The 72,089-nt window shown below is 39.6% G+C and overlaps 1 protein-coding gene across 1 annotated transcript; it reads left to right on the plus strand.

Annotated features, from left to right (window-relative positions):
- The first annotated feature begins 8,684 nt into the window (after positions 1 to 8,684).
- hao1 (hydroxyacid oxidase (glycolate oxidase) 1) lies at positions 8,685 to 43,010 on the plus strand. Its single transcript, XM_079832923.1, has 8 exons — positions 8,685 to 8,878; positions 18,102 to 18,253; positions 23,353 to 23,608; positions 26,665 to 26,840; positions 34,028 to 34,119; positions 38,742 to 38,900; positions 38,979 to 39,048; positions 42,545 to 43,010. Exons 1-8 carry the CDS (start codon positions 8,742 to 8,744, stop codon positions 42,610 to 42,612), a joined length of 1,110 nt encoding a protein of 369 aa, XP_079689049.1. The 5' UTR covers positions 8,685 to 8,741; the 3' UTR covers positions 42,613 to 43,010.
- Positions 43,011 to 72,089: the final 29,079 nt, after the last annotated feature.

Below are 72,089 nucleotides of genomic sequence, written 5' to 3' on the forward strand. Positions count from 1 at the left end.
TTAAAGTAAAGTTTTAAGTTTAAGGAAGGTTTTTCAATTCTTTTAAGTAAAATAAAGAAAGAGTATTGCAATAAAAAAATAGTCTTTTTTTCTCCTTAACCTCTTGCTGTTCCTGTCGCCTAAGAATAGAATAGCAAAACATTTATGTGACAAGCCATCAGAACTGAACCGAACCGAAAACCGTGGTTAAAAACCGAGGTATGTATTGAACCGTGGACTAACTGTATTGTTGCATCTCTAATATGTATGTATGTATGTATGTATGTATGTATGTATGTATGTATGTATGTATGTATGTATGTATACACACATACATACACACACGTGTATATATACACACACACATATTAGGGCTGGACGATTAATTGAAAAGTAATCAAAACCTCTAACCAACGTAATTTTCCCATGTTGGTTATTTTGGTTTTAGTCACGTGACTCTGTCAATCACACTAAGTTTGCAGGCACACGAAAAAATTCAGGAGCAGTTATCTTTGTTTATACAATCTGGATGCTCAGAATTACTATAGTAATTGCATGTTTTACACAGTTTATACAAGTAAGTTAATTGCCGTTCTTATATGCGCTGGCTCACACACACACATACGGCGCGCAAGCCCCGAAGCCAGATCACTTTCACTTGCGTCCTTTTAATTAAATGCGTTTAAAGGCTTGCCAGTTTGAACATTCAAGCGATTTTTCACTATTCAAGAACAACAATATGGCAAACATCTCCGTTCAGTGCTCGTGGGCTGTTTTCTATGACACAGAGAGCCGAGTTGTGTCGTGTCTCTGACAGCGCGAGCCCTGAAGCCAGATCACTTTCACTTGCGTCCTCACAAAACATTTTATGTGTTTTAATGCCTGCCAGTTTGAACATTGAAGCGATTTTAGACCATCAGATGTGTATTATGTTGAACTAAGGCCTGATATATTGTGACACACGAACACTCACACACAGTAGCTCGCACACCACGTGAAGATCGCGCGCAGAGAGGAGCGCAGAAACTCATTGTCATCGCTCACTTTTGCCCAAGCCTGACCAAAAATAAAATTCTGCCTACGCCACTGGATATGACCCATAGACAATAACTGCTGAAAGTGAGCCGTTTCCTTCAAGTATTTAAAAAAAAAATCACAAAGAAAAGCACTTTCATTAGAAAACAATATCCCACCTTTTAATTGTTGAACATATTTACTGTACAAACCTTATCAGTGAACTATGAGGGCAAAAAAAGGAAAGCAAAAAAAAAGCTAAATAATCGTTCATTAATCGTAATTGAGGTAAAATGTTCAATTAATCGAGATTTTGATTTTAGGTCAAATCGTTCCATCCCTAATACATAATAATTATACACAGTACACACACATATATCGTGTAAACACAAACTTTTATTTTGGATGTGATTATTCGCGATTAATTGATTACCCAGCACAATTTTTTCATGATGATGAAACCCATAAAATGTCTATTTATCATGGTAGTATTTGTTGTACTGCATTTATGCAGATTTTAATAAATTATAAAATGTAGTTACATTTTTGCTTTTCGTTAGGCATATCTTTGCTGCAATGTCCTGTTTTATACTGTAAAGTATTTAAAAAATGACTATTATAGTAATGAAAATTGAGAATTACAGAACAACTCAAATTTACAGATGCATTACAGTAATGAGAATTATTGATATTAATATATAGGGAGGAAATATCACAATGCAAAACATCTTGATGATCCAATAAATATCTATTTTTTTATTATTATTTACATATTTTTGAGTGAAATATGAAGGATATGTTCTTAGCAGGTTGAATGATTCATCCATTACACTGTTGTTTTACCACAATTCCTTAATTATTCCATATTTGCTGTAATGACGAACGCTTTCATGTTTCACATTCCTGTGCCACAACCGAATTCCTGCATTTACAATCCTGACCGTTTCCAGGAGGAAAGCGTCTTAAAGTATGGGAGATATGAAGAGTATTTTTGCACTATTGCATTCCTCCACACATGATGCATATAGTGTTGAACGGCACAATCTGTCCGTAATCATCGTTACATAAACATGGCAGATTATCAGAAGGATGTTTTGCGTACCAGGTCTCAGGATAAGTATTTCTCAATGCCATGAAGATGTTATTTTGTACAGTGTAGATTTGTAATGTATTCCCTCCCTGTAATTGCAAATGAAATCCATAATTTGCACAAGAAAACATTGACAATGTCTTTGGTATTAAAATTGGTGCAGTCTTTGACTGGCGGCTCGACGGTCAATTGCCTTTAATTTTTTATACTATTGACAGACTGTTTAAATCTGTGTGGTGTAGCAAATATATATTGGTGATTTTGTCGGTTTTGTAAGTGGTAACCAGCACAGAAACACACCAGCACATCTGTGTCGTTTATCATATGCTGAACATTTCATTGTGTTGTGTGACAGATTGTTATATTGATGATATTGTGTAATGTGTTCATAACTGCTGGTTGTATGCGTTCATTAAACGGTTTGACTTGATACTGAGTGTTTTGGACTTTTAGTTTGCCATGTCAGCATTGAAACAGAAAATAATTTTGGCTTGTAATGACAAATAATTGCATTTATCCCAATGCAGTGTCTAAGTCCCCTTATTGTAATTGCATTACTGACTTAAAAGTGACATCTATGGGCCAAGAAATTAGGGATGCACGATATATCGGCCACCATATCGGTATCGGCCGATATATGTTCATTAGGGGCCAAGCAACGAAGGTATGGAAGGTCCGGAGATACAAAAAGTGGCTATTTTTGCTTATAAATTCCAGACTGTTTGTCCTGGAAATCACATAAGTGGTCTCCTTAGTCCCAATTTTACCATATCGGCCATTTTGGCTGTCTGCCGTTTTGAATGATGTGCTAAAATGCTGTATTTTATGAACACATGAATGGATTGTTACGAAACTCGGTATGGGTCATCACCACTATGCCCTGAAGGAGCCTGAGAAGTTTCGATACAGCGCCACCTAGTAGAGAATTCTTTTTTTTTTCAAATGCTTATAACTTTAGTTTTGGTTGACTTATTTTCACGAGACTCATCTATTTAGGCTCCTGAATCCTTGCTTAGTCCAACGATACCAGACTTGCCAGGTTTCGGCCTATGGTTTGTGCAGCGTGGTAATTTAGCGCTTATAAAACGTTAGCTGATATCTTCGAAACCGCTAGACCGATCGAGACGAAACCAGCGTCAGAAGTTCTGAAACATAGGTCAATAGCTAAACGCTAATACCCAAATGTCAAAATATTGATAGTAAGGGGGGAGTAAAATCCAATCAAAGTCAGGTGTCAGTCATTTTTTAAGTGTTTTTTCATATAAATGTCTATAACTCCAAAACGAAATGAGGTTTTTCACCAAAATTGACACACATGTATGGGCTCACTCCGAGGACACCTAAAAAAAAATGGTAGGATTGTGCCTCTTGGTGGCGTTATAATAGAACAAAACAGGGGCGGTTCTAGGATTTTCATTTTAGGGGGGCTTAGCCCCCAGTGAGGGTATTTTAGGGTCCAAATTGCGCTATTAACTAGTAGCTTACTAACATGCATATCCATAGGATGGCTGTTTAGTAATACTTATAAAGTAATACTTATAAAGCTCCCCCGAGAACATGTTTATTTCTCTGATCTACATGTGCATTTTAAGTTCTGAAGGCCAAAAAATGAGATAACAGTAGCTTGAAAACCATGTCACTGGGCAGTAGATTATTTGTCTCCTATCTCCACATCTCTCTTTTTTCTCTGTTTTTATCTTGCCCAGTCTCTTCCCCTCCTAACGCTGAGCTTGAACTGATATAGTTTTTCCATTTTCGTCAGAGAAGAAAGTAAATATGGTTTACATATTAACATACTTATATGTATATGTTTTATGAACACTTTTCTTAGACACGTTAATGTACTGTTTATTAAAGTTTTAAGTTTATTAAATGAATTCACAAAATAAACACATTCATTACTAATCTTATGCCCAATACAGGCTGAAATAGCTGAGCTTTTTTATTTATTTACTGAAGGCTACAAATGGAATAATATTAATTTACAATATGTACACATTCATTATTAATCTTATGCCTAATCTGAAGAAAACGGTTTTGTTAATATTTCTTGTTTGTTAATTACATTATGAATCACATTGGCCTATTTTCAATTCAAATTGGCGAAATTAGACAAAAGTGTAGGCTATTCATTTGCCTGAATATTTTTGTCTTTGTTTAACATTTCTGACTTAAAGAAGCAGAGTTTTAGCTTACATTTCTCTCACTTGACGTTGAGTCGTGCTGCTAAAATTCGCGTTGAGCCTCATCAGCTTCTGTGTGAACATAAAGGCCGCCTACTCTGATTTGATTGGTTTTCTCGAATATTTTGACATTGACGGGCGATGACAGACCAATGAGGCTCAGATGAACGCACACACCTCTGCTTCTGATGTGCGCTCTGCCCGGCGCCGCTGCGGATTGAAGAACACGCTGACTAAAAGACGGGACCGAAGCCGAAGCCTCCCGCCAGTTTCATATGCTTTAAAGGTTAATCACACATTTTTTAGGGGGGGCTGGGCAGAAGTTAAGGGGGGCTGAAGCCCTCCTAAAAAGGGTCTAGAACCACCCCTGGAACAAAACATGAAATTCCCATAGACTACAATGCATTTTTCAGCCTTTTTGCCTAAAATCATCTTCAGATGTGTTTAATTGCTCATTGTTGCAGTTGATCTGACACTGCCAGCCATGTTAGCATGTCTTCTTTGCACTTGGCCCCGATAATGGCTGCTTGCAGCTATATTTTTTTATGTTTTCATTATCGGCACAATAAAATGTGGCAGATATATTAAAGCCGTTAAATAATATATTATTTCTTTCAGCTGAGACACTTCAGATGCGCACTGTTCACCATGATGGGTTTGAATTGCTTGAAATATGATTGAAAACAGTAAAAAGCAACATGTGCAGCACAAGTCTGTCATATCAGCTACATGAAACTATACAATGAAAACATACATATTTGTGCTTGGGACATGAATTTTAATGGTTATACTTTTGTTTTTGTATTCATGCTCTCAAAAAAATATATACAAATTTGGATTTAGATTTATCGGCCAATATATCTCGGTCATCAGCTTTCAGATATAAAGAATGATCAGTTATTGGCCAACATTTTCATATCAGTGCATCCCTACAAGAAACTGCATGGAGATAATCATTGAAATACAGTTTCATAAGCATCGCCACAAGATTACCATGATTTACTCGCCCTCAAGTCATCCTAGGTGTATGAACTTCTTCTTTCAGACGAATAAAATCTGAGTTATATTAAAAATGTCCTGGCTCTTCCAAGCTTTATAATGGCAGTGAATTTTTGGGTCATTTTTGAAGTCCATAAAGGTGCATCTATCCATCATATAACTGCTCCACACGGCTCCGGAGGGGTTAATAAAGGCCTTCTGAAGCGAAGTGATGCGTTTGTGTAAGAAAAATATCCATATTTTAAAACTGTATAGACTAAAATAACTCACTTCTGGTAGTCAGTGGTCACCGGTCATGAATTAGAGTCTAAAACGAGATTTTTTGAGAGAAATGGCGGAGGATTTGATATAAGAGAAGAGCATACAGTGTACCGCTGACTGCCGGAAGTTAGTTATTTTAGTCTATACAGTTTTAAATATGGATATTTTTCTTACACAAACGCATCACTTCGCTTCAGAAGACCTTTATTAAACCCCTCCGGTGCCGTGTGGAGCAGTTATATGATAGAGAGATGCACAATTATGGACTTCATAAATTACCCAACAAGTCACTGCCATTATAAAGCTTGGAAGAGCCAGGACTTTTATTAATATGATTCAGATTGTTTTCAGAAGGATGACTTGAAGTTGAGGGTGAGTAAATCATGGGATAATTTAAATTTTTGGGTGAACTATCACTTTAAAACACTAATTCTTTCAAGCCAAAAAATAAAAGAAAAGTCTATTATTTCTCTAAAAATGTCAAATGGACTTACATGTTTTCCTGACGTCACAGCTCAAGATGTTCACTACTGAAGGGCTGTGTTGGTGTTCATCAGTCATTATTTTTCTCAGGCATTTTCCCACAAGCAAAGATGGCAGATTTCATTTCACATGCGTCCAACTGAAGGAATACAGTGTACAATTGCATTAACTGGAGAAACTTGGGTTGATGTGCAGTTAGTGTTATGACCAGTCTTTCTCAACCCTGTTCCTGAAGCGACCAGCATGCACATTTAGCAAGTCTACCTAATCAAACACACCTGATTCAACTCATCAGGCTGATTACGGGAAACTCGTCCCAATTCGCCTACACTCTAAAAAATGCTGGGTTAAAAAGAACCCAAGTTGGGTTGAAAATGGACTAACCCAGCAATTGGGTTGTTTTAACCCAGCAATAGGGTTGTCTTAACCAGCAATTGGGTTGTTTTAAGCAAACATTTAACCAAACCGCTGGGTTAAAACAACCTAAATGCTGGGTTAAAACAACCCAATCGCTGGGTTAAAACAACCCAATTGCTGGGTTAGTCCATTTTCAACCCAACTTGGGTTGCTTTTAACCCAGCATTTTTTAGAGTGTACTGATACTACGCCCTAAAAGTATGACTGATTTTGTGAAGAAAAAGTACATACTTTGTAGTAGTCAAGCTTTGGGGCGTACTACTTCATCATAACTGCGTCTTTAACGGACAGCTCTGTCGCTTCGTTATGTAGGGGAGAGTGGGGTAAGATGAGCCATTTTTTTACTAATGCGGTCCTCAAGATAAGATGAAAAAAAAAGGCAGAAGTACAATGAAAGTATCTAAAGTAATTCCAGGATGTTTTATATAATTTTAAATGATCAGAATGCATCTATGACTAAGGGTTCTAAAAATATGGCTTCTTATAGGAAAGTGTTCACGTGGCTCAATTTACCCCAAGTTAGGGGTAAGTTGATCCAAGTCCAAACGGACCATCTAATTGAATCTGAATCAAACCTATGTGAAATTGTAAAGATACATTTACCTCTTTTAAAAACACCTTCAATAATCACATTTCCTTTTACAAATATGAATATTTATTTTCTTAAAACTAATTTAAATAACTTAAACCCAACCAAATGAAGTTGAAATTTCACTATCTTTAATTGTTTGCATTTCTGAAACAAAATGTTGGTCACCAAAGTTGTAACCTTCCCAAAAACAGCCTAAACAGAGTTTGTTGAGTAAAATTACATACAAAACTCATGCCCCTACTTGGAGCTTGCATGGAAATGAGTTCATTATGAAGCATTCAGTTTAACCCTCCGGTGAATAATTTTACGTTTTGTTGTTTTAGTTGTTTTTTACTTAATTCAAATTGTTACGTGAACACGAAAAAGGTTAAATGGTCCTGAAATAATAGTCACACTTGTATTGTTTGGGTCAAAAATTAGCGCATTGGAAATTAATGGGAGACGCATTTACTCTACACTCAGCAATGTTTTAACCCAGCAGTTGGGTTGTTTTAACCCAGCGTTTGGGTTGTTTCAACCCAGCGGTTGTGTTGTTTTGACCCAGCAGTTGGGTAGTTTTAACCTAGCAATTGGGTTCTTTTAACCCAGCGATTGGGTTGTCATTTAACCCAACCCATTCACTGGGTTAAAACAACCCAATCGCTAGGTTTGTCCATTTTCAACCCAACTTGGGTTGTTTTTAACCCAGCATTTTTTAGAGTGTAGTGGAAACTTTTGGTACTGCGCACAAACACATTCTCACTGAAAGCTCATTTGTTGAGATATCAACCTCAAATCTGGAACACAGCTTCTTTAGAGTTATGGCTTTGATTAGCTCACAGTTTTAGAGTAAAATATGTTTTTTGGATATGTACATATTTCAAATAAAAATTAAAAATAGCATTTTTGTGCTTTCATTATAACAATAAAAAAATCACTTCAGCAATAATCTTCCAAGTGCTGTCTTAAAAAAAAAAAAAGAAAAAAAAAAGAAGCTTACTGTGCTCCAAAGCATTCAAAATATATGACATTTTCAGGTCCATGCTCAAAAATTTAATAAAGGGATTATAACTACTGCATAAATAAAATTTAGTTCCATAAAATCCCCTGAAAATACAAAATATTAAATTCAAAACATCACTAAAATAGTACATTCCTTTCATTGAAATACTAATAAAAAAAAGACACAAAGAGGGTTAATAAACAATTGAGCATCTGATAGTTTGTTAACTGATACTTTGACTGCATCAGTGAGTGTGTGAAGTCGAGGTGTGTGTGCAGCGGTTGTGAAGCGGTTACGTAAAGCTGCAGAGGAGGCACATCTGAACATCCTACACACACCAAGTCTGAAAATACTGCCATCACTCAAACTCACGCCAGGGAGAATCTCACCAAACCTATTGGGAAATTATCTGCAACACCCCCACCCAAAAAAATCCTAATGCTCCTATTTTTCTTTATGCAAAAAAAAAAAAACTGATTTAACTCAGCACACGTAATCCTTTTTCTGCCATAGGCAATTGTTAATTTCATGCATACGAGTAATTTTTATTTGACCATATTGATTTAGTGTTATCCACATGTTTGTGAGGAGAAGCCCCTTTAGCGGCATGTGACGGGGCAAAGGGACCGACGCTGGATAAACATTAGTTGAAAGCCTGCAGAAAGTTCACACAGAAAGTTAATTATTCATCAGTGGTGAAATCCAGCGGCTTGAAGAGGTTTGAGTCTCATCAGTGGAAACATGTCAGACATGCTGGTGTGTGTTAGCGATTATGAGCTTCAAGCTCAAAGGCTTTTGCCCAAGTCCGTGTTTGATTATTATTTCTCCGGAGCAGACGAGCAGGAGACTCTGCGTGATAATGTCGCAGCGTTCGCCAGGTACGTGACGGTACAAGCGCCGTTTGATTTGACAAGCTTTGATTACAAAGAAGTACAAAAACTGGTCCAGCTCAAGATAATTCGTGGGTTTGAGTAGAGCCAACTCAAATTAAACAAATGAGTTCAATCAAATTATCTTTTATGAGTATTTAGAACTTTCTTTTTCTTTTGAGTTCTCAAAACCGAGAGACTTTCATTGTTTTGAGTTGTAGGAACTTGTTTCTTTTAATTTAGACTAACTTAAATTTAACTGAAACTGCATGGGCTGGGATTTCTATTTCCCAGCATGCTTTGCCATGACACTCAAAAGGGAGAGTAAATGCCAATATTAACTGTTTTTTTTGTGTGCAAGAATAATGTTAGGGGTGGAGATTTAGTAGTGTTTAAAGGAACACTCCCCTTTTTTTGAAAATAGGCTCATTTTCCGACTCCCCTAGAGCTAAACAGTTGAGTTTCACCGTTTTTGAATCCATTCAGCCGATCTCCGGGTCTGGCGGTAGCACTTTTAGCATAGCTTAGCATAGATCATTGAATCTGATTAGACCGTTAGCATCTCGCTCAAATGAAAAAAAAAAACTCTCATTCCATAAAAATCAAGGAACTTTGTTGTTGTACCATGAGTGCAGCGGCGCAATGATATTACGCAGCGCCTGAAAATAGTCCCCAGCTCTCTCTGTGTAAGCAGGTTGTCACATTGGTTATGTTGAGGGAAGTTAGGGCGTTTTCACACCTACCTTGTTTGGTCCGAATTTTCGGACTTTTCAGTTTGGTCCGAATCAAAATTGCAGGTGTGAAACCTCCCCCGTGCCACGGTCCGGACCAAACAGACGAAATTTGGTCCGACAAAAAAAGGTAGTCTCGGTCCGGATCAAACTGAACAAAGGTTCGGTTCGTTTCTAGTGTGAAAGCATTTTCTGAATGGTTCGTACTTTCAGATTCAGACCATTTACAGGAAGTTCCTGTTTATGTTTAAATATTATAACGTTATTTTTAAATTCAATCTAGGCTACATTGATTATGAAAAGTGAAAGTATGCGCAATATGTCAGTAGACAAAGTCAGAAATAATTTTGAACGAAATTTTGTATGATTTTGCTTAGAAAGCATTTCTTTAATGGGAATTTCGTTTTGTATAAATTGTATCTTAATTTTAATCAATGTTTCATCAGATAATTGCCTGAATTTAATAAATAAGAAGCAAATAGTCTATAGCAGACAATAATCGCGGGAGCAAGCACATGCTTTACACATGAACTGGAGTGCGTCTCAAATAAACCGAAACTCAGCAGCTACTTGCCTCACAAACATGAGAAATATGTGTATATAAAGCTTGAAATGTCCACTTTTAAACGTAACAAATAAAAAAATAGTCAAGCAATGCGCACTGTTCAATAGTGGCAACGATATGCGTCCGTTCATTCAATTTGTCAAAGACGCTGACGTCAGACGCACGTCCGTTTACAAACCAATCAATGTCCAGATGCAGCCCACATAGATGATGACGACAGGACGCAAGTGCGTCATGTAAAGTTCTTTAGTCCGCTCACATAATTGCAATGTGAAACCAAACCAAAACTAACCGAATATATAAAAAGTATCAAAACATGAACTTCGGTTCAGACCTTGGTGCGGACTTTCAGGTGTGAAAACGCCCTTAGACTATTTTCAGGCGCTGTGTAATATCATTGCGCCGCTGCACTCATGGTACAGTTTAAATTTCCTTGATTATTACGCAGGAATGAGAGAATAGTTCCTAGACATATCGGCCTAGAAAATCACAACTTTTCATTTCTCGTCGGTCTTAGTACACGATGTAACTACAGAAAGAGTCAAGTTTTAAATAGGAAAAATATCGAAAGTCTTTGGTAATTTTTTTGAGAAAGATGCTAACGGTCTAATCAGATTCAATGGTCTATGCTAAGCTATGCTAAAAGTGCTACCGCCAGACCCGGAGATCGGCTGAATGGATTCAAAAACGGTAAAACTCAACTATTTAACTCTAGGGGAGACAGAAAATTAGCTTATTTTCAAAAATAGTGGAGTGTTCCTTTAATGTTTTGCTATGTTAGTTTAGAAGAGTTTCTGTTATGGACGAGTGGAGCAAGAGCTCCGTTTGAGAACAGATTTATGTCAAATGTTTCATATCGCTGTCCTCTTTCAGCAAGTGCTATGCTCATGCTACCAAAGCATTGTGTTACTAATTAGCAAGCATTTATTGAATTGGCTAGGTAAAGCTAGCCAAGTTTCCACTACTAAAAATATTTAAGTTGATCCTTTTAGGTTGAATGTATGAATAGCTTACTCAAATACTTGAAGTTAAGAGCAATTAAAATGTACGAGTACAAAATAAAAATCTGCAAGTTCTGCTCACTTAAACTTAAAATTTCTTAACTTAACCCCTCTCCGGTCTTCGGGGTGTTTTCTGACTCCAAAAGACGTTTACTCAAATAAAAAATAAAAAGTTCCCTTTGTCCAAATGGCATGAGACTTTATATGGTGGTCAACACTCTCTAGATCTACAAATAAAAAAATGAACTGGATTGATATCTTTTTTTATGTTCGTGTGACAAAAAAAGTCACACTCAGAAAATGGACAAAATTCATCCTCAAAAACAGAAACAACACAGAACACGCATACAGAAATGAAGTGGCACACTTCCAACAATGCATAAAACATCCACAATTCAAAATGATCATGCTCACACACACACACACACACACACACACACACACACACACACACATGTTGGGTTTTCATGTTTTATGGGGACTTTCCATAGGCGTAATGGTTTTTATACCGTACATACCGTATATTCTATCCCCTTACACTGCCCCTAAACCTAAACCTAACCCTCACAGGAGACATTCTGCAATTTTACATTTTCAAAAAACATCACTTAGTCTGATTTATAAGATGTTTTCCTCATGGGGACCTAAAAATGTCCCCACAAGGATGAGGATTTCGGATATTGCTATCTTTGTGGGGACATTTTGTCCCCATAACGTGATGATTACCAGTCCACACACACACACACACACACACACACACACACACACACACACACACACACACACACACACAGGAATACATTTGTTATGGCTGTTCAGTTCAATGCATTTTGATGTTCATGTTGTGTATTTTTTCCTCAATATGTAATATAACTGTTCATTTCTGTTAATTTTTGTTCTGTTAGAGTCAGTAACTGAAGTGTAGATTAAATTTGTAGAATTATAATATAGTCAGATGTTTGAAATAAATGATAAACTCTAAAGTCTCCAACTTTTCTCTTGTTCAGGTTTGATTGTAATCATAATGTAACATCATTGAAAAAAAGATTTTTTCAGTACAAAAAAATGCTGAACTTTGACAAAATTAATTAATTTGAATTGTTATAAATATGATTTCATAACATTAAGATATGAATCCAACTGAAAAAGATGTCTTTCAGTCTGTCAAATAGCACATCTCTGCAGCCATTTACTGGTAAAAGTCTTTTTTTTATTTTAAAACTGTATTTTCCAAAAGATGGGCAAAAATCTTACACTAAACCATGTTAAATTATCCATGTTATCCCTACGAATGAAAGTTAGAAATTTGGGTCTTTTATAAAGTGAATTTTACATTAAAAAACAGATTTTGTGTGAAAATCCATTAAAAATATATATATTTTAATTTATTTATATAAATTTTAAAATTATTATAAATACTCCAAAAACTGCACAGATCTTGAGTAAAAACATTAATAAACAGAGTAAAATTACATTTGTTCTTAAAAAAATATTGTCTGTGGAGACCCCAAAGACCCCTGAGTGTAATTCCCAAACGAAGGCCTGAGAAGGGTTAAAAAATTTGATGTAACTGACTGCCTCAATTTTTTTTTTTTGCCAACTTATTCAAGTTTACAATGTGGGTCATACGCTGTAAAAACTATTTTTATAATTTATAAATAAAGCAATGATTATTGGAGTATGTTTTACAAGAAGTTAAGTTTTTCTACTTCAATATTTTTTTAGTTATTAGCGGTTTCTTTATAATTATTTGTGAAATTAACAATTTTTGAGTGAAAGTAATGGTATGTTTACATGACAACGATGTACTAAAACAGAAAAGTTCCACACAGGTGACAACGTTGTTAAAATGATCCCCATTCACACAGATCAGCGTCAGCGAGAACAACTAAAACGCTGTATTATTCATGCCAGGCCAGTAGATGGTGATGTGACTTTGTAAAGAAACACTACACGCCTATAGACTGAACAAGTAATACAAATGCGCACGACGTCTCCGTTTTCACAAATTCACGTTTTTGTAGTTCTCAAAAACTTGCACTTTGAAACTCGTTTTCAAAAGTTTGTTTTTAGGCGCCCAGAACACCATTGTCGTGTAAATGAATGGCCAAATCGATTAAAAGTTTTTAGTTGAAAACTGTGTTATGTTAACGCCCCCCTCAATCTAACACCAAAGTCTATTTTAACACAAATAAAGCATATTTATGAAAGCATTAACATGTTTTTCAGTTGACTAAGCGCACTTTCCTTCTAATACATCACTTTGGATTTGTCTGTAATTCGTATAACTCTATTTAAAGGGACAGTTCATCGAAAAACATTCTGTCACCATTTACTCACCCTTGAGTTGTTCCAAATCTGTATAAATGTCTTTCTTCTGCTGAACACAAAAAAATATATTTTGAACATTGTGTGTGTGTGTAACTAAACAGTTGATTGACCTACATAGTATGGGGAAAAAATACTCAATGAGGTCCAAAGTCAACCATTTTTCTTTTTTTTTGGGGGGGGGGGGGGGGGGGGGGGGTAGTTTGTCAACTATCCCTCTAAGGACAGATCAAGTATTTAGATGTCAGATCAACACAATGTTTCACAAAATAATGTTTAAAGATGAACTTCCATGAATCCCACTGAAGAGAATCACCACAGTTTACCACAAATAATGCATCTGATGCTATGTAGGCTACTAACAAGCTGCTGTAACAAGAAATGCATGTAACCATCTGACACCGGTGGCTTAAAGATAAAGGCCTGACTGCACAGAAACAGCCTTAGTTATAAATATAAACCATTCACCACTCAGGGTTTTCTGAGGTTTTGTGAAACCAGATGCTGGTCTTGTAACCCAAGGGTTGAAGGTTCAAAGCCCTCGAGCAAAACACACAACCTCCTGTTTCTCCAGGCGTTATACAAAAACATGTTCCAAGTTGTTCAGAATAAAAAAAATCTATCTATCTATCTATCTATCTATCTATCTATCTATCTATCTATCTATCTATCTATCTATCTATCTATCTATCTATCTATCTATCTATCTATCTATCTATCTATCTATCTATCTATCTATCTATCTATCTATCTATCTATCTATCTATCTGTCTGTCTGTCTGTCTGTCTGTCGTCCATCTATCTATCTATCTATCTATCTATCTATCTATCTATCTATCTATCTATCTATCTATCTATCTATCTATCTATCTATCTATCTATCTATCTATCTATCTATCTATCTATCTATCTATCTATCTATCTATCTATCTATCTATCTATCTATCTATCTATCTATCTATCTATCTATCTATCTATCTATCTATCTATCTATCTATCTATCTATCTATCTACCTGTCTGTCTGTCTGTCTGTCTGTCTGTCTGTCTGTCTGTCTGTCTGTCTGTCTGTCTGTCTGTCTGTCTGTCTGTCTGTCTGTCTGTTTTGGCAGCAAAAGGGGGACCAACACAATATTAGGAAGGTGGTCATAATGTTATGCCTGATTGGTATATATATATATATATATTAGGGCTGTCAAAAGATTAATCGTGATTAATCGCTTCCAAAATAAAAGTTTGTGTTTACATAATATGTGTGTGTACTCTGTTAATTATTATTTATATATAAATAATATAAAAACACACACAAGCATGTGTATATTTAAGAAATATTTGCATGTATATACTGTATATACATTTATATAATCTATAATATATATAAATATAAAAAATATAAATATTTTTTCTTAAATATATACATGCTTGTGTGTGTATTTATATATAAATAATAATTAACAGAGTACACACACATATATTATGTAAACAAAAACTTTTATTTTGGATGCGATTAATCGCGATTAATCTTTTGACAGCCCTAATATATATATATATATATATATATATTCAACTGGAAATTATGAGTTTAAAAAGGGATAAAAAATAAAAATGAGAGTCAGTTATGATAAAAATTCACAACTATGACATAAAAAGTCTAAATTATGACATAAGACTTAATTGAGATGTCAAAATTATAGCAAATTGTCAATTATATACAGTCTCAATTTGGAAATTTCGACATAAGTCGAATAACATGATAGAAATATTCAAATGTTTTACTTATAATTATGACTTAGTATGTCATAATTTCGACTTTATATAATTATGGCTTAGTATGGTAATAATTTTGACTCATAACTATGACTAAGCATGACATAATTTTTACTTTTTAATGTCATAATGATTATTATCATGATTTAGCCAAGAAAGTTTTTTCTTTATGTGGCAGAAATTGGTTTTCACACTGTTACTGTACAAAAAAAGTTAATTGTTCACTGAAAAAAATAGTCAATTCAATTCAATTCAATTCATTTTTTATGGGTTAGATCAAGTAAAAACAAACCCTGTTTATGGACATTTGAGAAGAAAACCTTTTCTTGAAATATGATCTCCTGATTTATGATTGTCTATGAACCCTATTCGGGGTCATCGAGCTACACGGCATGTAAAGATTCGGTGAGAGAAATGAAACAATGTTAGAAAATATGAACTCTGGCTGTAATAGTTCGAGTCAGGCCATCACAATGTTGACAAGAATGACACTTTTCCTAAACGTTTGGGCCTAATTTTAGAGGCGTGTGGGTCAGTTATAATTGTGTGCGTTTATCTTGGCCCGGAGCGCTCGTGTGGGTGAGCAGCTCAGCCACTTACAGCACTGTCCAGATGAATAATGCCACTTTATATTCGTCATATTCACATATTTATAAAATGTGCAAACAAGACGTCCTTCAGGGTCACAGACACGCGCTGTGAGAGTTAAGTGAGCTGTGGTCAGACGACACCATGAGTCTCGAAATCAGCACTAATTTCACAAGTCGAGGGGGAATTCATAGGCAATACAGGAAGAAATAAGCAAACATTTATCTGTTTAAAAATACAGTTCCCACCATCCAGGTGTAGTTGTGTTTCGTGTTTATTCAATGCATTTGGCTGAAAATAGCCTAGAATAGATTTTAAATTCAAATAGTGGAAGATTTGATCCAAAACACATAGTTTTTTAATCTTAAAAACAAGTATTTTCAAAAATCAAATAGTTTGCAAAGTTTGGTTCCTGACTGTACTAAAACATTTTTTGTTTTTACTTTAAGCAAATTTTGAGATAAAAAGTCAAAATGATGGCAAAACTAAGTCATAATTATGAGACAAAAGGTCAAAATTACTATTATGACAGTCAAAATTATGACACTAATTCATAATTGTGAGATAAAAATGTTACAATTATGACACTATTATGAGAAAAAGTCAAAGTTCTGACATATTGAGTCATAATTATGAGATAAGAGAAGATTATGACACTAATTCATAATTTTGATCTATAAAGTTAAAATTATGACATGCTAAGTCAATTGTGAGATAAAAGTTAAAATTGTGACATTAAAAGTCTGACTGTCATAATTGTGAGATAAAAATATGTTACAATTATAACACTATGAGACAAAAAGTTGAAATTATGACACGGAGTCATAATTATGAGATAGTCAAAATCACGACACTAATATATAATTATGAGAAATAAAGTTGACATCATGACATGTTAAGTCTGAATTGTGAGATAAAAAGTTGAAAATGATGAAATAAGTAACAATTATGAGACAAAAAGTCACGTTTATGACACAAGTCATAATTATAACAGTCATAATGATGACATACCAAGTAAATTATTAGACAAAAAGTCAGTTATGACAGTCATCATTGACATAAAAAGTCAAAAGTATGACACTAATTCATAATTATGAGGTATAAAGTTAAAATTATGACATGTTAAGTCTGAATTGTGAGATAAGAAGTTAAAATTATGACATAAGCCATAATTATAACAGTCAAAATTATGACATACCAAGTAATTTATTAGACAAAAAGTCAAAGTTATGACACTAATTCATAATTATGATAAAAAGTTACAATTCTGACATAAAAGTAAGGTTAAGTCTGAATTGTGAGATAAAAAGTCGATAATTATGACACTAATTCATAATTATGAGGTATAAAGTTGAAATTATGACATGTTAAGTCTGAAAAAAACATGCAGGAAACAAACTATCAAAATACACATTTAATTAAAAAAAGATATATTTTTGAAAATAGTTGTTTTAAAGATATATAACCATTTAACTTTAGATTAAATTTCATATACAGTTTTCCATAACCCCCTATAATGTGACAACATGCCCCGCTGTAGAGTAAAAGTGTCAAATGAACAGTTTAATTAACAATTCATCTCGTTTTTCCCCTGAGCAATAACAGAAATGTTCAGTTTGTGTCTACAGAAATTGACTTTCAAAAATAAATTAAACCTAAGAGATATTCATTATTAAAAACGGTCAAATCCATGAATCACATCCAAAACAAAAGTTTGTGTTTACATAATATATATGTGTGTACTGTGTATAATTATTATGTATATATAAATATACACTCATTTATGTATATATTTAAGAAATATTTGCATGTATATATATATATTTATATATAAACATTTTATATGAAAATATAATAAATGTTTCTTAAATATATACATGAATGAGTGTGTATTTATATATTCATGATAATTATACACAGTACACACACATATATTTAGGTAAACATTTTTTTGTCTTCATCATATACCATAATAGTATATGATCATCAATAATATGGAAGCCCATATATCATATATACCATATACTATGATCATCAACTTTTAAATCTCATTATTTCACATTTTTAAGCTCAGAAATTATTTTTTATTCCATACATTTTAAAAATTGCTTCAACACATGTTTGGATCAAATATAGACAAACCCAACTGTTGGTTTACATCTTAAGTTAGTCCATATTTGACCCAGACATGTGTTGAAGCACGTGTAATTATGGCATTTGGTGTTATTTCTGAAATGTGAATTGTGTCCTGCAGGTGGCGCTTGTACCCTCGTGTGCTCAGAGACGTGTCCGCAGTGGACATGTCCACCACAGTCCTGGGTCAGAGAGTCAGTATGCCCATCTGTGTGGCAGCTACAGCCATGCAGCGAATGGCACATCCCGACGGAGAGACGGCCACTGCCAGAGGTCAGACACCCACAGGCCTCACACTCACAGCACATTCAATACTACCAGCAACCACACGGGGGCGCCATTAGCCCTTCATCCACACTACAGTCTCTCCTGCTCCCAATCACACTCAACTACCACTCCCAGAAATCAACCACATTCACCATAGCCTACTGCAGTCTCTGTGGCCAACAGTGTGGAAGCCCATTTCTGCCACACCGTTAAAACAACATCTGCTTTAGTAAATCATTGGCATAAATAATTATAAAAAAGTTATAGTACATTTTAAAATGATTACACACCAAGTCAATTATGAGAAATAAAGTTGAAATTATGACATACTAAGTCAATTATGTGACAAAAAGTCAATTATGATTATGACATAAAAGTAATAATTATACGATAAAAAGATGATGACACTAATTCATAATTGTGAGATAAAAATGTTACAGTTATGACACTATTATGAGGAAAAAGTCAAAGTTTTGACAAATTGAGTCATATTTATGAGATAGTCAAAATTATCACACTAAATCATAATTATAACAGTCAAAATTATGACATACCAAGTAAATTATTAGGCAAAAAGTCAAAGTTATGATATACAGTCATAATTTACAAAGTCAAAATTATGACACTAATTCATAATTCTGAGGTGTAAAGTTGAAATTATGACATGTTAAGTCTGAATCGTGAGATAAAGTCAAATTTATGAGATAATTATGACATAAAAAGTGAAGATTATGAAACTAATTCATAATTGTGAGAAATAAAGTGGAAATTATGACATACTAAGTCAATTATGTGACAAAAAGTCATAATTATGATTATGACATAAAAGTAATAATTATACGATAAAAAGATGATGACACTAATTCATAATTGTGAGATAAAAAAGTTACAGTTATGACACTATTATGAGGAAAAAGTCAAAGTTATGACATATTGAGTCATATTTATGAGATTGTCAAAATTATCACACTAAATCATAATTATAACAGTCAAAATTATGACATAAGTAAATTATTAGGCAAAAAGTCAAAGTTATGATATACAGTCATAATTTACAAAGTCAAAATTATGACACTAATTCATAATTATGAGGTGTAAAGTTGAAATTATGACATGTTAAGTCCGAATCGTGAGATAAAGTCAAATTTATGAGATAATTATGACACAAAAAGTGAAGATTATGAAACTAATTCATAATTTTGAGATATAAAGTTTGAAATTATGACATGCTGAGTCAATTGTGAGATAGAAGTTAAAATTGTGACATTAAGTCAAAATTATGACTGACATCATTGTAAGATAAAGATATGTTACAATTATAACACTTTTATGAGACAAAAAGTTGAAATTATGATACTAATATTTAATTATGTTATAAAGTTGACATGTTATGTTAAGTCTGAATTGAGATAAAACATTGAAAATGATGAAATAGGTAACAATTATGAGACAAAAAGTCAAATTTATGACATAAGTCATAATTATAACAGTCAAAATTATGACATACCAAGTAAATTATTAGACAAAAAGTCAAAGTTATGACATACAATCATAATTGACATAAAAAGTCAAAATTATGACATAAAAAGTGAAGTTTATGACATGAATTTTGAGATATAAAGTTGAAATTATGACATGCTAAGTCAATTGTGAGATAAAAATATGTAACAATTATAACTCTATTATGAGACAAAGTTTGAAATTATGAAATACTGAGTCATAATTATGATATCATGACACGTATATAATTATGATATAAAGTTGACATTATGACATGCTAAGTCTGAATTGAGATAAAAAGTTGGACATGATGAAATAAGTAACAATTATGAGACAAAGTCAAATTTATGACACTAATTCATAATTATGACATAGTAATAATTATGAGATAAAAAGTGAATATTATGACACTAATTTATAATTGTGAGATAAAAATGTTACAGTTATGACACTATTAGTTAAAGTTCTGACATATTGAGTCGTAATGACATAAAAGTAATAGTTACGACACCAATTCATAATTATGAGAAATAATGTTGAAATTATGACATGCTGAGTAAATTGTGACAAAAATCAGTTATGACATAAAAGTAATAATTATGAGATAAAAAGTCAAAATTATAACATTGAATTGTTAGATAAAAAGGTAAAATTATGACATAAGTCATAATTATGACATAAAAAGTAATAATTATTACATAAAAGTGAAGATTATGACATTAATTTTGATATAAAGTTAAAATTATGACAAAATTTAATTGTTACATTAAGTCAAAATTATGACTGTCATCATTGTGAGATAAAAATATGTAACAATTATAACACTATTATGAGACAAAAAGTTGAAATTATGAAATACTGAGTCATAATTATGAGATAAAGTCAAAATCATGACGTATATAATTATGATATAAAGTTGACATCATGACATGTTAAGTCTATATTGAGATAAAAAGTTGAAAATGATGAAATAAGTAACAATTATGAGACAAAAAGTCAGTTATGACACAAGTCATAATTATAACAGTCAAAATGATGACATACCAAGTAAATTATTAGACAAAAAGTCAAAGTTATGACAATCACAATTGACATAAAAAGTAAAACTTATGACACTTATTCATAATTGTAAGATAAAAAATTAAAATTATGACATACTGAATCAATTTTGACAAAAATAATGATGAGATAAAAAGTGAAGATTATGACACCAATTCATAATTTTGAGAAATAAAGTTGAAATTATGACATGCTAAGTAAATTATGTGACAAAAATCTGTCAATTATGACATAAAAAGGTGAAGATAATGACATGAATTTTGAGATATAAAGTTAAAATTATGACATGTTACGTCTGAATTGTGAGATAAAAAGGTACAATTATGAAATAAGTAACAATTATTAGACAAAAAGTCAAATTTATGACAAGTCATAATTATAACAGTCAAAATTATGATATACCAAGTAAATTATTAGACAAAAAGTCAAGGTTAGGACAGTCATAATTGACATAAAAAGTTAAAATTATGGCACTAATTCATAATTGTGAGATAAAAAATTTAAATCATGACACTGTCAATTATGACAAAAATAATAATTATGAGATTATGAAGATTATGACATGAATTTTGAGATATAAAGTTAAAATTAAGACATGTTAGGTCTGAATTGTGAGATAAAAAGGTACAATTATGAAATAAGTAACAATTTACAAAAATAATAATTATGAGATAAAAAGTGAAGATTATGACACTAATTCATAATTTTGAGATATAAAGTTGGTCATAATTGTGAGATAAAAATGTTACAATTCTGACAATATTATGAGAAAAAGTCAAAGTTATGACATATTGAGTCATAATTATGATATAAAGTTGAAATTATGACTTGTTAAGTCTGAATTGGGAGATAAAAAGTCAAATTTATGACAAGCCATAATTAAGTCAAATGATGACATACCAAGTAAATTATAGACAAAAAGTCATAAATTACATAAAAAGTCAAAATTATGACACTAATTCATAATTATGAGGTATAAAGTTGAAATTATGGCATGCTGTCATAACTGTGATAAAAAAAATAAAATGATGACATACTGAGTCAATTATGACAAAAATAATAATGAGATAAAAAGTGAAGATTATGACACAAATTCATAATTTTGAGATATAAAGTTGGTCATAATTGTGAGATAAAATTTTTACAATTATGACAATATTATGAGAAAAGTTGACATATTGATTCATAATCATGAGATAGTCAAAATTATGACACTTAATCATAATTATGATATAAAGTAGAAATTATGACATGTCAAGTCTGAATTGTGAGATAAAAAGGTACAATTATGACATAAAAAGTGAAGATTATGACTTGTTAAGTCTGAATTGGGAGATAAAAAGTTAAATTTATGACAAGCCATAATTAAGTCAAATGATGACATACCAAGTAAATTATAGACAAAAAGTCATAAATTAGATAAAAAGTCAAAATTATGACACTAATTCATAATTATGAGGTATAAAGTTGAAATTATGGCATGCTGTCATAACTGAGATAAAAAAATAAAAATTATGACATACTGAGTCAATTGTGACAAAAATAATAATTATGAGATAAAGTGAAGATTATGACACTTATTCATAATTTTGAGATATAAAGTTGGTCATAATTGTGAGATAAAAATGTTACAATTATGACAATATTATGAGAAAAGTTATGACATATTGATTCATAATCATGAGATAATTTTGACTATGACACTTAATCATAATTATGATATAAAGTAGAAATTATGACGTCAAGTCTGAATTGTGAGATAAAAAGGTACAATTATGACATAAAAAGTGAAGATTATGACATGTTAAGTCTGAATTGGGAGATAAAAAGTTAAATTTATGACAAGCCATAATTAAGTCAAATGATGACATACCAAGTAAATTATAGACAAAAAGTCATAAATTAGATAAAAAGTCAAAATTATGACACTAATTCATAATTTTGAGATATAAAGTTGGTCATAATTGTGAGATAAAAATGTTACAATTATGACAATAGTATGAGAAAAGTTATGACATATTGATTCATAATCATGAGATAGTCAAAATTATAACACAATCATAATTATGATATAAAGTAGAAATTATGACAATTATGACATAAGAAGTGAAGATTATGACATGTTAAGTCTGAATTGGGAGATAAAAAGTCAAATTTATGACAAGCCATAATTAAGTCAAATGATGACATACCAAGTAAATTATAGACAAAAAGTCATAAAGTACATAAAAAGTCAAAATTATGACACTAATTCATAATTATGAGGTATAAAGTTGAAATTGGCATGTTTTTTTTTTTTGACAGTCAAAAATGACATGACACTGAGTCAATTATGAGATAAAAAGTCCAACAATGTCATTTTATGTCATAATTTCAACCTTTTATATCCTAATTGTGCATGTATGTGGCAGAAATGTGCTTCCACACTTCCATGAAGGCAGAGTTTTCCTCTAGCGGTGGAGCTTAGCAGACAGAGGCGTGTTAGCATGGCCCTCTGTGATGAACTCAAGCCCAGTGTCTTGTGTCTGTTCTGTTCCCGCCCTCAGCCTGCCTGTCCCGGGACACGGGGATGATGTTGAGCTCATGGGCCACCTCCACCATAGAGGAAGTGGCGGAGGCCGCACCTGGGGCCGTGCGCTGGATGCAGCTGTACATTTATAAAGACCGGGCGCTGACTCAGTCTCTGGTCAGGAGGGCAGAGGAGGCTGGGTATAAGGGTATCTTTGTCACAGTGGACACACCTTATCTTGGCAGGCGACGCGATGACGTGCGCAACCGATTTAAGCTGCCCTCTCATTTGAGGTAAACGCTGAGACAACCACACGTGACGCGAGTGTGTGCCAGCTGCATGCTTTACAGACTGTGTGTGTGTGTGTGTGTGTGTGTAAACTCAACAACACTGTGAATTCTTCATCAGTAATAACCTGACCGCATCTCTTTAACAATCAACAACTGCTGATTTCACTGCAGCTTTAGCACATGTCGCTTTCTCCGCTGGGTTCTGTCCTTATAAACAACGAGCACAACTTTAACAGCATCGCACGACAGGACGAATCATCATTTGCTTTCTCTGATTCTCTCCTCTGATCATATCAACACCCAATCACATGACACGCTTACAGCCAATCAGAACACCTAAAAACCACATAGCAACGCCCTGGCAACCACCCACAACACATTACTCAAGTCTGCATGACATGACATCCCGTTTTTGTAGCATCAGATGTACAACTTAAACCAGACTTATTGGAAAAACAAACAATCCAACTCATAATTGTGAGATAAGTCAAACTAAGACATTGAGTAAATTATCAGAAATATAATTATTACACTCAATTATGAGAAAAAAAAATCATAATTATGATATAAAGTCACATTTATGACAAATACTAAGTCATAATTATAAGTCAAAATTAACAATTAGGTCAATTGAGACAAAAAGGAAAAATTATGACAAATCATAATTATGATATAGAAAGCCACATTTATGACATAATAACTCATAATTATAACAGTCAAAATTGACATGCAAAGTCAATTATGAGACAAAAAGTCAAAATTATGTCATATATAAGGGATAAGGAACGATCAGGCAATGCACTATATAGGGGATAGGGAGCGATCAGACAGTGCACTATAGAGGGGATAGGGAGCGATCAGACAGTGCACTATATAGGGGATAGGGAGCGATCAGACAGTGCACTATATAGGGGATAGAGAGCGATCAGACAGTGCATTATATAGGGGATAGGGAGCAATCAGACTGTTCACTATATAGGGGATGGGGGACGATCAGACGGTGCACTATATAGGGGATAGGGAACGATCAAACTGTGCACTATATAGGGGATAGGGAGCGATCAGACAGTGCACTATATAGGGGATGGGGAACGGATAGGGAACGATCAGACAGTGCACTATATAGGGGATAGGGGACGATCAGACAGTGCACTATATAGGGGATAGGGAACGATCAGACTGTGCACTATATAGGGGATAGGGAGCGATCAGACTGTGCCCTATATAGGGGATAGGGAGCGATCAGACTCTGCCCTATATAGGGGATAGGGAGCGATCAGACTGTTCACTATATAGGGGATAGGGAGCGATCAGACTCTGCCCTATATAGGGGATAGAGAGCGATCAGACAGTGCACTATATAGGGGATAGGGAGCAATCAGACTGTTCACTATATAGGGGATGGGGGACGATCAGACGGTGCACTATATAGGGGATAGGGAACGATCAAACTGTGCACTATATAGGGGATAGGGAGCGATCAGACAGTGCACTATATAGGGGATGGGGAACGGATAGGGAACGATCAGACAGTGCACTATATAGGGGATAGGGGACGATCAGACAGTGCACTATATAGGGGATAGGGAACGATCAGACTGTGCACTATATAGGGGATAGGGAGCGATCAGACTGTGCCCTATATAGGGGATAGGGAGCGATCAGACTCTGCCCTATATAGGGGATAGGGAGCGATCAGACTGTTCACTATATAGGGGATAGGGAACGCTCAGACAGTGCACTATATAGGGGATAGGGAACGCTCAGACAGTGCACTATATAGGGGATAGGGAACGATTCAGAATGAAGGGGCAAATGAAGTCTGGTTTCACGTTAGAGTCACGTGATCTGCTGTAGCTCCAGTCCAGAGACACGACAGCACAGAGTTGGTCCAGACCAGAAAACGAAGCAGACCCATTTGAATTCTGCACAAAATGATATTTTAAAGCGATACGGAGGAGAAACGCTTGGAGATTAAGAGGAAACTGCGGCTTCATGGAGCTCAGCGGCTCTGGCCGAGCTGTGATATAAACTAAACACTATTGGCTAAAAAGGGGAGGAGCTGTTCGATATGTCCCGCCCTGTCTTCTTGTTTCAGAGGAAATTACGTCAACATATTGAATAATGCTGCGCGTTTCAGGGCTCTTCAGTGGGACTTTAATGCCTCTGCTGAAGCTGGTCACCAGCATAAGGTAGGGGGGAATTCAGGTTGATTGAGACACTTTTCCCCAGTCATCTCAATGGCAAAAAGTGTCCCAGTCAACCTGAATTCACCATATGTTTTGCATTCTGGGATCCGCATGGGATGCTGGTTGCTGGTTTCCAACATGGGAAGTGGGACTGCGGATGATGTTGCCTTGAACCAACATGGAATTCATGCTGGATTTTTCAACAGGGGCCCGATAAAGAAACCCCACAAGACTGATCACATCAACACTTTACAATTCCTCTGAGGGTTCTTTATAAACAAAGCCTCCGTTTTCTCTCACTCACGGACAGATCATTTTACAGATTTGTTGTCCCTTGAAAACCAAAGCGCTCACTGAAGAGCTTTATGTATGTATGGAAACAGAAATCTCTCTCTTGAACCAGGGAATCTAGAGTAGATCACGCCGCTCATGGGGATTAACACTCGCCGCTTCAGCTCCGTCAACACTCGCTACATTATGCTTTTTATGTGGGGAAACATTCAGATATCAGCAGTTCTACAGATATATGCCATCAGCGGCCCGCTATAAAAATGCCCTCATGAAAGTAAAGCCTTCCTGCTTGGGATCCCACGAGGTGAATTACGGCAATTAGAAAACCCAAAAAGCTTCACCGTATATTTCAGCACAACTGCCTCCGTCTCCATCAGCGGTGACACAACATGAACTTCACCTCAACCCTCCCGGAGACCTTTCGCTCGGCCCCACAAATCAAAGCGCACCAGCGGCAACAAGGTGCCATTGAGCGCGAGCGCCGGTGTTTGGATAAAACCCCTGCTCAGTTTTCATACACTGACCAAAAACAACACTCACAGGACTAATTCCATTTTGCACTCCATTTTTTTCCCACAGGATGGCCAATTTCGAATCCCCTGATTTAGCGTTCTCCTCAAAAGAGGGTTATGGGGAGGACAGCGGCCTGGCGGTGTACGTTACTCAGGCCATAGATGCCACGGTGAAATGGGACGACATCGCCTGGCTGAAGAGATTGACCTCCCTGCCCGTGGTGGTCAAAGGCGTTTTGACAGGTGAGCGATCCTCGTGTGTTTTTGTGTCATCTGCGATCCTCGTGTGTTTTTGTGTCATCTGCGATCCTCGTGTGTTTTTGTGTCATCTGCGATCCTCGTGTGTTTTTGTGTCATCTGCGATCCTCGTGTGTTTTTGTGTCATCTGCGATCCTCGTGTGTTTTTGTGTCATCTGCGATCCTCGTGTGTTTTTGTGTCATCTGTGGTTGTGTCCGAATGCTGTCCAGTGGGTCAGTGACCTTCAATGCAGTCTAAAGACCTGAAACAAAATAAAGTGAGCTTTAATAAACAAAGGTTTAGTGGCAATGTGTATTTTTAAATAAAATTAAATTTTATTCAATAATGTAAAAAGTTCAATATTAAATTAAAACAAACATCAAATAAAAAATTAAATAAAAGTAATATAATAAATATATTAAAATAAAATATACTGTAAAAAAATAAATAAATAAAAAAGTAAACCAAATAATGAATATTCAATTAAATTAAAACAAACAATAAAATAAAAGTAATATAATAAATATAAAATAAACAATAACAAATCTAATGTAAACATTTAATTAGAAAAATTTCATAATATAACTAATATTAAATTAAAACAAATAAAAAATAAAAGTATATTTGTTTGTTTTTGTATTTTTTCTATTACTTTTATTTTGTTTTTATTTTATGTTTTAATTTAATGTATTATTTGGTTTACTTTTTTTTATAAAAAAAAATTACAGTATATTTAATTTTATTATATTACTTTTATTTAGCTTTTTATTTTATATCGGTTTTAATTTGATATAATATTAGTTATATTATCAAATTTTTACATTATATTTGTTGTAAAAATGTTATTAGAAAAATGTAATAAAATAACTAATATTAAATTAAAGCAAAAAAGCAAAAACTAATATTAAATTAAAGCAAATATAAAATAAAAAGCTAAATAAAAGTATTATAATAAATATAAAATACAAAACAACAACAATTAGTGCAAACATTTTAATTAAAGAATTTAATCAAATAAAAAATATTAAATTAAATTAAAACAAATAAAATATAAGCTAAATAAAATAAATAAAAAATAAATATAATAAAATAAAATAAAAAACAACAACAAAAATACTGTAAACAAATTAAATAAAAAACAAATATTCAATAAAATGTAAAAACCCCTTTACTGTCACCCCTTAACCAGTGGTAAATTAGGTATCATTCGAAAGCTTACGAACTTGAAATCGGACATTGGGTTACCATGGAAACGGTACTCTAAATTCTTGTAGCGGGCTCATCCCCTAGTGGGCGGTTTCATGTTTCATGTTACAACATTTATTTTAACTACTTTATAGATTAAAATCTTTTCTAATCTTGACAAAACACATATCGTCGAAAAGGTCTGAGTCTCAAGGTTCCATTTTGATGGAAGTGACATTTGGACAGAAATTTTGTAATTTGTTACAGGAAAATGCATGGAATGTGGATGACTCCCGGTGGCTATTTTTGGTACTGCGTCTAAACAAAATCTCATGGGAACTTCAATTTTTGTGATATCAACTTCAAATTTGGAACACAACTTGGTTAGACATATGGCTTTGATTTTATAGTAATTTTAGAGAAACATTTTTTTTTTGTTAAATTTAAATTTTATATAAAATAAAAAAAATATTTAGTACATTATTTTTAATTTACAGTAAATTGAATCTCCCATAACTTTTTTAATACTTTCATCTTTTGAAATGCTTTCACTTCAGCTTCAATAATATGCAGAGTGTATTTGGAATATAGACCAAACTTATGTCTATATTCCAAAGCATTCTTGAATTACAGCCCTTTAAGTTTGGATAGTGCATTTTCATGTGTATTCTCAAAAGGGGGGGGGGGGGGGTGACAGTTAAGGGGTTAAAATATGAAAACTTACACTAGTAGCTGATCTCAAAGCCAACAGACATGAATTAAAGGCTACAAAAGTCTTCTCTCTCTAACGTCTCTCACACTTGCATCCTTCAAAAATAAAAGCTCTTTAATTGTTCTATTCAAGAAAGCATCTTATTTTTAATAACCAACTTGAGTTAGATATGGTTCTTTGGAGATTAATTTGGCATTAGAAGCTTTTAAGATCAATTTATTAATTTATGGATTCTTTACAGATGTTTCCTAAAGAACTACAGAATAAAAGTCCTGACTTTCTGGTTCAAACTAGCGTGTGGAATGTTCCCCGTCTCTGATACCGAACCGCCTATTTGCATAATATAATCAAAACAAAGCGGACGTTGACCCCGTCTGTCAGCGAGGGCCCGCTAATTAAAGATAATGTGTCATTTATCTTGCGGGAGGAAAAAGCAGCCAGAGCGTGAGCGGTGAGGTTATCTCGGACACGTCGAGAAGCTTTACTGCTGTTATTGTGTCTTCAGATAAACTTTTATCTTCTCTCTGGCTCTGGAAATGGCACATTGTGTAAATAAAAAAAGAGCAAGTACAAAAAAATAAAAGGTTTTAATTTCAGCACAGACCAAAGGATATAAATGTATTCCTTGACAAACCCGGAAAGGTATGATGGGGGGGGCTAGGGGTAGTTGGGGAACGCCATTAGTTATTTTAGCTCATGTGTGGAACATAATTTTCCTTGAAAAGTGTATCCTTTCCTCTTGGCCTCGGCTTAAAGGAAAGCGCCATTTAATCATTTTCGGGGCTTTTCCAAACAGAATGGACTTAAATTACAGACCATGCAAAGCTACATTTTCAACTTTTCTCAAGATGCTTTCCTGTGCAAAAGTTGCCGTCTCATAAATTAATAAATGAGAGGACCTATTGTGTCGCCTGGATGCCAGCCGAACGTAGCCCCGCCCACAACATTTGATGTCGGGAAGTTCGGTCTGGACTTGATCCGTTGTGCTGGAACCAGAGCTGTTCAGACCAATCAAATCATCAGGGCGGGCTTTAGACGATGATGGACAGATGATCAACAGTAACGTCATCATCACGTCACCAAAGAGCGCTTGGGTTGAATTCGTTCACTAAACGGAGAACTTGTTGGTGTATGCGTTCAGCTTTACTATTGCTCTCAAATATATTATGTGATATTTAGACCCAGGAACACAGGAAACCCTGCCAAAAAAACACATATTTTACCCCCCCAAACACCATTTTTTTTTACAGAGAACACCCCCAGAAAGCAGTTGGGCGGGTTTGTTGTGAAAACTTTGCAACACTGTCTGCACGCACAACAAGCACAACTTGAGGAGCACAACAACGAGTTTGAGGTGTTGACTTTGCCTCCAAATTCCCCAGATTAGATTAGATTAGATTCAACTTTATTGTCATTACACAAGTACAAGTACAAGGCAACGAAATGCAGTTTAGGTCTAACCAGAAGTGCAATAGCAGCAAGTGCAGGATATACAACGTTTGCATAAGTGCAGGACATGGATATGTACTGAGTATATATAAATATATCTATAAATAGAGAGATGGTTATTACTATAAACAGAATTTACAGGTGGATATGTACTATGAATATAATATAATATACAGATGGCTATTACTATACACAGAATTTTACAGATAGAGGTATACAATGATATGTTAGGCTAAAATGAGGAATATAGCAGTGGATTAAGGTAGTGCAATAAATTATGGACAGAAGCTATCCGAAAAAAAAGTGTAAAAGTGCTGTGGAAAGTGGTTGCATATTACAGTTAGAAGTACAGTGCAAAATACAAATGTAAACAGTTGTTACTGTAATAAACAGTCGGTAGTGCAAATGAGCATCATCCAGTTACGGTGTGGTAGTGCAAAATGCGCAAGTAAACAGTTGTTACTGTAATAAACAGTCGGTAGTGCAAATAACAAAGTGAAGGCGGATGTGAGGTAGGAGAGTTAGCAGTATATGAGGGAAGTGGATCAGCGGGGGTTTGAGTTCAGTAAAGAGACAGCTCTGGGGAAAAAACTGTTCTTAAGTCTGCTGGTCCTGGTCCGGTGGATCCTGAAACGCCTGCCGGAGGGCAGGAGAGAAAACAGTCTGTGGGCTGGGTGAGAGGAGTCCTTGAGGATGCTGGAGCTCGATGCAGGCAGCGTTTCCTCTGGATGTGCTCGATGGCAGGCAGTGGAGTCCCTGTGATGCGCTGGGCAGTTTTCACCACCCGCTGCAGTGCCTTGCGCTCCGCAACAGAGCAGCTCCCATACCACACTGCCACACAGCTGGTCAGGATGCTTTCTATTGCGCAGCGATAGAAGTTCACCAGGATAGCCGAGGAGAGCTGATTCTTCCTCAGTGTCCTCAGGAAGAAGAGGCGCTGGTGAGCCTTCTTGACCAGGCTGGAGGTGTTGGTCGTCCACGACATGTCCGCCGAGATGTGGATCCCCAGGAACTTGAAACTGGAGACACGCTCAACAGCCATTCCATTGATGTGGATGGTGTCGTGTGTGCCTCTTGACTCCTTCCTGAAGTCCACGATGAGCTCCTTCGTTTTGGTGGTGTTGAGGAGCAGGTTATTATCAGCGCACCATGTGGCCAGATGCTGGATCTCCTCCCTATAGGCAGTCTCATCGTTGTTGCTGATGAGACCAATCACCGTTACCGATCTCACTCCAATCGAGCATCTGCGGGATGTCCTGAACAAACAAGTCCGATCCATGGAGGCCCCACCTCGCAACTTACAAGACTTAAAGGATCTGCTGCTAACATCTTCGTGCCAGACACCACAGCACACCTTCAGGGGTCTAGTGGAGTCCATGACTCGACTGGTCATAATGTTATGCCTGATTGGTGTATATATATATATTAGGGATGCCACAATTCTCAATATAATATTGAATCGTTCGGTACGGCCTTCACGGCTCAATACGCGCTTGCGAATTGCGGTTTTTCGGTTTTGCATTGAATTAATTATTTTTCTGCAAATTCTATAATTTGCCTCCATCCCAATACTGAACAACGCGACATACATTCACATCACACGTTAGTGGTAGAGTAATACTCACGCAACACTATAGTTATTCACAATCACCAAAGTTCATTATTTGCATGCGTTTTAAAACCTTGCCGGTTTCATTCGCGTGTGTGGTTTTAACATGAGCTTCTCAGAGCGCGCGCACTAAACGCCTGTCAAACATGTGATTACTGAACTAAGAAGTCGTCTTACTGCGCTACTACTGTCAAATACACACAAGGTTAACATAAACACAGTCGGTTATGTGTAAAGTGAAAGTAAAATCGTGTGTGTATATTAGATGCACGCAGGTCTTAAATTGACAGCAGCGCAGCCTATAGTGAACATGCTGTCCTTAAAGGGACAGTTCACCTCTAAAATGATGTCATTATTTACTCACTCTAGGGCCCTATTTTGACGATCTGAAATGCAAGTGTCAAAGCACGAAGCGCAAGTAACTTTGTGGGCGGGTCTCGGCGCTGTTGCTATTTTCCCGGCGGGATAAATGGCTCTTGCGCCCGGCGCAAATCTAAAATGGGTTGGTCTGAAGTAGCTTCATTATTCATAGGTGTGGTTTGGGCGTAACGTGAATAAACCAATCCGAGCGTCATCCAACATTCCCTTTAAAAGCAGGTGCGCAAGTTCCATTATGGATTGCTATTATTATGGCGTATTTACCAGGCGCACGCCAGGAGCGGTTCACAGCCGAGGAGACTGATGTGCTTGTAAGAGCAGTGAAAGACAGAGAAGTGAAGTTGTAATGTTGTACATTATGGTAAAGGTGATTTCACAGTCTTTTTTTTTTTTCAGTCTTTCAGTTTTTTCAGTTTTTCAGTCGATTTTTTTTCCTGGTTCTTGACGGACAAACCAATTTGTCAGATATCCTTATATACATATATGTCTTGCCACTATTGGGCAAACAGGTCTTATCCTTAATTATTACAATTAGCCTGAATCATTTGTAAGCTAGATTTATGCCTATTTTTTTCACATCTTCGTGGCACACCACAATGATTTCCGTCATCTCATGTGTTAATATTTTTTTAGTGTAACAATTTATGATTTGCAAAAATAACTGTTGCATCTGTGTAGATTACATGAGCAAAGTGTATGCGCGTTGTGCACGCTATAGGCTACATTATGGTCAAGCATGCGCCCTTAAAATAGCATAATGAACAACGCGCAACGCGCCACTGACTTTAGACTAGGTTTTTTCTGGTCAGTGGCGCAATTGTTTAATGGAACAGCAAAATAGCACCAGGGATTGTTTGCGCCGGAACACGCCTCCTTTTTTGCGCTGAACCGCCCAGGGAGCGCAAGTTCATTCACTAGTTTAGCGACGTGCTTCTGTGGAGGGAAAAGCGCGCTTTGCGCGGGTGCAAAATAGGAATGACACATGCGTCGGTGTACAAAGTCAATTGCGCTGGGTGCAAGATAGGGCCCCTAATGTTGTTCCAAACCTGTATTCATTTCTCGATGACAGAATTTTCATTTTTGAGTGAACTATCCGTTTAATGTTAATACAACAACAAAAGACAAAGAGAAAATCACTCGCTGCTCTTGACTGAAAAACTAATACAGTAGCTTTAATAAGAATCAATGTATACTTTATAGTGAAGTCTATGTAGTGTTTTATTTTTACATTTATTCATTCAGTTTCATACTTTAATGATGCTGTACTGCTCTGAGCTGCCAGTGTAAATCTTTATATATATATATTTATTTTATATTATACAATACACTAGGAATACAAGGTTTTTTTTAAAATAAAGTTAAGTTTAAGGAAGGTTTTTCAATTCTTTAAAGTAAAATAAAGAAAGAGTATTGCAATTAAAAAATTTACTTTTTTCTCCTTAACCTCTTGCTTTTCCTGTCGCCTAAGAATAGAATAACAAAAAACCGAACCGAACCGAAAACCGTGGTTAAAAACCAAGGTATGTATTGAACCGTGGACTAACTGTATTGTTGCATCCCTAATATATATATATATATATATATATATATATATATATATATATATATATATATATATATATATATCATTTTGCAACTAAAATGATATGTTTAAGTTATACGTTAAAACTAGTGTAGGATATAGCACATTTAAATTATATTACTGAATCTGAATTAGCATTTTGCTCCAAACATGCACATTTGGTATGGAAAATACATTGCCATTTTGCATATCACATTTCAAATTAAACATTGCGACCCACATGCTTCCATATTGTAAAAGATTAATGTTCTGCTCACGGCGGATCTTGCCGTTTCAGCTGAAGATGCCAGGGAAGCGGTGAAGTATGGGGTGGATGGAATACTTGTGTCGAACCACGGAGCAAGACAACTGGACGGCGTTCCAGCCACTGTAAGTGTCCACTGGAGAAAGGAGAGCTCCAGCCACAGGCCCTCTGCACACCGTCCTCTGAGGCCTTTCAATGCATCTGCGATAGTGTGAAATACAGTCAGTGGACGCCAGACAAAGGATTTATGTTATGATCTATAATTAGTGCGGAGATGATCTACTGGAGCTCTATCCTTCTAACACAACACAACACAACAACACAACACAACACAACCCAACCCAAAACAACACAACACAACACAATGTAACACAACCCAACCCAAAACAACACAACATAACACAACCCAACACAACACAACCTACAGTAACCCAACCCAACCCAACGTAACACAACCCAAACCAACACAACACAACCAAACCAAACCAAACCAAACCCAACGTAACACAACACAACACAATCCAACCCAACCCAACCCAACACAACACAACTTACAGTAACACAATCCAACCCAACGTAACACAACCCAAACCAACACAACACAAACCAACACAACGCAACCCAATGTAACCCAACCCAACACAACACAACAAAACCTACAGTAACACAATGCAACCCAGCCCAACACAACACAACTTACAGTAACACATTCCAACCCAACCCAACGTAACAACCCAAACCAACACAACCCAACACAACCCAACCAAACCCAACCCAACGTAACATAACACAACCGAACACAACACAACCCAACCCAACCCAACGTAACACAACTTACAGTAACACAATCCAACCCAACCCAACACAACACAACTTACAGTAACACAATCCAACCCAACGTAACACAACCCAAACCAACACAACACAAACCAACACAACACAACACAAACCAACACAACCCAACGTAACCCAACCCAACACAACACAACCTACAGTAACACAATCCAACCCAACCCAACGTAACACAACCCAAACCAACACAACACAAACCAACACAACACAAACCAACACAACCCAACGTAACCCAACCCAACACAACACAACCTACAGTAACACAATCCAACCCAACACAACACATCTTACAGTAACACATTCCAACCCAACCCAACGTAACAACCCAAACCAAAACAACCCAACACAAAACAACACAACACAAACCAACGCAACACAACCCAACGTAACACAACCCAACACAACACAACCTACAGTAACACAATCCAACCCAACCCAACGTAACACAACCCAAACCAACACAACCCAACCCAACACAACCAAACCCAACGTAACGTAACACAACACAACACAACCTACAGTAACACAATCCAACCCAACCCAACGTAACACAACCCAAACCAACACAACTTACAGTAACACAATCCAACCCAACCCAACCCAACGTAACACAACACAAACCAACACAACACAACACAACGTAACACAACTTACAGTAACACAATCCAAACCAACCCAACACAACACAACTTACAGTAACACAATCCAACCCAACCCAACGTAACACAACCCAAACCAACACAACACAACACAACACAACACAACACAACTTACAGTAACACAATCCAACCCAACACAACACAACTTACAGTAACACAATCCAACCCAACGTAACACAACTTACAGTAACACAATCCAACCCAACCCAACGTAACACAACCCAAACCAACACAACACAACACAACGTAACACAACTTACAGTAACACAATCCAACACAACACAACTTACAGTAACACAATCCAACCCAACGTAACACAACCCAAACCAACACAACACAAACCAACACAACGCAACCCAATGTAACCCAACCCAATGTAACCCAACCCAACACAACACAACAAAACCTACAGTAACACAATGCAACCCAGCCCAACACAACACAACTTACAGTAACACATTCCAACCCAACCCAACGTAACAACCCAAACCAACACAACCCAACACAACCCAACCAAACCCAACCCAACGTAACATAACACAACCGAACCCAACACAACCCAACCCAACCCAACGTAACACAACTTACAGTAACACAATCCAACCCAACCCAACACAACACAACTTACAGTAACACAATCCAACCCAACCCAACGTAACACAACCCAACCCAACACAACCAAACCCAACGTAACACAACACAACACAACCAAACGTAACACAACTCAACACAACACAACCTACAGTAACCCAATCCAACCCAACCCAACGTAACACAACCCAAATCAACACAACACAACCAAACCCAGCCCAACGTAACATAACCCAACACAACCCAATCCAACCCAACACAACCTACAGTAACACAATCCAACCCAACACAATTTACAGTAACACAATCCAACCCAACACAACGTAACACAACCCAAACTAACACAACACAACATAACACAACGTAACCCAACCCAAACCCAACACAACACAACCTAAAGTAACACAATCCAAACCCAACACAACACAACTTACAGTAACACATTCCTACCAAACCCAACGTAACAACACAAACCAACACAACACAACCCAAACCAACACAACACAACACAACATCTAACCCAACCCAACGTAACACAACCCAAACCAACACAACACAACCAAACCCAACGTAACACAACCCAACACAACACAACACAACCAAACCAAACGTAACCCAACCCAACACAACGTAACAACACAACCCAACACAACACAACACAACCAAACCAAATGTAACAACCCAACACAACACAACGTAACAACCCAACCCAACACAACACAACCAAACCAAACGTAACACAACCCAACCCAACACAACACAACACAACACAACACAACCAAAACCAACGTAACACAACACAACCCAACACAACACAACACAACCCAACGTAACACAACCCAACACAACACAACCTAGAGTAACCCAATCCAACCCAACCCAACGTAACACAACCCAAACCAACACAACCAAACCCAACCCAACGCAACGCAACACAACACAACACAACACAACACAACACAACACAACACAACACAACACAACCCAACACAACACAACCTACAGTAACACAATCCAACCCAACCCAACACAACTTACAGTAACACAATCCAAACCAACCCAACACAACACAACTTACAGTAACACAATCCAACCCAACCCAACCAAAACCAACACAACACAACACAACACAAACCAACACAACACAACCCAACGTAACCCAACCCAAACCCAACACAACCTAAAGTAACACAATCCAAACCCAACCCAACACAACCCAACTTACAGTAACACATTCCTACCAAACCCAACGTAACAACCCAAACCAACACAACACAACACAACACAACCCAACACAACACAACACAACCCTACGTAACACAACCCAACACAACACAACCTAGAGTAACACAATCTAACCCAACGCAACACAACACAACCCAAACCAACACAACCCAACCACACCCAACGTAACAACCCAACACAACCCAACCACACCCAACGTAACACAACACAACCCAACACAACACAACACAACACAACCAAACCCAACGTAACACAACCCAACACAACACAACACAACCCAACGTAACACAACCCAACACAACACAACCTAGAGTAACCCAATCCAACCCAACCCAACGTAACACAACCCAAACCAACACAACACAACAAAACCCAACCCAACGTAACATAACACAACCCAACACAACACAACCCAACGTAACAAACCAACCCAACACAACACAACCTACAGTAACACAATCCAACCCAACACAACTTACAGTAACACAATACAACCCAACCCAACGTAACACAACCCAAACCAACACAACACAACACAAACCAACACAACCCAACACAACCCAAATCAACACAACACAATCAAACCCAGCCCAACGTAACATAACCCAACACAACCCAATCCAACCCAACACAACCTACAGTAACACAATCCAACCCAACCCAACCCAACCCAACGTAACAAACCAACACAACACAACCTACAGTAACACAATCCAACCCAACCCAACCCAACGTAACACAACCCAAACCAACACAACACAACACAACCAAACCCAATGTAACACAACCCAACACAACACAACCAAACCAAACGTAACACAACACACCCCAACACAACACAACCAAACCCAAAGTAACACAACCCAACACAATGAAATAAAATATTATAAAATAAAATACAAAAATATAATAAAAGAAAATAAAACATTAAAACACTAAAATACCATAAAATAAGAACTTTCTGTGATACCATTCAACAGTTCTGGTGATAAGACAAAAAGCACAATATGTGTATTTTGATACTCAAATTCACTCCTGGTCAAAAAAAGTGTGGAATAATTATGATTTTAAAAGAAGTCTCTTCTGCTCACCACGGCTGCATTTGATGAAAAATACAATAAAAACAGTAATATTGTGAAATATTATTATAATCCAAATGTGGCGTTTTCTATGTGAATATATTTTAAAATGTAATTTATTCCTGTGATGCAAAGGTGAATTTTCAGCATCATTACTCCAGTCTATTATTTATGCTCAACTATTAATATTGGTTTGTATTTTCTTATTATGGTTTTCAAAGTATTTAATAAAAAAATCATAATTTAACTTTTGAGTGGTAGAACAGAATGAAAGAGCACCCTTTGATCAGTAACATGCAGTAATGGTGTGTGTCAGTGCAGATTGACGCTTTGCCTGAGGTTGTGGAGGCTGTAGGAGGAAAGGTGGAGGTTTTCATGGATGGAGGGGTCCGCAAGGGCACAGATGTGCTGAAGGCTCTGGCGCTGGGAGCAAAGGCGGTGTTTGTAGGGAGACCCGTCCTGTGGGCGCTTGCCTGTGAGGTAAAACACAGTAAATGTGGAATTACTGGACATGTTAGTTCCTAATGTCTAACAGGACATCAATCTTTCTGTTTGCAGGGAGACAAAGGAGTCGCTAATGTTCTGCAGTTACTGCGCGAGGAGCTTCATCTTGCATTGGCGCTTACAGGTAGTTCGGTTTGAGCATTTGTTTGTGCATGGGTGAACACAACACAACAAAACACAACGCAACCCAACACATCCCATCCCATCCCATCCCAAGCCAACACAACACATCCCAACACAACACATCCCATCCCATCCCATCCCAACACAACACATCCCATTCCATCCCATCCCAACCCAACCCAACACATCCCATCCCAACCCAACACAACACAACACAACACAACACAACACAACACAACACATCCCAACACAATACAACACATCCCAACCCATCCCATCCCAAGCCAACACAACACATCCCAACCCAACACAGCACAACACATCCCATCCCATCCCAACACAACACATCCCATCCCAACCCAACACAACACAACACAACACAACACAACCCATCCCATCCCATCCCATCCCAAGCCAACACAACACATCCCAACCCAACACAGCACAACACATCCCATCCCATCCCAACACATCCCATCCCAACCCAACACAACACAACACAACACAACACAACACATCCCAACACAACACAACACAACCCAACCCAACCCATCCCATCCCAACACAACACATCCCATCCCAACCCAACCCAACACAACCCAACACATCCCAACGCAACTCAACACAACCCAACAAACCCATCCCATCCCAACACATCCCATCCCAACCCAACCCAACCCAACCCAACACATCCCATCTCAACACAACCCATCCCATCCCATCCCAACACAACGCAACTCAACACAACCCATCCCATCCCATCCCAACACAACACAACACAACCATTCCATCCCAACACAACGCAACTCAACACAACCCATCCCATCCCATCCCAACACAACACAACACAACCATTCCATCCCAACACAACACAACACAACCCATCCCATCCCATCCCAACACAACACAACACAACCATTCCATCCCAACACAACGCAACTCAACACAACACAACACAACACAACCCAACCCATCCCAACGCAACACAACGCAACACAACACAACACATCCCATCCCATCCCATCCCATCCCATCCCATCCCAACTCAACACAACCCATCCCATCCCAACACAACGCAACTCAACACAACCCATCCCAACACAACTCAACACAACCCATCCCATCCCAACACAACACAACACAACCCATCCCATCCCAACACAACACAACCATTCCATCCCAACACAACGCAACTCAACACAACCCAACACAACACAACCCAACCCATCCCAACGCAACACAACGCAACACAACCCAACACAACGCAACACAACACAACACAACACAACACAACACAACACAACACAACCCAACACAACGCAACCCAACCCAACCCAACCCAACACATCCCATCCCAACCCAACTCAACACAACCCATCCCAACACAACACAACACAACCCATCCCATCCCATCCCAACACAACACAACACAACCATTCCATCCCAACACAACGCAACTCAACACAACCCATCCCATCCCAACACAACACAACCATTCCATCCCAACACAACACAACACAACCCATCCCATCCCATCCCATCCCAACACAACACAACACAACAACACAACACAACCATTCCATCCCAACACAACGCAACTCAACACAACCCAACCCAACCCATCCCAACGCAACACAACGCAACACAACACAACACATCCCATCCCATCCCATCCCATCCTAACTCAACACAACCCATCCCATCCCAACACAACGCAACTCAACACAAACCATCCCAACACAACTCAACACAACCCATCCCATCCCAACACAACACAACACAACCCATCCCATCCCAACACAACACAACACAACACAACACAACACAACACAACCATTCCATCCCAACACAACGCAACACAACCCAACACAACACAACACAACCCAACCCATCCCAACGCAACGCAACACAACGCAACACAACACAACACAACACAACACAACCCAACACAAAGCAACACAACACAACACAACACAACACAACCCATCCCATCCCAACACAACGCAACACAACCCATCCCATCCCAACCCAACCCAACACAATCCATCCCAACACAACACAACACAACCCATCACATCCCAACACAACGCAACGTAACACAACACATCCCATCCCAACACAACGCAACACAACCCATCCCATCCCAACCCAACACAATCCATCCCAACACAACACAACACAACCCATCACATCCCAACACAACGCAACGTAACACAACACAACACATCCCATCCCAACACAACACATCCCATCCCAACACAACGCAACACAACCCATCCCATCCCATCCCAACACAATCCATCCCAACACAACACAACACATCACATCCCAACACAACGCAACGTAACACAACACAACACATCCCATCCCAACACAACACATCCCATCCCAACACAACGCAACACAACCCATCCCATCCCAACACAATCCATCCCAACACAACACAACACAACACAACCCATCACATCCCAACACAACGCAACGTAACACAACACAACACAACACATCCCATCCCAACACAACACATCCCATCCCATCTCAACACAACTCAACCCAACATAACAAATTGAACACAACAAATGGAAAAACACAATAAAACAAAACAAAAAACACAATAAAACAAAAATAAAATAAAACACAATAAAACAAAACAAAAACACAATAAAACAAAACAAACACAATAAAACAAAACAAATAAAAAGCACAATAAAACTAAATAAAATAAAACACAAAAAAACTAAACAAAACAAAAAACACAATAAAACAAAATAAAATAAAATAAAACACAATAAAACAAAACAAAAAACACAATAAAACAAAACAAAACAAAAACACAATAAAACAAAACAAATAAAAAGCACAATAAAAACAAAATAAAACAAAACAAAATAAAACACAATAAAACAAAACAAAAAACACAATAAAACAAAACAAAAACACAATAAAACAAAATAAAATAAAACACAATAAAACAAAACACAATAAAAAACTAAACAAAACAAAAAACACAATAAAACAAAACAAAAACACAATAAAACAAAATAAAATAAAACCCAATAAAACAAAACAAAAAACAATAAAACCCAATAAAACGAAACCCAATAAAAAACAAAATAAAATACACAATAAAACAAAACAAAAACACAATAAAACAAAACAAAAAACAATAAAACAAAATAAATAAATAAAACAAAATAAAATAAAACACAATAAAACAAAACAAAAACAAAAAACACAATAAAACAAAACAAAATAAAACCCAATAAAACTAAACACAATAAAAACAAAATAAAACCCAATAAAACAAAACAAAAAACACAATAAAACAAAACAAAAAACAATAAAACAAAAAAAAACCACAATAAAACAAAACCCAATAAAACAAAACAAAATAAAATAAAACCCAATTAAACAAAACAAAAAAAGATGTAACATACAGTATTCATCAGTGTGATTGGCATGTGACATTGTTTTCACGGTGTGTTGTCTTCTGGCAGGATGTTGCTCACTGAAGGAAGTCAATAGATCCCTTTTGAGAAGATCTGAACTCATTTCAAGGATCTAATGAGCAGAACTGTTGCATGCTGGGGGATTTCATGTGTGCCAGTGACTGGACCGCCTTGTGCAAATCAAATGAACCCAGAGTATTTGGGCACGACAGATTTAGCATCATGAATAAAACATTTGTGCAAGTCATTTGTGTAAAGTTTTGAATAAATGCATCAAAAGCATGCGGTTTGTATAACCCTACCGTGCATGACAGCAGTAATCCTTCCTGTTTACTCCAAGCATGCAATGTTTAGCAACCCAAACCAGTTTTGTGACTCTTCCAGTTTGCACAGGGACTGTTTTCTTCACTGTCCGGACACTGGGAACAGAACAAAGAGGATATTTAAAGGGATGTTTCACCTAAAAAACAGGGTTTTTCCAAGTTAAAAAAACAAAATAAAAATATTTTATTTCAGCTAGTTGCCAAGGAAAGATTGATCATTTTCATTTAGTTTAGAATTAGCACATTTTACATCACCACACTTGTCATTTTCATTCCTCTCTTTCATTACAGTAATAGTCAATTTGCTGTAAACATGCTCCCTGCTGTACGGTTCTCATGAATATGCATGTGCTCCCTCGACGGGGCCCAAAAGGCAAACAGGTTTGTGAGAGGTTCAGAAAGGTCACACACAAGGCATGGGATTTCTTTACTAGCTCTTTCCATGGCTGAACCACAGGACCTGAATGAAGCCATTATATGCATTGACTCTCCACAGGAAAACAAACTTTGTCAGGGCTCTGTTCATTAGCACCTAACACTTTGTTTGAACCGCCTACTTGTGCAGGGGCCAGAAAGGGGAAGTGAACTCCTGCTGCAATCAAACAAAACCCACAGTTTATGAGGTTTTACGAGGTTCTGCGTTGTTTGTATGCACCCTAGATAGATAGAGTGCTTAAGATCACAATGCTTAAGATAAAAAATATATACAAAAACAAGCAGTGTTGGGTGTAATGCATTACTAAGTAACTAATTACTGTAATTTTATTACTTTTTCAAGGGAAAAGTAATCAAATGACAGTAATTAAAGTAAGGGATTACTCTTAATAGTTTCTCTTAAGTTGCTTCTGATGTAATTGCATGAAATACTTTATAAATACTGACTACTGAACAATTATATATAAAACAACAAATCAAAATGTAACGTCTAAAAAACGTGGGAATCACAGGGTTTCTCACGATACAATACTGTGACAAGCAGGGCGGGCGAGAGCCGCGAGAGAGCGGCTCGAGGCCAGTGAGCGATTGATGAGCGTCAGCTGTGCGTCACACCGGTCTCGGATCTCTCACGGAGGAGCGATGGAAGCATAAAAGGAGGAGTGACGACAGTGAAAGGAGAGAGGACCAGGCCTGGACCTTATGCTGTGTTTTGTTTATGTTTTATCATGTGTGCGTGCGTTTTTATTTTCATTTTGTTTATTTTAAGATTAAAGTCTTTAACCGTTCGCCAGTTCAGTGTACTCTGTTACATTGGTGCCGAAACCCGGGAGGGAAGGAAGGACATGCTGTCGGAGGGCCCTTTCTGCTGCAGTTATAACAACCTTGAGCTCAACACGCTCAAAACGGTGGAGATGATAGTGGACTTCAGGAGGAACAGCCCACAGGATTATTGGTGCTCCCCTGCCAACCCTCCAGGACCTGTACTCTTCCAGAGTGAGGAAGAGAGCAGGGAAAATCATCAAAGACTCCGCTCACCCTGGACACCGCATGTTTGAACTGTTACCGTCAGGACGGCGACTACGATCACTGGCCACTAGAACATCTAGGCACAGGAACAGTTTCTTCCCACAGGCCATTTCCCTCTTGAACAGTTAAATACACCCCGCCCCCTTAAGCGCAATACTCCCACTGTTTAGTGCAACTAAACTCAGGAGATTATTTATATTTGGCACCTAGTGGGTACCGCCCGGCCTGCGAGGGGTAAGTTTAAGGGTATAGTTAGGGACAGGTGTGGTGGAATTTGGTAAGTTTAAGGGTAAAGTTAGGGACAGGTGTGGTGATATGGGTAAGTTTAAGGGTAAAGTTAGGGAAAGTGTGGTGGTATGGTTAAGTTTAAGGGTAAAATTAGTAACAGGTGTGGTGGTATGGGTAAGTTTAAGCGTAAAATTAGGGACAGGTGTGGTGGTATGGGTAAGTTTAAGGGTAGGGTTAGGGACAGGTGTGGTGATATGGGTAAGTTTAAGGGTACCATTAGGGACAGGTGTGGTGGAATGGGTAAGTTTAAGGGTAGGGTTAGGGACAGGTGTGGTGGTATGGGTAAGTTTAAGGGTAACATTAAGGACAGGTGTGGTGTTATGGGTAAGTTTAAGGGTAGGGTTAGGGACAGGTGTGGTGGTATGGGTAAGTTTAAGGGTAAAATTAGGGACAGGTGTGGTGGTATGGGTAAGTTTAAGGGTAGGGTTAGGGACAGGTGTGGTGGTATAGGTAAGTTTAAGGGTAACATTAGGGACAGGTGTGGTGGTATGGGTAAGTTTAAGGGTAGGGTTAGGGACAGGTGTGGTGGTATGGGTAAGTTTAAGGGTAAAATTAGGAACAGGTGTGGTGGTATGGGTAAGTTAAGGGTAAAGTTAGGAACAGGTGTGGTGGTATGGGTAAGTTAAGGGTAAAGTTAGGGACAGGTGTGGTGGTATGGGTAAGTTTAAGGGTAGGGTTAGGGACAGGTGTGGTGATATGGGTAAGTTTAAGGGTAAAATTAGGGACAGGTGTGGTGGTATGGGTAAGTTTAAGGGTAGGGTTAGGGACAGGTGTGGTGATATGGGTAAGTTTAAGGGTAGGGTTAGGGACAGGTGTGGTGGTATGGGTAAGTTTAAGGGTAACATTAAGGACAGGTGTGGTGGTATGGGTAAGTTTAAGGGTAGGGTTAGGGACAGGTGTGGTGGTATGGGTAAGTTTAAGGGTAAAATTAGGAACAGGTGTGGTGGTATGGGTAAGTTAAGGGTAAAGTTAGGGACAGGTGTGGTGGTATGGTTAAGTTTAAGGGTAAAGTTAGGCACAGGTGTGGTGGTATGGGTACATTTAAGAGTAAAGTTAGGGACAGGTGTGGTGGTGTGGGTAAGTTTAAGGGTAAAGTTAGGGACAGGTGTGGTGGTATGGGTAAGTTTAAGGGTAAAGTTATGGACAGGTGTGGTGGTATGGTTAAGTTTAAGGGTAAAGTTAGGGACAGGTGTGGTGGTATGGGTAAGTTTAAGGGTAAAATTAGGAACAGGTGTGGTGGTATGGGTAAGTTAAGGGTAAAGTTAGGGACAGGACAGGTGTGGCCACTCTCCGCTCACCCTGGACACCGCATGTTTGAACTGTTACCGTCAGGACGGCGACTACGATCACTGGCCACTAGAACATCTAGGCACAGGAACAGTTTCTTCCCACAGGCCATTTCCCTCTTGAACAGTTAAATACACCCCGCCCCCTTAAGCGCAATACTCCCACTGTTTAGTGCAACTAAACTCAGGAGATTATTTATATTTGGCACCTAGTGGGTACCGCCCGGCCTGCGAGGGGTAAGTTTAAGGGTATAGTTAGGGACAGGTGTGGTGGAATTTGGTAAGTTTAAGGGTAAAGTTAGGGAAAGTGTGGTGGTATGGTTAAGTTTAAGGGTAAAATTAGTAACAGGTGTGGTGGTATGGGTAAGTTTAAGCGTAAAATTAGGGACAGGTGTGGTGGTATGGGTAAGTTTAAGGGTAGGGTTAGGGAAAGGTGTGGTGATATGGGTAAGTTTAAGGGTACCATTAGGGACAGGTGTGGTGGAATGGGTAAGTTTAAGGGTAGGGTTAGGGACAGGTGTGGTGGTATGGGTAAGTTTAAGGGTAACATTAAGGACAGGTGTGGTGGTATGGGTAAGTTTAAGGGTAAAGTTAGGGACAGGTGTAGTGGTATGGGTAAGTTTAAGGGTAACATTAGGGACAGGTGTGGTGTTATGGGTAAGTTTAAGGGTAGGGTTAGGGACAGGTGTGGTGGTATGGGTAAGTTTAAGGGTAAAATTAGGGACAGGTGTGGTGGTATGGGTAAGTTTAAGGGTAGGGTTAGGGACAGGTGTGGTGGTATAGGTAAGTTTAAGGGTAACATTAGGGACAGGTGTGGTGGTATGGGTAAGTTTAAGGGTAGGGTTAGGGACAGGTGTGGTGGTATGGGTAAGTTTAAGGGTAAAATTAGGAACAGGTGTGGTGGTATGGGTAAGTTAAGGGTAAAGTTAGGAACAGGTGTGGTGGTATGGGTAAGTTAAGGGTAAAGTTAGGGACAGGTGTGGTGGTATGGGTAAGTTTAAGGGTAGGGTTAGGGACAGGTGTGGTGATATGGGTAAGTTTAAGGGTAAAATTAGGGACAGGTGTGGTGGTATGGGTAAGTTTAAGGGTAGGGTTAGGGACAGGTGTGGTGATATGGGTAAGTTTAAGGGTAGGGTTAGGGACAGGTGTGGTGGTATGGGTAAGTTTAAGGGTAACATTAAGGACAGGTGTGGTGGTATGGGTAAGTTTAAGGGTAGGGTTAGGGACAGGTGTGGTGGTATGGGTAAGTTTAAGGGTAAAATTAGGAACAGGTGTGGTGGTATGGGTAAGTTAAGGGTAAAGTTAGGGACAGGTGTGGTGGTATGGTTAAGTTTAAGGGTAAAGTTAGGCACAGGTGTGGTGGTATGGGTACATTTAAGAGTAAAGTTAGGGACAGGTGTGGTGGTGTGGGTAAGTTTAAGGGTAAAGTTAGGGACAGGTGTGGTGGTATGGGTAAGTTTAAGGGTAAAGTTATGGACAGGTGTGGTGGTATGGTTAAGTTTAAGGGTAAAGTTAGGGACAGGTGTGGTGGTATGGGTAAATTTACGGGTAAAGTTAGGGACAGGTGTGGTGGTATGGGTAAATTTAACGGTAAAATTAGGGACAGGTGTGGTGGTATGGGTAAGTTTAAGCGTAAAATTAGGGACAGGTGTGGTGGTATGGGTAAGTTTAAGGGTAGGGTTAGGGACAGGTGTGGTGATATGGGTAAGTTTAAGGGTACCATTAGGGACAGGTGTGGTGGAATGGGTAAGTTTAAGGGTAGGGTTAGGAACAGGTGTGGTGGTATGGGTAAGTTAAGGGTAAAGTTAGGGACAGGTGTGGTGGTATGGGTAAGTTTAAGCGTAAAATTAGGGACAGGTGTGGTGGTATGGGTAAGTTTAAGGGTAGGGTTAGGGACAGGTGTGGTGGTATGGGTAAGTTAAGGGTAAAGTTAGGGACAGGTGTGGTGGTATGGGTAAGTTTAAGGGTACCATTAGGGACAGGTGTGGTGGTATGGTTAAGTTTAAGGGTAAAGTTAGGGACAGGTGTGGTGGTATGGGTAAGTTTAAGGGTAAAGTTAGGGACAGGGGTGGTGGTATGGGTAAATTTACGGGTAAAGTTAGGGACAGGTGTGGTGGTATGGGTAAATTTAACGGTAAAATTAGGGACAGGTGTGGTGGTATGGGTAAGTTTAAGCGTAAAATTAGGGACAGGTGTGGTGGTATGGGTAAGTTAAGGGTAAAGTTAGGGACAGGTGTGGTGGTATGGGTAAGTTTAAGGGTACCATTAGGGACAGGTGTGGTGATATGGGTAAGTTTAAGGGTAAAATTAGGGACAGGTGTGGTGGTATGGGTAAGTTTAAGGGTAGGGTTAGGGACAGGTGTGGTGATATGGGTAAGTTTAAGGGTAGGGTTAGGGACAGGTGTGGTGGTATGGGTAAGTTTAAGGGTAACATTAAGGACAGGTGTGGTGGTATGGGTAAGTTTAAGGGTAGGGTTAGGGACAGGTGTGGTGGTATGGGTAAGTTTAAGGGTAAAATTAGGAACAGGTGTGGTGGTATGGGTAAGTTAAGGGTAAAGTTAGGGACAGGTGTGGTGGTATGGTTAAGTTTAAGGGTAAAGTTAGGCACAGGTGTGGTGGTATGGGTACATTTAAGAGTAAAGTTAGGGACAGGTGTGGTGGTGTGGGTAAGTTTAAGGGTAAAGTTAGGGACAGGTGTGGTGGTATGGGTAAGTTTAAGGGTAAAGTTATGGACAGGTGTGGTGGTATGGTTAAGTTTAAGGGTAAAGTTAGGGACAGGTGTGGTGGTATGGGTAAGTTTAAGGGTAAAGTTAGGGACAGGGGTGGTGGTATGGGTAAATTTACGGGTAAAGTTAGGGACAGGTGTGGTGGTATGGGTAAATTTAACGGTAAAATTAGGGACAGGTGTGGTGGTATGGGTAAGTTTAAGCGTAAAATTAGGGACAGGTGTGGTGGTATGGGTAAGTTTAAGGGTAGGGTTAGGGACAGGTGTGGTGATATGGGTAAGTTTAAGGGTACCATTAGGGACAGGTGTGGTGGAATGGGTAAGTTTAAGGGTAGGGTTAGGAACAGGTGTGGTGGTATGGGTAAGTTAAGGGTAAAGTTAGGGACAGGTGTGGTGGTATGGGTAAGTTTAAGCGTAAAATTAGGGACAGGTGTGGTGGTATGGGTAAGTTTAAGGGTAGGGTTAGGGACAGGTGTGGTGGTATGGGTAAGTTAAGGGTAAAGTTAGGGACAGGTGTGGTGGTATGGGTAAGTTTAAGGGTACCATTAGGGACAGGTGTGGTGGTATGGTTAAGTTTAAGGGTAAAGTTAGGGACAGGTGTGGTGGTATGGGTAAGTTTAAGGGTAAAGTTAGGGACAGGGGTGGTGGTATGGGTAAATTTACGGGTAAAGTTAGGGACAGGTGTGGTGGTATGGGTAAATTTAACGGTAAAATTAGGGACAGGTGTGGTGGTATGGGTAAGTTTAAGCGTAAAATTAGGGACAGGTGTGGTGGTATGGGTAAGTTAAGGGTAAAGTTAGGGACAGGTGTGGTGGTATGGGTAAGTTTAAGGGTACCATTAGGGACAGGTGTGGTGGTATGTGTAAGTTTAAGAGTAGGGTTAGGAACAGGTGTGGTGGTATGGGTAAGTTAAGGGTAAAGTTAGGGACAGGTGTGGTGGTATGGGTAAGTTTAAGCGTAAAATTAGGGACAGGTGTGGTGGTATGGGTAAGTTTAAGGGTAGGGTTAGGGACAGGTGTGGTGGTATGGGTAAGTTAAGGGTAAAGTTAGGGACAGGTGTGGTGGTATGGGTAAGTTTAAGGGTACCATTAGGGACAGGTGTTGTGGTATGGGTAAGTTTAAGCGTAAAATTAGGGACAGGTGTGGTGGTATGGGTAAGTTTAAGGGTAGGGTTAGGAACAGGTGTGGTGGTATGGGTAAGTTAAGGGTAAAGTTAGGGACAGGTGTGGTGGTATGGTTAAGTTTAAGGGTAAAGTTAGGCACAGGTGTGGTGGTATGGGTACATTTAAGAGTAAAGTTAGGGACAGGTGTGGTGGTGTGGGTAAGTTTAAGGGTAAAGTTAGGGACAGGTGTGGTGGTATGGGTAAGTTTAAGGGTAAAGTTATGGACAGGTGTGGTGGTATGGGTAAGTTTAAGGGTAAAGTTAGGGACAGGGGTGGTGGTATGGGTAAATTTACGGGTAAAGTTAGGGACAGGTGTGGTGGTATGGGTAAATTTAACGGTAAAATTAGGGACAGGTGTGGTGGTATGGGTAAGTTTAAGCGTAAAATTAGGGACAGGTGTGGTGGTATGTGTAAGTTTAAGGGTAGGGTTAGGGACAGGTGTGGTGGTATGGGTAAGTTTAAGGGTAACATTAGGGACAGGTGTGGTGGTATGGGTAAGTTTAAGGGTACGGTTAGGGACAGGTGTGGTGGTATGGGTAAGTTTAAGGGTAACATTAGGGACAGGTGTGGTGGTATGGGTAAGTTTAAGGGTAGGGTTAGGGACAGGTGTGGTGGTATGGGCAAGTTTAAGGGTAGGGTTAGGGACAGGTGTGGTGGTATGGGTAAGTTTAAGGGTAACATTAGGGACAGGTGTGGTGGTATGGGTAAGTTTAAGCGTAAAATTAGGGACAGGTGTGGTGGTATGGGTAAGTTTAAGGGTAGGGTTAGGGACAGGTGTGGTGATATGGGTAAGTTTAAGGGTACCATTAGGGACAGGTGTGGTGGAATGGGTAAGTTTAAGGGTAGGGTTAGGGACAGGTTTGGTGGTATGGGTAAGTTTTAGGGTAACATTAAGGACAGGTGTGGTGGTATGGGTAAGTTTAAGGGTAAAGTTAGGGACAGGTGTAGTGGTATGGGTAAGTTTAAGGGTAACATTAGTGACAGGTGTGGTGTTATGGGTAAGTTTAAGGGTAGGGTTAGGGACAGGTGTGGTGGTATGGGTAAGTTTAAGGGTAAAATTAGGGACAGGTGTGGTGGTATGTGTAAGTTTAAGGGTAGGGTTAGGGACAGGTGTGGTGGTATGGGTAAGTTTAAGGGTAACATTAGGGACAGGTGTGGTGGTATGGGTAAGTTTAAGGGTAGGGTTAGGGACAGGTGTGGTGGTATGGGTAAGTTTAAGGGTAAAATTAGGAACAGGTGTGGTGGTATGGGTAAGTTAAGGGTAAAGTTAGGAACAGGTTTGGTGGTATGGGTAAGTTAAGGGTAAAGTTAGGGACAGGTGTGGTGGTATGGGTAAGTTTAAGGGTAGGGTTAGGGACAGGTGTGGTGATATGGGTAAGTTTAAGGGTAACATTAGGGACAGGTGTGGTGGTATGGGTAAGTTTAAGCGTAAAATTAGGGACAGGTGTGGTGGTATGGGTAAGTTTAAGGGTAGGGTTAGGGACAGGTGTGGTGATATGGGTAAGTTTAAGGGAAGGGTTAGGGATAGGTGTGGTGGTATGGGTAAGTTTAAGGGTAACATTAAGGACAGGTGTGGTGGTATGGGTAAGTTTAAGGGTAAAGTTAGGGACAGGTGTAGTGGTATGGGTAAGTTTAAGGGTAACATTAGGGACAGGTGTGGTGTTATGGGTAAGTTTAAGGGTAGGGTTAGGGACAGGTGTGGTGGTATGGGTAAGTTTAAGGGTAAAATTAGGGACAGGTGTGGTGGTATGGGTAAGTTTAAGGGTAGGGTTAGGGACAGGTGTGGTGGTATGGGTAAGTTTAAGGGTAAAGTTATGGACAGGTGTGGTGGTATGGTTAAGTTTAAGGGTAAAGTTAGGGACAGGTGTGGTGGTATGGGTAAGTTTAAGGGTAAAATTAGGAACAGGTGTGGTGGTATGGGTAAGTTAAGGGTAAAGTTAGGGACAGGACAGGTGTGGCCACTCTCCGCTCACCCTGGACACCGCATGTTTGAACTGTTACCGTCAGGACGGCGACTACGATCACTGGCCACTAGAACATCTAGGCACAGGAACAGTTTCTTCCCACAGGCCATTTCCCTCTTGAACAGTTAAATACACCCCGCCCCCTTAAGCGCAATACTCCCACTGTTTAGTGCAACTAAACTCAGGAGATTATTTATATTTGGCACCTAGTGGGTACCGCCCGGCCTGCGAGGGGTAAGTTTAAGGGTATAGTTAGGGACAGGTGTGGTGGAATTTGGTAAGTTTAAGGGTAAAGTTAGGGAAAGTGTGGTGGTATGGTTAAGTTTAAGGGTAAAATTAGTAACAGGTGTGGTGGTATGGGTAAGTTTAAGCGTAAAATTAGGGACAGGTGTGGTGGTATGGGTAAGTTTAAGGGTAGGGTTAGGGAAAGGTGTGGTGATATGGGTAAGTTTAAGGGTACCATTAGGGACAGGTGTGGTGGAATGGGTAAGTTTAAGGGTAGGGTTAGGGACAGGTGTGGTGGTATGGGTAAGTTTAAGGGTAACATTAAGGACAGGTGTGGTGGTATGGGTAAGTTTAAGGGTAAAGTTAGGGACAGGTGTAGTGGTATGGGTAAGTTTAAGGGTAACATTAGGGACAGGTGTGGTGTTATGGGTAAGTTTAAGGGTAGGGTTAGGGACAGGTGTGGTGGTATGGGTAAGTTTAAGGGTAAAATTAGGGACAGGTGTGGTGGTATGGGTAAGTTTAAGGGTAGGGTTAGGGACAGGTGTGGTGGTATAGGTAAGTTTAAGGGTAACATTAGGGACAGGTGTGGTGGTATGGGTAAGTTTAAGGGTAGGGTTAGGGACAGGTGTGGTGGTATGGGTAAGTTTAAGGGTAAAATTAGGAACAGGTGTGGTGGTATGGGTAAGTTAAGGGTAAAGTTAGGAACAGGTGTGGTGGTATGGGTAAGTTAAGGGTAAAGTTAGGGACAGGTGTGGTGGTATGGGTAAGTTTAAGGGTAGGGTTAGGGACAGGTGTGGTGATATGGGTAAGTTTAAGGGTAAAATTAGGGACAGGTGTGGTGGTATGGGTAAGTTTAAGGGTAGGGTTAGGGACAGGTGTGGTGATATGGGTAAGTTTAAGGGTAGGGTTAGGGACAGGTGTGGTGGTATGGGTAAGTTTAAGGGTAACATTAAGGACAGGTGTGGTGGTATGGGTAAGTTTAAGGGTAGGGTTAGGGACAGGTGTGGTGGTATGGGTAAGTTTAAGGGTAAAATTAGGAACAGGTGTGGTGGTATGGGTAAGTTAAGGGTAAAGTTAGGGACAGGTGTGGTGGTATGGTTAAGTTTAAGGGTAAAGTTAGGCACAGGTGTGGTGGTATGGGTACATTTAAGAGTAAAGTTAGGGACAGGTGTGGTGGTGTGGGTAAGTTTAAGGGTAAAGTTAGGGACAGGTGTGGTGGTATGGGTAAGTTTAAGGGTAAAGTTATGGACAGGTGTGGTGGTATGGTTAAGTTTAAGGGTAAAGTTAGGGACAGGTGTGGTGGTATGGGTAAATTTACGGGTAAAGTTAGGGACAGGTGTGGTGGTATGGGTAAATTTAACGGTAAAATTAGGGACAGGTGTGGTGGTATGGGTAAGTTTAAGCGTAAAATTAGGGACAGGTGTGGTGGTATGGGTAAGTTTAAGGGTAGGGTTAGGGACAGGTGTGGTGATATGGGTAAGTTTAAGGGTACCATTAGGGACAGGTGTGGTGGAATGGGTAAGTTTAAGGGTAGGGTTAGGAACAGGTGTGGTGGTATGGGTAAGTTAAGGGTAAAGTTAGGGACAGGTGTGGTGGTATGGGTAAGTTTAAGCGTAAAATTAGGGACAGGTGTGGTGGTATGGGTAAGTTTAAGGGTAGGGTTAGGGACAGGTGTGGTGGTATGGGTAAGTTAAGGGTAAAGTTAGGGACAGGTGTGGTGGTATGGGTAAGTTTAAGGGTACCATTAGGGACAGGTGTGGTGGTATGGTTAAGTTTAAGGGTAAAGTTAGGGACAGGTGTGGTGGTATGGGTAAGTTTAAGGGTAAAGTTAGGGACAGGGGTGGTGGTATGGGTAAATTTACGGGTAAAGTTAGGGACAGGTGTGGTGGTATGGGTAAATTTAACGGTAAAATTAGGGACAGGTGTGGTGGTATGGGTAAGTTTAAGCGTAAAATTAGGGACAGGTGTGGTGGTATGGGTAAGTTAAGGGTAAAGTTAGGGACAGGTGTGGTGGTATGGGTAAGTTTAAGGGTACCATTAGGGACAGGTGTGGTGATATGGGTAAGTTTAAGGGTAAAATTAGGGACAGGTGTGGTGGTATGGGTAAGTTTAAGGGTAGGGTTAGGGACAGGTGTGGTGATATGGGTAAGTTTAAGGGTAGGGTTAGGGACAGGTGTGGTGGTATGGGTAAGTTTAAGGGTAACATTAAGGACAGGTGTGGTGGTATGGGTAAGTTTAAGGGTAGGGTTAGGGACAGGTGTGGTGGTATGGGTAAGTTTAAGGGTAAAATTAGGAACAGGTGTGGTGGTATGGGTAAGTTAAGGGTAAAGTTAGGGACAGGTGTGGTGGTATGGTTAAGTTTAAGGGTAAAGTTAGGCACAGGTGTGGTGGTATGGGTACATTTAAGAGTAAAGTTAGGGACAGGTGTGGTGGTGTGGGTAAGTTTAAGGGTAAAGTTAGGGACAGGTGTGGTGGTATGGGTAAGTTTAAGGGTAAAGTTATGGACAGGTGTGGTGGTATGGTTAAGTTTAAGGGTAAAGTTAGGGACAGGTGTGGTGGTATGGGTAAGTTTAAGGGTAAAGTTAGGGACAGGGGTGGTGGTATGGGTAAATTTACGGGTAAAGTTAGGGACAGGTGTGGTGGTATGGGTAAATTTAACGGTAAAATTAGGGACAGGTGTGGTGGTATGGGTAAGTTTAAGCGTAAAATTAGGGACAGGTGTGGTGGTATGGGTAAGTTTAAGGGTAGGGTTAGGGACAGGTGTGGTGATATGGGTAAGTTTAAGGGTACCATTAGGGACAGGTGTGGTGGAATGGGTAAGTTTAAGGGTAGGGTTAGGAACAGGTGTGGTGGTATGGGTAAGTTAAGGGTAAAGTTAGGGACAGGTGTGGTGGTATGGGTAAGTTTAAGCGTAAAATTAGGGACAGGTGTGGTGGTATGGGTAAGTTTAAGGGTAGGGTTAGGGACAGGTGTGGTGGTATGGGTAAGTTAAGGGTAAAGTTAGGGACAGGTGTGGTGGTATGGGTAAGTTTAAGGGTACCATTAGGGACAGGTGTGGTGGTATGGTTAAGTTTAAGGGTAAAGTTAGGGACAGGTGTGGTGGTATGGGTAAGTTTAAGGGTAAAGTTAGGGACAGGGGTGGTGGTATGGGTAAATTTACGGGTAAAGTTAGGGACAGGTGTGGTGGTATGGGTAAATTTAACGGTAAAATTAGGGACAGGTGTGGTGGTATGGGTAAGTTTAAGCGTAAAATTAGGGACAGGTGTGGTGGTATGGGTAAGTTAAGGGTAAAGTTAGGGACAGGTGTGGTGGTATGGGTAAGTTTAAGGGTACCATTAGGGACAGGTGTGGTGGTATGTGTAAGTTTAAGAGTAGGGTTAGGAACAGGTGTGGTGGTATGGGTAAGTTAAGGGTAAAGTTAGGGACAGGTGTGGTGGTATGGGTAAGTTTAAGCGTAAAATTAGGGACAGGTGTGGTGGTATGGGTAAGTTTAAGGGTAGGGTTAGGGACAGGTGTGGTGGTATGGGTAAGTTAAGGGTAAAGTTAGGGACAGGTGTGGTGGTATGGGTAAGTTTAAGGGTACCATTAGGGACAGGTGTTGTGGTATGGGTAAGTTTAAGCGTAAAATTAGGGACAGGTGTGGTGGTATGGGTAAGTTTAAGGGTAGGGTTAGGAACAGGTGTGGTGGTATGGGTAAGTTAAGGGTAAAGTTAGGGACAGGTGTGGTGGTATGGTTAAGTTTAAGGGTAAAGTTAGGCACAGGTGTGGTGGTATGGGTACATTTAAGAGTAAAGTTAGGGACAGGTGTGGTGGTGTGGGTAAGTTTAAGGGTAAAGTTAGGGACAGGTGTGGTGGTATGGGTAAGTTTAAGGGTAAAGTTATGGACAGGTGTGGTGGTATGGGTAAGTTTAAGGGTAAAGTTAGGGACAGGGGTGGTGGTATGGGTAAATTTACGGGTAAAGTTAGGGACAGGTGTGGTGGTATGGGTAAATTTAACGGTAAAATTAGGGACAGGTGTGGTGGTATGGGTAAGTTTAAGCGTAAAATTAGGGACAGGTGTGGTGGTATGTGTAAGTTTAAGGGTAGGGTTAGGGACAGGTGTGGTGGTATGGGTAAGTTTAAGGGTAACATTAGGGACAGGTGTGGTGGTATGGGTAAGTTTAAGGGTACGGTTAGGGACAGGTGTGGTGGTATGGGTAAGTTTAAGGGTAACATTAGGGACAGGTGTGGTGGTATGGGTAAGTTTAAGGGTAGGGTTAGGGACAGGTGTGGTGGTATGGGCAAGTTTAAGGGTAGGGTTAGGGACAGGTGTGGTGGTATGGGTAAGTTTAAGGGTAACATTAGGGACAGGTGTGGTGGTATGGGTAAGTTTAAGCGTAAAATTAGGGACAGGTGTGGTGGTATGGGTAAGTTTAAGGGTAGGGTTAGGGACAGGTGTGGTGATATGGGTAAGTTTAAGGGTACCATTAGGGACAGGTGTGGTGGAATGGGTAAGTTTAAGGGTAGGGTTAGGGACAGGTTTGGTGGTATGGGTAAGTTTTAGGGTAACATTAAGGACAGGTGTGGTGGTATGGGTAAGTTTAAGGGTAAAGTTAGGGACAGGTGTAGTGGTATGGGTAAGTTTAAGGGTAACATTAGTGACAGGTGTGGTGTTATGGGTAAGTTTAAGGGTAGGGTTAGGGACAGGTGTGGTGGTATGGGTAAGTTTAAGGGTAAAATTAGGGACAGGTGTGGTGGTATGTGTAAGTTTAAGGGTAGGGTTAGGGACAGGTGTGGTGGTATGGGTAAGTTTAAGGGTAACATTAGGGACAGGTGTGGTGGTATGGGTAAGTTTAAGGGTAGGGTTAGGGACAGGTGTGGTGGTATGGGTAAGTTTAAGGGTAAAATTAGGAACAGGTGTGGTGGTATGGGTAAGTTAAGGGTAAAGTTAGGAACAGGTTTGGTGGTATGGGTAAGTTAAGGGTAAAGTTAGGGACAGGTGTGGTGGTATGGGTAAGTTTAAGGGTAGGGTTAGGGACAGGTGTGGTGATATGGGTAAGTTTAAGGGTAACATTAGGGACAGGTGTGGTGGTATGGGTAAGTTTAAGCGTAAAATTAGGGACAGGTGTGGTGGTATGGGTAAGTTTAAGGGTAGGGTTAGGGACAGGTGTGGTGATATGGGTAAGTTTAAGGGAAGGGTTAGGGATAGGTGTGGTGGTATGGGTAAGTTTAAGGGTAACATTAAGGACAGGTGTGGTGGTATGGGTAAGTTTAAGGGTAAAGTTAGGGACAGGTGTAGTGGTATGGGTAAGTTTAAGGGTAACATTAGGGACAGGTGTGGTGTTATGGGTAAGTTTAAGGGTAGGGTTAGGGACAGGTGTGGTGGTATGGGTAAGTTTAAGGGTAAAATTAGGGACAGGTGTGGTGGTATGGGTAAGTTAAGGGTAAAGTTAGGGACAGGTGTGGTGGTGTGGGTAAGTTTAAGGGTAAAGTTAGGGACAGGTGTGGTGGTATGGGTAAGTTTAAGGGTAAAGTTATGGACAGGTGTGGTGGTATGGGTAAGTTTAAGGGTAAAGTTAGGGACAGGGGTGGTGGTATGGGTAAATTTACGGGTAAAGTTAGGGACAGGTGTGGTGGTATGGGTAAATTTAACGGTAAAATTAGGGACAGGTGTGGTGGTATGGGTAAGTTTAAGCGTAAAATTAGGGACAGGTGTGGTGGTATGTGTAAGTTTAAGGGTAGGGTTAGGGACAGGTGTGGTGGTATGGGTAAGTTTAAGGGTAACATTAGGGACAGGTGTGGTGGTATGGGTAAGTTTAAGGGTACGGTTAGGGACAGGTGTGGTGGTATGGGTAAGTTTAAGGGTAACATTAGGGACAGGTGTGGTGGTATGGGTAAGTTTAAGGGTAGGGTTAGGGACAGGTGTGGTGGTATGGGCAAGTTTAAGGGTAGGGTTAGGGACAGGTGTGGTGGTATGGGTAAGTTTAAGGGTAACATTAGGGACAGGTGTGGTGGTATGGGTAAGTTTAAGCGTAAAATTAGGGACAGGTGTGGTGGTATGGGTAAGTTTAAGGGTAGGGTTAGGGACAGGTGTGGTGATATGGGTAAGTTTAAGGGTACCATTAGGGACAGGTGTGGTGGAATGGGTAAGTTTAAGGGTAGGGTTAGGGACAGGTTTGGTGGTATGGGTAAGTTTTAGGGTAACATTAAGGACAGGTGTGGTGGTATGGGTAAGTTTAAGGGTAAAGTTAGGGACAGGTGTAGTGGTATGGGTAAGTTTAAGGGTAACATTAGTGACAGGTGTGGTGTTATGGGTAAGTTTAAGGGTAGGGTTAGGGACAGGTGTGGTGGTATGGGTAAGTTTAAGGGTAAAATTAGGGACAGGTGTGGTGGTATGTGTAAGTTTAAGGGTAGGGTTAGGGACAGGTGTGGTGGTATGGGTAAGTTTAAGGGTAACATTAGGGACAGGTGTGGTGGTATGGGTAAGTTTAAGGGTAGGGTTAGGGACAGGTGTGGTGGTATGGGTAAGTTTAAGGGTAAAATTAGGAACAGGTGTGGTGGTATGGGTAAGTTAAGGGTAAAGTTAGGAACAGGTTTGGTGGTATGGGTAAGTTAAGGGTAAAGTTAGGGACAGGTGTGGTGGTATGGGTAAGTTTAAGGGTAGGGTTAGGGACAGGTGTGGTGATATGGGTAAGTTTAAGGGTAACATTAGGGACAGGTGTGGTGGTATGGGTAAGTTTAAGCGTAAAATTAGGGACAGGTGTGGTGGTATGGGTAAGTTTAAGGGTAGGGTTAGGGACAGGTGTGGTGATATGGGTAAGTTTAAGGGAAGGGTTAGGGATAGGTGTGGTGGTATGGGTAAGTTTAAGGGTAACATTAAGGACAGGTGTGGTGGTATGGGTAAGTTTAAGGGTAAAGTTAGGGACAGGTGTAGTGGTATGGGTAAGTTTAAGGGTAACATTAGGGACAGGTGTGGTGTTATGGGTAAGTTTAAGGGTAGGGTTAGGGACAGGTGTGGTGGTATGGGTAAGTTTAAGGGTAAAATTAGGGACAGGTGTGGTGGTATGGGTAAGTTTAAGGGTAGGGTTAGGGACAGGTGTGGTGGTATGGGTAAGTTTAAGGGTAAAATTAGGAACAGGTGTGGTGGTATGGGTAAGTTAAGGGTAAAGTTAGGGACAGGTGTGGTGGTATGGTTAAGTTTAAGGGTAAAGTTAGGCACAGGTGTGGTGGTATGGGTACATTTAAGAGTAAAGTTAGGGACAGGTGTGGTGGTGTGGGTAAGTTTAAGGGTAAAGTTAGGGACAGGTGTGGTGGTATGGTTAAGTTTAAGGGTAAAGTTATGGACAGGTGTGGTGGTATGGTTAAGTTTAAGGGTAAAGTTAGGGACAGGTGTGGTGGTATGGGTAAGTTTAAGGGTAAAGTTAGGGACAGGGGTGGTGGTATGGGTAAATTTACGGGTAAAGTTAGGGACAGGTGTGGTGGTATGGGTAAATTTAACGGTAAAATTAGGGACAGGTGTGGTGGTATGGGTAAGTTTAAGCGTAAAATTAGGGACAGGTGTGGTGGTATGTGTAAGTTTAAGGGTAGGGTTAGGGACAGGTGTGGTGGTATGGGTAAGTTTAAGGGTAACATTAGGGACAGGTGTGGTGGTATGGGTAAGTTTAAGGGTACGGTTAGGGACAGGTGTGGTGGTATGGGTAAGTTTAAGGGTAACATTAGGGACAGGTGTGGTGGTATGGGTAAGTTTAAGGGTAGGATTAGGGACAGGTGTGGTGGTATGGGCAAGTTTAAGGGTAGGGTTAGGGACAGGTGTGGTGGTATGGGTAAGTTTAAGGGTAGGGTTAGGGACAGGTGTGGTGGTATGGGTAAGTTTAAGGGTAAAATTAGGAACAGGTGTGGTGGTATGGGTAAGTTAAGGGTAAAGTTAGGGACAGGTGTGGTGGTATGGGTAAGTTTAAGGGTAGGGTTAGGGACAGGTGTGGTGATATGGGTAAGTTTAAGGGTAACATTAGGGACAGGTGTGGTGGTATGGGTAAGTTTAAGCGTAAAATTAGGGACAGGTGTGGTGGTATGGGTAAGTTTAAGGGTAGGGTTAGGGACAGGTGTGGTGATATGGGTAAGTTTAAGGGTACCATTAGGGACAGGTGTGGTGGAATGGGTAAGTTTAAGGGTAGGGTTAGGGACAGGTGTGGTGGTATGGGTAAGTTTAAGGGTAACATTAAGGACAGGTGTGGTGGTATGGGTAAGTTTAAGGGTAAAGTTAGGGACAGGTGTAGTGGTATGGGTAAGTTTAAGGGTAACATTAGTGACAGGTGTGGTGTTAGGGGTAAGTTTAAGGGTAGGGTTAGGGACAGGTGTGGTGGTATGGGTAAGTTTAAGGGTAAAATTAGGGACAGGTGTGGTGGTATGTGTAAGTTTAAGGGTAGGGTTAGGGACAGGTGTGGTGGTATGGGTAAGTTTAAGGGTAACATTAGGGACAGGTGTGGTGGTATGGGTAAGTTTAAGGGTAGGGTTAGGGACAGGTGTGGTGGTATGGGTAAGTTTAAGGGTAGGGTTAGGGACAGGTGTGGTGGTATGGGCAAGTTTAAGGGTAGGGTTAGGGACAGGTGTGGTGATATGGGTAAGTTTAAGGGTAGGGTTAGGGACAGGTGTGGTGGTATGGGTAAGTTTAAGGGTAGGGTTAGGGACAGGTGTGGTGGTATGGGCAAGTTTAAGGGTAGGGTTAGGGACAGGTGTGGTGGTATGGGTAAGTTTAAGGGTATGGTTAGGGACAGGTGTGGTGGTATGGGTAAGTTTAAGGGTAATATTAGGGACAGGTGTGGTGGTATGGGTAAGTTTAAGGGTAGGGTTAGGGACAGGTGTGGTGGTATGGGTAAGTTTAAGGGTAAAATTAGGAACAGGTGTGGTGGTATGGGTAAGTTAAGGGTAAAGTTAGGGACAGGTGTGGTGGTATGGTTAAGTTTAAGGGTAAAGTTAGGCACAGGTGTGGTGGTATGGGTAAGTTTAAGGGTAAAGTTAAGGACAGGGGTGGTGGTATGGGTAAATTTACGGGTAAAGTTAGGGACAGGTGTGGTGGTGTGGGTAAGTTTAAGGGTAAAGTTAGGGACAGGTGTGGTGGTATGGGTACATTTAAGAGTAAAGTTAGGGACAGGTGTGGTGGTGTGGGTAAGTTTAAGGGTAAAGTTAGGGACAGGTGTGGTGGTATGGGTAAGTTTAAGGGTAAAGTTATGGACAGGTGTGGTGGTATGGTTAAGTTTAAGGGTAAAGTTAGGGACAGGTGTGGTGGTATGGGTAAGTTTAAGGGTAAAGTTAAGGACAGGGGTGGTGGTATGGGTAAATTTACGGGTAAAGTTAGGGACAGGTGTGGTGGTATGGGTAAATTTAAGGGTAACATTAGGGACAGGTGTGGTGGTATGGGTAAGTTTAAGGGGTAGGGTTAGGGACAGGTGTGGTGGTATGGGTAAGTTTAAGGGTAGGGTTAGGGACAGGTGTGGTGGTATGGTTAAGTTTAAGGGTAAAATTAGAGACAGGTGTGGTGGTATGGTCTAATCAGAATTAATGATCTATGCTAAGCTATGCTAAAAGTGCTACTGCCAGACCCGGAGATCGGCTGAATGGATTTGAAAATGGTTAAACTCAACTGTTTAACTCTAGGGGAGCTGGAAAATAAGCCTATTTTCAAGAATAGTGGAATGTTCTTTTAAGGGTTAAAACTTTGAAAAAACTGGATGTTTCAAATGTTCAGAGAACATTAACATTTTTGTAACTTAATGAGAACATTACTAAAACATTCTTTGTTTGCTGAAAACCATGCCTGTTGATCGTAAGTTGTCAGATCACTAGTGCTGACATAGCAGGTCACCAGTTATCTCAATATAACCTCGCCTGCACACCGCAGAAATAGAGCTGCATTGAAGGATATCATTTTGAAACACTGTGTGGCCATGAAGAATCTAACCGAAAAAGCGCCCGCATCACACAGCTGTTATTCTAATTTGTTTGAGCGTTTGCAAATAGCACAGAGACCGCATCACCCATAAAAGTTAGCCGAGGTTGTGCTTAACAAGGCGCTTTTGTCTGACCAGAGGAGGGCACTTGTTCAAACACACAAACCAAAGTGAAGAAAACAAAAGTGGCTCATCTAGAGAAAGAAGGAACTTTGTCCTCTCATGTCACCAGCCCAGCATGCAGATACTCAGAATGGCAAACTACAATACTTATATTACACAATACTACAGCAAAAATAATATGATATGCAAAAATGTGTATACAACCAAAGCACAGTGTTTGATACCACAATGCAATGCACTAAACTTGACCTTACATCTACAGAGCAGTGTTGTTATTAGCTATGTTCCCATCCAAAGTTGCACATTTAACTTATATGCAAAATTGGAATATTGCATAAAACATTTGCGAATAAAGTGCAATTTCCATCCAGTGAGCCGAAGAGAACAATAAAGTCACTTCCTGATAAACTGGCACTAAATATAACTAAGAAAAATGGAAGTTGCTGCTGCAGAAGCCACTGTATATATAATTTAATATATACTAAATGACTTGCGCTCCAGAGTGCGCAGATGCCAGCTGTGTGGGAACGCAGTCGTTTAAGTCGTTTCTGTGAGATAATTATACCAAAGCACTTTGATGACAGACTTTGGCTCAGGCATTTCAGAGCGACCAACACTGCATTTCAGATGCTGTGCAACGAGATGGGTCAGCTGGGTAGTCCAGTGATGCCGTCCCATCGCAAAGTCACATGTATTTTTAGATGCGCATCAAGGAATTTATTCGGTAAATGTGTTCACATCGTAGTTTATGCATGCTTTCTTTTCGGATAAATTTATCAGACTCAGTTGAGCGCATGATGCTATTGCTGCTGTTATTTCTGCTACTGTTATTCAGAATGGCTATACAGCTGAATAAAATTATGCTGCATTATTTTCCTGTTTAACACTGTAAAGCTGCTTTGAAACAATCTACATTGTTAAAAGCGCTATATAAATAAAGTTGACTTGACTTGACTTGTTATTGCTGCTGCTGCTGTTATTGCTGCTGCTGCTATTGTTGATGTTATTGCTGCTGCTGCTGCTGCTGCTATTATTTATGCTGCTGTTATTGCTGCTGCTGCTATTGTTGATGCTATTGCTGCTGCTGCTATTGCTGATGTTATTGCAGCTGCTATTGCTGCTGCAGCTGATGTTATTGCTGCTGTTATTTCTGCTACTGTTATTGCTGCTGCTGCTGCTGCTGCTATTATTTATGCTGCTGTTATTGCTGCTGCTGCTATTGTTGATGTTATTGCTGCTGCAGCTGATGTTATTTATGCTGCTGTTATTGCTGCTGCTGCTGCTATTGGTGATGTTATTGCTGCTGCTGCTGCTGCTGCTGCTATTATTTATGCTGCTGTTATTGCTGCTGCTGCTGCTATTGTTGATGCTATTGCTGCTGCTGCTGCTATTGGTGATGCTATTGCTGCTGCTGCAATTGGTGATGCTATTGCTGCTGCTGCTATTGTTGATGTTATTGCAGCTGCTGCTATTGCTGATGTTATTGCAGCTGCTATTGCTCCTGATGTTATTGTTGCTGCTGCTATTGCTGCTGCAGCTGATGTTATTGCTGCTGTTATTTCTGCTACTGTTATTGCTGTTGATGCTATTGCTGCTGCTACTGTTTTTGCTGCTGCACTGCTACTGTTATTTCTGTTGATGCTATTTGCTGCTATTATTGCTTCTGCTGATATTGCTGCTGCTACTGTTATTGCTGCAGCTGATGCTTTTGCTACTGTTATTGTTGCTGCTGTTGTTACTGCTTCTGCAGTTATTGCTGCTGCTGGAATAGATTCTGCTGCTGATGCTATTGCTATTGCTGCTACTGGTGTTATGGCTGATGTTATTGTTGCTGCTGCTGCTGCAGCTGATGCTATTGCTGCGGTTATTTCTGTTGCTTTTATTGTTGCTGCTGTTGTTATTGCTGCTGCAGCTAATGCTATTGCTGCTGCTGTTATTGCTGACCAAGTACGGTACTTGCTACTGCCAATACATACACGTGGGCACGCTGCTGTGAGCAAGTAATACATGCTGCTGCTGTACAATATAGCATTCATGAATTACCTGTAGCAGATCTATACAGGTGGAGCTGGGGAAGGTGGAGGGTTTCTGACAGCATGCTGCAACTGTTACAGCAAATGCTGACCAAGTATTTGAAGGTTGGCTACAGCAGGAACCAATCAGCTGTGCCCTATAGAGAATGATGTGATTGCAAGCAGATTGAGTTAAGGACCCATCAACCTGCACCATCTAGAGATTCATGACAGAACTTTGTGTAAAAAAATACCAAAAAAAAAACATTGCTCCAGCGTGATGATTGATGCATAAACTGTAAGATCAGCTCAAAAATGTTTTCATCAAAATCTACTATAAAATATATATAAATAGATAACAATAATGTGATATTTTAGTGCATATTCTTCCACTGCATGTGATGATCAAAAGTAATTAGGCCTACTTTCATTTCACAGGATTTCATATTTAGTGGTAAAGAATCACTTTTATAATTGCTCATACTCAAGCGTTACAGATCTGAACAAACCCCTAACCATAAGTATTAAACTCTACAAACATTGTCTTGTGAAATAAGCCCATGGTATTGTATGCATCTCAGCTGTATTCTGTTTAGATTTGTTCAGCCGTGATCTGGCAGGCGAAAAGCTGCAATGGTCTGCGTGTCTGTTTCTGAAATACAGCCTCTGGCTGCAGCCCAGCGTGTATGGCTTTAGCTTTGGTTTCTGCACACTGAAAGCCTTTGGGGGAAGGCAGTGTGGGACAGGGTGTGTCCCACTGAAGCTGCGGTCACTGTGACAAGACACCGGCTGAGCGTCTCTGCACTCAGGGCCTGGAGAACCAGAGATCTGCACCTGTGTGTCTAGACAGCGGCCCAGCGTGAATAAGAGCGCATCAAGGGACAAGTTCTCACATACAATTTCTTTCCTCTTTGCTACAACTGAACATAAATAATATATAAAGTGGCTGTAGGAAATGCTGAGAGCATAATCTCTGGAGAAAATGCGAAAGCTTATTGCCTGGGCAAATCTCACTGAGTGCTGGGAATGGTTGCCAAGGTGTTGCTATGCGGTTGCTAGGGTGTGCCAGGGAATGCTTGCCATGCAAAACTTGCCGCGATGATGCTAGGGTGTTGATATGTGGTTGTTGTGGTGTCCTGGGAGGTTCTTAGGGTGTTGCTATGGTGTTCTATGTGTTTTTAGGGTGTTGTTATGCAGTTGCTAGGGTGTCCTTTGTATTTACCAGGGCATGCTGGCAAAACTTGTAACGATGCTAGGGTGTTGCTATTGTGTTCAGTGTATACTTAGGACATCGCTATGCAGTTGCTAGATTGTTCTGGGTAGTTACCAGGGCATACTTACCCATGCAAAACTCGCCACCAGGATGCCAGGACGTTGCTATTGTGACCTGGGCAGTTCTTAGGGTGTTGCTAGGGTGGGTACTTGCCAATGAAAATCTAATTTGCTTGTTCTCTTCAACAAATAAAAATACTCAGCACACACAAATACTGGGTAAAATAGCCATATTTCATTTAGATTGAAGAACTTAGCATTGAATGAATTATATTTATAATCAACATTTCTTGAGCTTCTTCAACCATCTTGGATGGATTTTTTTTAGCTCGTTTCAATGCATTCAGGGATTTGGTTTTCCATTTAAAATGCTGTGGCCAAAAGAAGATCTCTTAGAAGACAGTATAATTACGCTGCCTACTTTTTAAACACACTTCACTCCAATAATGCCTTTAAATTCCCCCTACGTAGAACATAAATATCTGCTCCCTACTCATCAAGAAAGCGATTCAAGTCATATATCCAGGAGAGGGCAATGTTTAGCTTCTCATCTGTGGAAAAAAAAGTCTGTCTGATTATTGGGTTTCCCCTGTAAAGACAAGCATGTTCTTATTTAAAACAACTGTTCTGCATTGAGACAAACATCTTTTCCTCATTTTTCAGAAAACATCTTTGCAGGATGCGATTAATGCGCTCCAAATTAATGCTGCAGTGTGGGATTAAACAAATACGCATTAAGCACAAGAGAAAACAAACCCGACGCGCAGATTGTTGAGTTATACCCTCATTAAATGTCAACGAATGCATCTGATTAACTCTTTTATTGCTCTTTCAAGCCCAACTGTTGATGGAAAACCAGCCGAGTTAAAAGATCTGGCATGGGCGATACGGCAAACAGAACAAGGCAGTTCCTTCCTGTGGCACAGAATGTAATGGCCTGGAAAACCATATCAATGTGCAAGTAATTACTCCATCATACTTCCCACAGTAGTCATCTGCCCGGGGATCAGGCATGATTGTTAACCCACCAGAACTGATCTCAAACTAACACTCAGGGTCACTAAAACAACTTTGGACTGACACTAACACTCGGCCGTCAAGATGGTCTCGACACGTAGGGCATCCACAAGGAGAAACGAGCAGAGAAGAAGGGGAAAAAGAAAAACAAGCAGTGCATGCTGTGATTTCATAAGTTTAGGGACGGCTCTGATTCTGAAGGCTTCCCACGTGTTTCGCCGCTTTGGCTATGTTCAGAAGGGAATACTATAGCTCACCGTATACTGCATACTTGAAATTAAAAATACTATGTACAACTGGCATTCCTGTAGCTAAAAAAGCAGAGCATAACTCTAGCAACGCCAAGGTCATGGGTTTTGATTTTCAGGGAATGGATGAACTGATATACCTTGAATGTAGTGTTACTTCGGATAAAAGCAACGTAAAATGTTTTGTGCATTGGCGCCACATGATTTCATTACTTTGAATGCTACGGTTGATATGAATGGAAGGTAAAGTCAAGGTCATAGCATTGAGGGATACAGTTTTCCACACAGTGCACACATAAATAGGGTGTCAAAACTGTACCTTTAGGGGTACAACAGCTTTTTTTAACACTAAAAGGTTCATAGTAGTACCTTAAGGTACGTATTTGTACTCTAAGGTACTAATACGCACCTTTGAGGAGTAAAAAAGGAACAAAGATGTCCTGCCCCAGCGACATGCTGTTGTACCCCTAAAGGTATAATTTTGACACCCTTTTTCTCTGTGTGTGTGTGTGTGTGTGTGTGTGTGTGTGCTGGTTGTATATTGGACATTTTTGCAAACCATGGACGTGTATGCATGCAATTTCATTGCAGTTTCACAATTAAGTACAAAGAAATGGCATTGAATTAAACATGAAAGACTGAAATTGTATTTTCTTGCAGATCCTACTCCGATAATCTTTGTTTTTACAACTTTGAAAAATCTATTTTGTTACAGTGTAGCATGCGATTTCGAATACAGCCCATGTTTTTGGTTAATCATACAGAACTCTCAAATTCGTTGTTTTTGCTCTCTACGTGTAAGAATGTGCAAGTTTTTCAAATGACCGTTTAAGTCGTACCAGGTGAAGAAATATGATTGCGTGGAAAGCAGTTTTGAAAACACTCCGTGTCTCTTTAACACTCAGTGACAATTGCCCCAAATTATCCATTTATTTTTGCACAGGCCTGGTGACAGTACGTGTTTTCAGATATGGAACTCACAGCTGCGTCCAATTAATAACAACTTCATGTGCAACGCTGCAGCAGGCCACAGCCGAGGAGGGAGGGCGTTCGGTTCGAGTAAATTTAGTTTCAGAACAAGAGGAACGTTCAGACCAGAGAAAGAGAGAGGAGAGAGGGAGGAAAAAGCACACATCTGTTGACATCAAAATTGTGGAACCTTGAATTCTTCTTTTTTTCAGTCATTGTGGTGTTTTACTACCACGAGTCCGAGTCCAACATCTGGGCCTGTTGTTTTACGAAACATTTCCCACAGATCTTTCTGTTTTGTTTGTCAATTCACGGACGTTTAGCGCATGAATCCATAAGACATGAAAGCAAGAGCGTTGTATGTGGTCTCGCGCTCTCCGCCTGACGCAGCTGTGTCTGTTCGATATCCATCTAAAATCAATATCTGTTGATGATTACGGCCAACACTATTTATTCTTCTTGGGCTGGGATGTGGCCTTTGGTCAGCAGATGTTCGGCTGTGATTTGCATTCCTGTTTTCTTCCCATTTACCAGCAGATGTGCAGATGTTCAGAAATATAAAAGTTGTGTTCGTAGGCCTGGCTGCATTCTGAATAGTAACCTACCATACTACCCTTACTATTTGGACACTTAAGACACACTTAGACACAGGATATCTTGCCAAACTTTTGATCATTTGAAGATAAAAAGATAAAACAATAGCTCTAGCATTGAAAATTAAGATGGAAAATATTGTCTCGCAGTGGAACATGTTGATGATCTACACCTGTGATTCAACTGCTAGGACACCTGTGTGAACTTGAGATGAACCGACTTCATACATCCCCTAAAAACCACCAAAACACCAGCTGGTTCAAAGACAAAGACATTTGCCAAGATGTGTGGTATAAAACCACAGCATACTGCATGGAATAGTGATGAACAAGTCAAGTCAAGTCACCTTCATTTATATAGCGCCTGGTGGCCGGAGAACGCAAACCATGAAATAGGTATTGAAATAGTTTTGAAACTATACCACCACCATCCCCACGCAAACCCCAAAAAAGGAAAATCAGTGAAAACGGCGACGACACATACGCAAGCATTACATAGCCTATAGGCAAGCGCGTTTGAATGCGTATGTGTGCATATGTTTTATCAAGGGGCAACCTCCCGCAGTTTCCCTTGAAGCCAATACGGAAGTGACTTAAACTGCAATTCATCGACTGAAGGAGCAGAATCTCATTGAGCCTCATTTTAAAATGCCCAACTTTACAGCAGAAGAACACATGTTTACAGTTTGGTACAAATAGTGGTTTTCATCTATACGGCTAATTTTGCCCTCCGTGACAACTGTGAGGGGGGTGAATTTTTGTGTAACTCATTAGTTTGAAATATATTAAGCCTTAAAGTTCTGCATAATTAAGAGCGTGGTCACTTGAGGGACAGGTGGATTGTCGTTTGTCTGCAGTTAAACAATACGACACCTCACCTCCTCCCACGTCCCGCATCTTTAGATTTAAACTGACAAACTGTGTCTGCTTCCCGGACAATGCTTGGAAGACTGTTCCAAAGTTTAGGTGCTAAATGGGAAAAGGATCGACCACCAGCAGTGATATGATATTTGATATTCTCTGTATTATCAACTGCCCAGAATTTTGAGTCCGCAACAGACATGATGGAGTATAATGTGTTAAGAGCTCGTTCAAGTACTGGGGGGCTAAACCATTTAGTGCTTTGAAATTAATAAGCAAGATTTAAAAATGTATACAATGTTTAATAAGGAGCCAGTGCAGTGTTGACAGAACCGGGCTAATATGGTCAGCTGCTGCGTTTTGGACCAGCTGCAGTTTATTTATTAAGCTAGCAGGGCAACCACCCAGTTGACCATTACAATTATCTAGCCTTGAGGTCACGAACGCGTAAAAGTTCAGCATTTTGCATTGAAAGCATGTGCCGTAATTTAGATATATTTTTTAAAATGGAAGAATGTAGTTTTACAGATGCTAGAGACGTGGCTTTCAAATGAAAGATTGGTATCAACGAGCACACCCAGGTTCCTCACTGACAACGATGACTTGACAGAGCAGCCATCAAGTGTTAGCCAGTATCAAGGAGAAAATCAGAAGCAATTGTAACTCATCCTACTCGAACCACTCAGAGCGGGATTAAAATTGACATCTCCAGCATGCGCTGACAAGAACGCTAAAGACAGCAGCCTCTAAAGTCAGTCGCTGACCGCCTCTTCAGTACAGGGGAGTGAGATTTACTTACCCAGCACTTACTCGCTTTCCTCCGTTACACTCACTCTCATCTGGGTCATGGCACCAAATGTAACCGGTTCTTCTCGACCCGCTCCAAGTGGGATTCGAACCTCTGGCATGGGAGGCGGGCGCCCTAACAAGGAGGCTAAAGAGGCATTCTCTAGCATCAGTCGCTAACACGCCTCTTGAGGACAGGGGAGCGAGGTTTACTCACACATCGCTTACTAGCTTGTCTCCATTAAACCCCGGGTATACTTCCGCCAGCCCAAATTTCGAGACTGCGCGGACAGTCCGCGTGCAACAGCGCATGCGCCAGCAGTACAGAAGAGTCCACTAGGTGGCAATACGCACAGTATTGAGCACAGTGTTTAGCCGTCAAAGAAGAGTGTGAAAAGACCGGTTTAAAAACAACACGCCCAGCGAATGTCCCGTTGATGACAGGACTCAGTGCTGGCCTCTGATGTCTGGTAGAGCATAGAAGAAAAAAAAGTACTGCGCATATGTCGAACGCGATCATCCGCGCGCATCTGTGGTGTAGTATACTTTGAAAGACGTGTGGACAGGGCTGCGTGCGTGACGCGTCCGGGCGTGGAAAGTGAAGTATACCAGGGGCTTTACACTCACCCCCCCCCCCCCCCCGAACCTCACTCACATCCAGGTCACGGCACCAAATGTAACCTGTCCTACTCGACCCGCTCCGAGCAGGATTCGAACCGGTGTGTCTCCGGCATGGGAGGATGCTAAAGACCGCATTCTCTAGTGTCAGTCGCTAACGAACCTCTTGAGGACAGGGAAGCTAGGTTTACTCACACATCTCTTACTAGCTTGCCTCCATTACACTCACTCTCATCCGGGTCACGGCACCAAAAGTAACTGGTTCTACTTGACCAGTTCTGAGTGGGATTCGAACCTCCAGCATGGGAGGCGGACACGTTAACAAGGACACTAAATACCGCAGTCTCTAATGTCAGTGCCTAACATGCCTCTTGTGGACAGGGGAGTGAGGTTTACCCATACACCTCTTACTAGCTTGCCTCCGTTACACTCACTCTCATCCGGGTCACGGCACCAAATGTAACCGGCCCATCTCCTCCGGCATTAGAGGCAGGTGCGCTAACAAGGACGTTTAAGGCTACAATCTCTAGTGTCATTCGCTAGCACACATCTTGCGGCCAAGTGAATGAGGTTTACTCACACAGCTCTTACTAGCTTGCCTCCGTCACACAGTATCAACCACGATTTTTACGTCTTGCCCAAGCGGCACCTCCCGCAGTTTCTCTTGAAGCCAATACGGAAGTGACATAAAATGCAATTCATCGACTGGCCGCTAGAGACAGACTCCAGAAGTAGTTAAAATGCCCAACTTTACAGCAGAAGAACACACATACATTCTGGGACAAATTGTGGTTTTGGTCTATACGGCTAATTTTGCCCTTCATGACGACTGTGAGGGGGGTGAATCTTTTTATAACTCATTCGTTTAAATTATATTAAGCCTTAAAGTTCTGTATAATTAAGGGCGTGGCCACTTTGAGTGACAGGTGGATAGCCAGTTATCTGCTGTTATATCTGATGTAAGTCATCGCGTCACTTCAGCTCCGCCCACGTCCCGCCTCTTTGCCCGTTTTCTATTATCCGGGAGTGACGCGCTGCCAAGATGGCAACGGCCAGCTCGACCCTACTTTACACTTCAAAACTGCTCATCAGAATCCTATGGGTGACGTCACGGACACTACGTCCATATTTTTTTTACAGTCTGTGGTCTTGCCTCATTATTCAAGACATTACAGTATCATTACATCCAAGTGTACAGTATATACTGCACAATATTCAGTAAGAAAGCTAATACTCCATTCTGGACGCAGCCTGTCTGCATGTTTGGCAGGTGGAATGTGTTCATGCAGTCCAAAGTTCAGAAAAGAATGAATTTATTAAACAAGCCTGTTGATGCACTGCTTTAATTAGTTGAAATATTTTATAGGGCTTACCCCTAACTGCAGACATACTCAGAAAAGAAGACTTTTAAAGAAAGGCATTAAAGTGTCTCGTAAATAAATGCTTTACTGTTATCCCTCCGAGAGTCTGGGACTGGATCATAACAAGCATGCTTAAATCATCTGAACGTTTCTGGTGGAATCAGCACGCTTGATATAAGAAACATTCTCTGCAAACATAATGTTTTGATTTATGGTCCCAACAGATTAAACAATGGCATAATTAACATAAACAAGATATACAGTCCTGCAACATATATCATATGATAGAAGAAAATGTGATTGGTGTTAGCATGTTGCAATGCAGTTGCTAGGGTGTTCTGGGTGATTGTCAATTCACTATCATGATTC

This window comes from Gobio gobio (genome assembly GCF_949357685.1).
Source record: "Gobio gobio genome assembly, chromosome: 13".
In the NCBI taxonomy this organism is placed as follows: domain Eukaryota; kingdom Metazoa; phylum Chordata; class Actinopteri; order Cypriniformes; family Gobionidae; genus Gobio; species Gobio gobio.

What these genes read in the sequence shown, in the direction of transcription:
- hao1 (XM_079832923.1), top strand. Translation starts at nt 8,742, where the DNA reads ATGTCAGACATGCTGGTGTGTGTTAGCGATTATGAGCTTCAAGCTCAA. An exon ending in AGAGACGGCCACTGCCAGAG is followed by an intron (nt 18,254 to 23,352) that starts GTCAGACACCCA and finishes TCCCGCCCTCAG; the next exon opens with CCTGCCTGTCCCGGGACACG. An exon ending in AAGCTGCCCTCTCATTTGAG is followed by an intron (nt 23,609 to 26,664) that starts GTAAACGCTGAG and finishes TTTTTCCCACAG; the next exon opens with GATGGCCAATTTCGAATCCC.